The sequence below is a fragment of the Amphibalanus amphitrite genome, unplaced genomic scaffold (genome assembly GCF_019059575.1).
Source record: "Amphibalanus amphitrite isolate SeventyFive unplaced genomic scaffold, NRLGWU_Aamphi_draft 000886F_arrow, whole genome shotgun sequence".
NCBI classification, from domain to species: domain Eukaryota; kingdom Metazoa; phylum Arthropoda; class Thecostraca; order Balanomorpha; family Balanidae; genus Amphibalanus; species Amphibalanus amphitrite.
In genome coordinates, this window is record NW_024882380.1 from 183,001 (window position 1) to 254,321 (window position 71,321).

A 71,321-nucleotide genomic window follows, 5' to 3' on the forward strand; every position below is an offset into this window, starting at 1 on the left:
CACCTTCGCTTTACCTATTGTGTTCAGGCGGACATTGGTACCATAGGGTCGGAATCGCACTGTTGTCTCCTGTAGTCGAACTGTGGGGTTGAACTCTCGAAGTTTTTTCCACTCGCTCTGGACCAGTAGAGTTTTGGTGACCCCACTGTCAGCTAAAAAAGTAATCTGTTCGGAGACAGACTCTTTACGGGTACATGGTTTCACTTCTACTGTGGTAAGGGGGTCACAAGCTTCCTCTGAAGCTGCAACTGTGATTACACGTCCCACTGACTCGTTGCTGCTGTTTTCTTCCTCAGAATTATCATCGTCAACCTTCCGCAGCCTCTGCTGCGATATCTGTTTCGGCCACTTTTGTCTTTTTGTGCACACCTTGGCCCCTCTGAAATGGCCTGTCTCGCCACACGCAAAGCAATCTGCGTCTCTGCCAGGACATCTTCCAGGCTTGTGTCTTCCGAGAGGACATGTGAGACATTGAACTTGATGCTGTCCATTGGGCGCTTGTCCACTGGGCGGCCTGGATGATGCCTTTAACTTGCTGTTTTCTTTTCGCAGCCGCCGCAGTTCCTCACTGTCTTCGGTCCGGCTTCCGGAACTGATCACCTTCGAGTTTTTGGCCGCACTTTCAAGTGCGAGCCCAATCTGGATTGTCTCATCAAGATCACTGTCCACGGCGAGCAGCTTGCGTCTCAGTTGCTCGTTACTTGTCTGTAGCATTATAGCATCTCTGATAGCTTTGCTGCTTGTATATTCAGTAAAATCACATTTCATTCCCTGCTCCACCAGTTTGGCATGCCAAGTTATGAAGTCTTCGTTCCCTTGGTGAAAACCAGTGAAAAGCTTGTGCCTCAGTACCGCCTGGTTCATCTGACGTCGCAAACCAGACTTTATCTTCTCCGCCGCCTGATCAAAATCGTCCATCTCGGCGACTTTCCCAACATGCTCAAACAGCCAAAGCATGTCGACACTACCGATGGCCTCTAGCATGGCACGCCTTTCCATACCATCGGTAACTCTAGTGATAACAAACATGGCTTTCATTGACCTCAGATACAGCTCAAAATCCTGCAGGAGTCCCTCCGGGTCCGTCTTTCTTGCTCTAAAGGCGCCGGGACTACACACAGACGCCAAGGAATGCGCCATTTTAACGGATGTCTCTGGCCTCTACGTTAATGTGAAAAAAACGAACGTTAATTATCCTCGTCGCCAATGTAACAAGTCACATGTTTATTAAGGCCAGAGACACTGCTGTAGTTACAATTTCAAGGTCCAGCATCATCCCAAAACCCGCACGTTCCCAACTCGGTCACAGAGATTTTAAGTTGTCCTGACGATTCACGTGACGTCAGAGTATGTGTACTCCTATGCATAAATTTAAATGTGACTGCATCACTACAGCGCCCTTCAATGAAATGGTGCCACCCCCCCAACGCTCAAAGAGATAATTGCGCTCCTCACAGTGTCGGTGGTGTCCCTCAAAGTGGTTTAAGTGCCCTAAAAAAAAAATTGGTGGCGCGCCTCAAAATGATGCTGTCGTCCCTTAGCATATCTGCAGCGCCCCCAAAATGATAGTGCCTTCCCTTAACCGGTGCCGGGCTGAGGTTGTTTGAACCCCCCTCCCGACCCCTATAACTGGGCTACTTGGGCCACGTAGCGACACGCGGTAAGCGGCATTCGAAAGAGTGTCAAAAACTACTTGGGTTTGTTGGTTAACCGTACTTTGGTTAGGTCAAGTCAAATGTCAAATATCAGGTGACCAGAGGTCATCAAAGGTGAAATGTGGGTGAAATGTTGTCTGTTTAAACATTTATTGACAAACTGGCGCATAACTCGGGGAAGAATAGAACTACAGCACCGCGAAAAAGCGCATTCGATAGCTCTTCAACGTTCCTATAAAGTCCTCAGACTTGACCTAACATCAACGACTTAACCTCCAGAGCACAACTTGTTTAACCCGTGCCGGGCCGGGGAGAATTAAAGGGGACAGTGGACCCCCTCCGCCCCTCTACTGAGCTGTTTTAATGAAGAACCTTTTTACTGTAATGATTATTGACTCACGAAAGTTATGACATCGTTTTTTTTTTTCAGTACTGCTCCTCTCGTCGAGATGCGTTGAATGAACTATAATTTGACGTTCAAATGTCATTTGGGAAATTTGAGCTCAGGTCCAGATCATGGCCTGACTGGTAAAGGTCATGTTGCATATCAGTCGATTTGTATCGTCAAACTGAAATCATCTAAGGTGTTTTCATCGCTCAGGCATATCGCATGTCTCTATCAGAAGTTATTGAAAAAAAAATCCTGCTGGAGGCCTACCAATCCATGACCTGACATGACCTCAAGGACATAACGAGGGGTCGTGGGTGGCAATTTGCCGATTAAGTGTGTCATTTTTAATTGTTTTCTGATGTTTAAATTCGTTAACTTTGACATTTGTCTACTTATAAAAAGAGGCACATGTCCTGATTTTCTCCCATTTCCTTATACCTAATGGAAGGGTCGCAAAATTGTCCTTACTTTTGGTCAAAGACATCGCAATTTCGAGACTTACATTTTATGTATACCTACAGTTACACACTGTTTGTCTTATCAATAGCTGAAGTTATAAAGGGATCGTTCAGTCGGTGTATCTATGGTGAGCATTTGCCTGTTCCGTAGCTCAGTTGGTAAAGCACCGGACTCGACTCCCCGCATTGTCTCCGCTTGCGTTTTGTCCGCCGGCCGAGCCGGAGCGAAAGTTACCGAGTGAAGGTCATTCAAATTTCAAAAACTCAATGACAATGTCACTGGGGTCACGAAAATGTTTGAGTAGGTAGGTATAACATTCATTAACCTGGGGGGGGGAGGGATGAACGTATCTTTGCAATTCGCTGTTCATTACGCGAGTAACTAATAAATGAAAAAGGTATGAGTTCATCCTTACTCCACCCGCTCTCCCTCTCCATAAAAAAGATAGTTAATTGTGTTGCATTTTATTAAAGGTAGTGTGCCAGCTTTCCTGGACCGTATGGAGTTAATGGCCCAGATAAGGAGAACCGGATTTTTAGAACTTATCCATACCTTCAAAACTCATGGAAACGTCTTAAATTCTTCAAATTTTGAGTACCCCAGTGCGAAATTCGCCCCGACGGGTTGTCGGTCGTACCCCAACCACATTTCACACCACTATGAACAATAAATGCACACACTGAAACCGCTATTACCGATAGGCTCATCCAATCAAGTTTCGATAAACCCGTTCATCATCATCTCCTGCGGTTTCGAACACGCCTGTTAGGTGGTGCGGTAGACCGCGCCCAATGCCAGGGCCCCGGTAACGTGAGGTAGCCGAGTCGGGGCAGCGTGCGCTAACCCAAGCCGGAGCCGCGCGTCCTCCCGGTGTCATGTGATAGCCCGGGGCTGCCCGCGGGGATGCGGTAGACCGCGCCCAAAGCCGCGGCCCCGGCTTGGGTCAGCGCACGCTGCCCCGACTCGGCTACCTCACGTTACCGGGGCCCTGGCTTTGGGCGCGGTGGTGGTGCGTCGGGCCGCGCGCTCTGACTTCGGCCAAGAAAAATGCGTCAGCTGATCATTGTCATTTCTGCCACTTTCATGTGGTGAGATGGGGTCATAACTTTAGAGACGGCTGTTTCATATCAATTATTTTACATAAAATAATATTTCCAACCATAAATTAATGTTCGACAGCCAAATTAAAGAAACAATACCAATACAGGCTTACAGTTTAAATTCGACATTGTGTTGTCTGCGACTAGACAGCTGATAACTCATTCCCGTACGTCGTAACTCTATAATGACCTTTGCTTATTGTCACATGTGCGCCGCATTCGTGATTGTTGCCGACGCCTGTTTGCAGCTCAGCCCACTACAGTTGTTATACATATCGAAAAACCGATAAACTTTTAGGCGAAAAAAGCACTATTTTAGGCCCATTTTTGATTTTTTTGCGATATTAGGTAAAAACAGAAGCTTCTTATGCTAGGAAAAATAAAATGGGAAATCATTCAAAGGTGGCACACTACCTTTAATACCTATGCAGAAAAATAGAGGCGTCAAAGGATATGGCCGAATATCAGCGACCCTTGCTGTGTAAGCAATGGGGTATGACAAGGGGGGGGGGGGTAATGGCCCCGTCCAGCGCCCATTGAAAGTGGGCACCACTCGTGCGACCTGCCGACCACTGTTCTAGATAGAGCTATAAAACGCCGTGAATGTTTTAAGCTTGGCGATACGGATCGACTGGTATGCAACACGTTCTATTTCTGGTGAGGTCATGAACTTGACCTCAGGTAATTTTTTTTTGTAAAGTCAAATTATATTTCATTTATCGCATTATGATGACAGAAATACTATATCCCGGAAAAATAAACGTAATACCGCTGAGCTTAGGTTGAATCTGAAATCATTACTTAGAAAGAGTCATAAAAGAACCGTCGAACGTGTCTTTTTTTGTCATTAAATATCAGTAGGTATGCCGCCCCCTCAGATGCCAAGTGCCGCCCCTATAAGTGCAAAATGCCGCCCCTATTTGTGATTGCCGACCCAGTGAAAATCCCTTAAAATACGCCCTGGCTGGGGGTCCTGGATTTCCACGCCCTGCTGGGGGGGGGGTGTTTGACAACCCCCCCCCCTTGTAACTCGGCTCCTGGGCCACGTAGCGATACGCGGAAGGCGGCGTTCGAAAGAGCGTCAAAAATAATGACGAAATCACTTCAGTCAATTTTTTGGTCAGTTCAAAGGTCAGGTCACCAGAGGTCATTGAAGGCAAAATTTCGCCCATTTCCAGGTCGAATGTCGAAAATTTCCAAGAAGCCAACGCATAACTCGGGAACCAATAGAGCTACAGCGCCGCGGAAAAGCGCATTCGATAGCCCTATTAACGCCCTTTCTGAATAATTCTCTCAGATTTGACCTAACGTCAATGGTTTTGCCTGCAGGGGGTAAAAACTGCAAAAATAGCCGATTTTTTCGGAAATAGTTTTTCTGCAATAACTTTTGACCCAAGCCTTATACGAGCTTACTTTTACCGCCATCGTGTTCCTCTCGTCAAGACGCATCGAATGAACTATAACTTGACCTTGAAAGGTCAACTTGAAAATTTGACCTCAGGTCAAGGTCATGACCTGACCGGAAAGGGTCATGTTGCATATCAGTCGATCCGTATCGTCGAGCTGAACACATCTAAGGCGTTTTCATCGCTCTAGCATGCCTCTATCAAAAGTTATTTGCGAAAAACTGTTAGGATACCATTCGTGACCTAAGATGACCTCAGGGCATAAACAAGGGTCACGGACACCATTTTCACGTTCAATGTGTCTAAACAACTTGTAATTCGGTGTTTGGGAGTGTTTATAATGTCTTTCGTCCAAAAGAGGCGCATTTCAATTTTCTCCCATTGACTTATAATGGGGAGGTCGCAAAATTGACCTGACCTTAGGTCATCGATATCAAACTTCTGAGATAAACATTTTGTACATGCTATTGCTCTTAGCAATCGCTGAAAGTTTCAAAGCGATCGGTCACTCGGTGTAGCTATGGCAGACATTGAAACTTTTTATGAGGTGAGGTCACTTCAAGTGACCTGGTGACCTGACCTTGAATGTCCTTGGTCTGAAATTTTCACAACATGTGTAGAATTGATGTATGATAAGGTGTATCAAAAACGGCGGCGCTCCGCGCCGCCGTTTTTGAGATATTCGCGAAAAACCACAAGGGGGGTGTTCAAACACCCCCCCCCAGCAGGGCGCGGGTTAACCCTCGCCCGTATAGGGGGGGGGGGTCGAAAGGACCCCCCCATGGTTTTTCGCAAATAACTCGCGTAAAAAGCGGCCCATCGCGACGAAACTTTCAGTACCCTCGCGTTAATCAATTTTACACCTACCCTGAAAATTTCATGACCCTGACCCCAATGACCTTTGACCTGTGACCTACTTTTCGAGACCATGTTTGGCCGGAATCGCGATTCGGCGTTTGTCGGCTCGCATTAGCCGCGCGTTTGCAGTCTTTTCGTGGTTTCAAGCGTTCAAACATGTGATATAATGTTGCCCCCATGCATTAGGGTGGGTGTCAAGGTCACCTGAAGGTCAGGTCAGGTCATTGACCTTTGGTGACCTCGGTTCACTTTTTCGAGTTTTACATGTTTCTAGGCCAGTTTTTTTAGCTGAATTCGAATTTAGCAACCATATGAACATTTACGAAGTACCTAGTTTTGGTGCCTTCGTAACATGTTACGAAGCTGTCAGAGGCGGATGACACCTACTAGGAATACCCGGCAGGACCCCTACTGGTTGACCTGACCTGACCTGACCCGACCTGGACTAAATGCATGAAGACATCGTCTGTGATCAAAACTAACATGATATTCGTGATCAGCACCCCGAAAAAAACCCATAGCAGCCACACTTTACGACGTTCTAACAGGTCCCGATTTTCCGACTTTTGGGTCATTGACCTGACCTGCAAGGTCAACCAATGACCTAGGACCTTAAAATTAGGTATCATCGGCTTCTTCTCGTCACGGGCAACACGCTCATTTTTTTCGCGAAGCTCTAGCTCGATCAGGGGCGAAACGGCAAGGGGGGGGGTCCAACGGACCCCCCCCCCCCCTTATACGTTCGCGGCTGGAAAAACACCAATACGGGCGAGGGTTAATAACGCGGAAGGGGTTCACTCCGCTGAAAACGCAACATCCTAACAGTTTATGAAAGCCCATCATCTTCAGTTCCCACCTCTCGTCACTTCTTGTCGGCACCGTGCCAAATTTTCACGGGTCATGTGATACCAATGACAAGGTAAACTAGCTCCGGTATTTCCGTCACGTCAACCTCTCGTTTAGAAAATGAAAGCCATCGATCAGTCGATCTTCCGGTATCTGTCGATCTTCCGGTTGTCTGTCTGTCTGTATGTGTTTGTGTGTGTCTGTCTGTGTCTGTGTCTGTCTGTCTGTCTTTCTGTCTGTTGGTCTGTATGTCTGCTTATCTATTTATCTATCTATCTGTCCATTAGTGTGTCAGTCTGTCAAGCTGCCGTCTGTTTGTTTGTCTGTTTTTCGGCTTTTTTGTCGGCTGGTCCATTTATTTTATGTCAACTTGTCTGTCTGTCTGCTTGTCTGTATGTCTGTCTGTCTGTCTGTCTGTCTGTCTGCCTGTGTGTCTGTTTGCCTTTTGGTCTGATGATTTTTCACTCTGTTTGTTTGCCTGTTTGTCGATTTGTTTGTCGGCTGTTCCATCTATTTATAAGGAAGTTTTTTTCGGAATGTTTGTCTGTCTATTTACCATGCTTGTTTAGGTATCGGTCTGTCGACCGGTCTGTTGACTGGTTTGCCTCTTTGTCTGTCAGTTTGTCTGTCAGTTTGTCTGTCAGTTTGTCTGTCAGTCTGTTTATTTGTATGTATGTATATGTGTCTGTCTGACCGTTTGTCTGTCGGTCTGTTGGTTTATCTTATTGGTTTGCTTGCCAGTCGGTTTGTCTGGTTGTTGGTCCCTTGCTTTGTAAGCCAGTTTGTCTGTCAATTTGTATGTCTGTCTGTCTGCCTCTCCACAGCTCGCCGGTCGGGGTGACAGCTGTAACCCGGCTGCCAGCAGAGGCCGCTGCCGTCACCTGAAGGTGACCCTGCACAGCCCGGCGGGCCCGATACGGCCTGAACCCCTCCCTTTACCCCCCCCCCCTCCCCCACCGGCCACCGACGACCAGCGACTGTCCACCGCTGGGCCGGGCCGCCGCTGCCGGGACACCCTTTCGGCACGCTATTTCTGCACTGGCGGCGGTGAGATGCCGCTGCAGAGCGGCCGGCGGCGGCAGTGACCAACCCATCTGGGCTGGTAATTCTGCCACTGCACTGTTGGCGGTCCCCACAGCAGGGGACGGGGCTGAGGAATGGTGCGGTATATCTGTCAGGATTTTATTCCGCATCTGGATAACTACCATTTATGGATAAAAAATACAGGGTGTCCGGAAAAAGTTTACCCATGAAAACTTTAATAAAATCTGCAATTTTAAGAATATCTTTACAATTTTCACACAACATTATCACAAGACTATGAGAAGTGTATGCTATAGTTTTCAAGAAAAGAGGTTTATTATTGTGGCCGAAATTGCATTACGAAAAAAAACGTGAAAAACGCACACAATATTGTATCGATTTGCACGCGCATAGACAGTGCAAAGACAAACAACATTCAAGTTCATTGACAGAATCGCACGCCTAGCCACCTCAAACATGGAATCACTTCATCAGTGTTCTGGTGTATCTCGTTTAGTGGCTGAGTGTTCGAAGTGCTGGCCACGCCTATTCAGACAGACGCTAATGCGGTGTCGGAAGTGATCCACCGTGCGTCGGCACACGTCGGTTAGACCCCAACCAGTTGCACGATTGCACTCTTAAGCTCAGCGATTGAAATTGGACAAGGCTGTCCTGCTGGGATCATCAGAGAGTCTGCAGTTGAAGCGTTTGCTGAACCGAGTTTAGTCGTAGAGTAGGTAATATAGGTATTCAGTTGTTGGTTGAGTTCGTTTTCAAAATAAAAGTAGAACAACAGAGTGTTTGTCTAGCCGGCAATGATACAGCGCGGCGGTGTGTTAGCGCGGGCCGCCGCGCTACACATCGCAAAAATAGAATAACGCTGAACAAAGAAGTTAAGGCAACATTGTTTTCATATCGACAATACTTTTTTATAACAAGTCTACGATAAGTTGCATTAACCCGCGCCCCGTAGGGGGGGGGCCGAAACGGCCCCCCCCCCTGTCTTTTTCGGTCGATATCTCCTAAACGGCTGGAGATATCGCCACCAAACTTTCAGGACCCCTCCGGGCATCAATTTTACACATTGTGACCAAAATTTTTTCCAGAGGCTGTGATAGGTTGGCCACAAATGACGTCAGAGTGACGTCATGTTCTGTCATTTTCGACCGAAAAAAGACCTTCGCGAGAAGACCTGTCAGGCCTACAGCTTTGAGGATACAGAAAAATGATCAAGACATAAAAGGTGTAGAATTGACAGGGCTACAAAACTGCTATCTCGGATTTTTGAAATTTTTGAGTTTTGATCCCCAAAAATCAAAAAAGCATTTTTTTGGATATATTAGCCAAAAAATCCAAAAAGTTTTTAGAGTTTCGAAAAAAACCGGAATATATGTGACAGTAACTACCGTCTTCTATCTACATACTAAATTTCAGATCGATACCTCGTTTTTTGGCCAAGTTATAGCGAAAAAACTGTTCAAAAATGATGACGTCAAATTTTCAAACTCAATTTTTGGCAATTCTAGAACTCGTAGAGCAAAACAAAGACCACCATTAGACTCCCCGTGACGAGCTGCATCGAATGGATACCCATTTTATGCAAAAATATCAACTTTGAAATTTGACCTAATTTGACCTGACCTTGACCTGACCTTCACCAAACCGTGACCTAGGCTGGCCCCAAAGGCTGCCTAACCCACATAATCGCATTTGTCATGTAAAATGGACCATAAAACATGTATCACACGACACATTCATATTGTGACCCCCGGTGACCTGACCTCGTGTGACCTGACCTGGTATCAGTGACCTCAGATAGCAAAGTATGTGTTTGACGAACAATATACCATCGATGGTTTTCAATAAATTACCAATTTACTCAATTTTACAGCACATTTCTTGAATTGCCTGTGAACGGTGAAAATCTGACCTTTGATCTGACCTGTGACGTCATCGGTTTGACCTAGGTCAATGAAATTTGGTCACAAGGTAGTTCCCGGGTAGGGCTATCAAACGCCGTTTGAATTTTGAAAATCGGCCGGTAACTTTCCGAGATCTTAGGGGGGGCCGAAACGGCCCCCCCCCCCCCCCTACGGGTGGTAGGGTCCGCCGGTAGCCCTACGGGGCGCGGGTTAATCGGCCGTTTCATTTTGATATAGGGAGATAAAAAGAGCACTTTCTACCTACGTATTAAAACTCAGTGCCGTACGTTATCCCAAGTCGCAGTAGCCCGATCCCAATGACCCTGCTCTCTGCATTATTTTATGGCAATGCCCTCGTCGTTCCAGTCCACTGCAATACTGTGCCAGGGGCCCCGACGGCCGGGTCGCCGCCTCTGGGGACACCTGGCGAGGCGCCATGCTCCAGTTTTCTGCAGCTGGTATGCGAACGTGGTGCCATCTACATCTGCCCAACGACACTCGCTCATGCTCGCTGTCACCTGCGCTGGAGTGACGTCATCAAAATCAGAACGGCTGCCGCGCCGTTGGCTCGTCGCCAGTCGGGCCGTGATATGGAAATATACGGAGCCTCGGCGAGACGACATGGTTTCGTTTGGTCCTGCCAAGCTTTATTCAGAGGTAGCTTCATTCCATTCCACTAGTTGAAGGTAGACAACGCGCTTTCAAACGTCATTCCAACCGTCTCTTGGTATGAAAATGCCTCCAGACCAAAGAAGTCGCTAGCCGATAAGCCGGCATGGCCCTATTGCCAATCATCCAGCTCAGCTGATTATCCTGGCTTCGACGAATTGAAGTGCAGTGGAAAGCCAAGTAACAAGAGATACCGTAGCCCTAAAAATCCTAGTATTTGTAGGATCCTCCGTAAAATTGTGCTCGTCATTGAACACAGATATCTAACTCGGCAAAGTATGTTTTATTTGTATTCACTGATGACTGACAATATCAAAGCATGTACATTCTACAATAGGAGTAGATGTCATTTGCTAGTGCGGTACATACATAGAATGATTTTATTGACAATTTTCTATCGCAACAGATAACCTGATTACGGTAGCAATTAATGGGTTAGTTTATTCTACACATAATATATGTATCAGTGACGTACCCAAGGGGGGGGGGCACGGGGGCCATGGCCCCCTCCTGAACGCCGAAGGCGCTCAGGGGGCCCCTCAGGCCCCGGTATATTTTTTCAAAGACTGGATAAAACGTCTTTTACTAGGAAGAAAAATGATATCAAAGTTTCATTTATTGCCCCTGGTTACCCGAGGGGCCCCTGATGACCCGATGGGCCCCTGCAGTCATCCGAGGGCCCCCGGTTCCCTGAGCCCCTGGTCGCCTAGGGGGCCCTGGTAGCCGGGGCCTGGTCGCATGGGGGCCCCTGATTGCTTGGGGTCCCTAGTCGCCTAGGGGGCCCTGGTAGCCGGGGGGCCTGGTCGCATGGGGCCCCTGATCGCCTGGGGCCCCTGGTCGCCAAGGAGGCCCCTGGTAGCAGGGGCCTGGTCGCATGGGGGCCCCTGGTTACCTGGGACCCCTGAGGGCCCCTGGTTGCCTGGGGCCCCTGGTCGCCTGGGCGGCCTGGGGGCCCCCGGGTGACCTAACGGCCCCTTCGGAAGCAGGCGGTCCCCTCCTGGGCGAAATCCTGGGTACGTGCCTGATGCCATGCAAGACGTTTGCTCAATTGTTCAATAATCGTCACGCAATTTGCTTTGAACTAAAAAGCGAAGCGCTATGCTCTTAGCCTTTCATATGAGGTGTTTACCTAAAACACCTGAAACTTGTTCTTGGCACAAAAGCGTATCGCGAATGTCAGGCATTTCCTTCCTGTCGACCGTACGTCATCGCCAACAAAACAGGCCGAGATCCCAATTTGTTCCATATGAACAGAGCTCGCCGAACGCATGCCCGTTCTGAGTTTGGGGGGGGGAGTGACGGGGGCCTCCCCGGACATCCCCACACCGCCAGTAACGCGCTTGTGAGACCCTTTAGAGCCCGGTCTACTTGGCACTGCGCTTCACCGCCAAACGCGCCGACAATGCGCCGCATAAAACTGTCAGCCGACGCGTGCCGACGCGCCGCCGGTCACGTGACCGTCTCCTCGGGGCATCGCTCGCACCAGCCACCAGCCCGGCCGGCCGGCCGGTGAAGGCGATCTTCCAAACGGGCGACACACCGACGATCGCGCAGGGATGGTATGATACCAGTGACGTCGGTGGTCCGTATTTGGCCGCTGGATCGTCGCCGACGCGCCATTGGCGGCCCGTCGCGGCCGACGCGCCGGCGCGCGCGCCGGAGCCGAGCTGCTGGAGCGGCGCGCGACGACCGCCAGTGGGCCTGGCAGTGTCCGCCGATCCAGACCTTGCTGCCCGGCGCGCTCATTGCTGAACACCATGGTAAGTGCAGCGGTCGGCCGGCACGCCGGCTACGACCGGCCACGGCTGGTATGACACCGAGGCTCGGCTACGGCGGCCAGCCGCGCGCCTCCCGTGCCTTCCGTGCTTTCCGTGCCTCACAGGTCTTGGCCGAGGAAGATCAGCGATCGGGACTGCTGTCGAGTCGCCACCGGTGCCGGATTGGCTTTGTGGGCCTGGTGCAATGCGAAGAGGCGTCGAAGTTTTACATGGGTGGAAGTCGGAAGAGGAGGATGTACAGCCAGTATGGTAGAAGACTGTAACTAAATACGCGGATGTGGGGTCTGGAAAGTGACTCGTAGTCATGAGGAGTTCTGAAGTGAAAGATGATATAAAGCAATCGACAACCAAATCAAACCCTACATGACTTACGCTTAGCTGGTATGGCTTTGATACTGCATTGTATGAATATTGAATAAGCAGGGACTTATAAGACAATAAGTGTGACTTATTCCTATATGAAATTGATTCCCTGTTTCATTGACAGGTCAAACATCTGTCGATAGATGGACAATGGGGTGACCTTTGGTAGCAAAGTGGGCTGCGTCACTTGCAGACACTTGCACTTTTACACTGTCATCTTCCGGGTGTCACAAAAAAACTATGGCAGAGCTGGCATCACTTGATATCACTCAGTGCTCATGTTTTAGAGTTTCGATCAGAAAATTATATTATACTTATATTGTGGGCTGTGCAGTGTTCAGCACACTTATTTTTGGCTTTATTGTCGATTCTTACACAATTTTCTGGCCTTTGCAGTTTGCTACTCTTTGCTTTTCAGTCACTCTTCAGCCACCTTTTAACATGTTGCTTATACATTGTAGGCGCAAAAAATGTTCGCAGGCTGGAACAGAAGCACATCATTCACATGCCACCCATAGGCTAGGGAATAGGGTTAAAAATGTCACCGGTCGGTCGTATACATTGTCGAAGATAGCCACCAGCCAGCCGAGCCGGGCGAATGCGCCGGTTTGGTCTGGGTAGACTGTGCCGCAGTGGTCCCGTGCGCTGCGGCACAGCATGCAGCTGCTGTTCCAGGCGAGCAGCCGAGCATGAGGCGAATTTTCAGGCAGATGTGAGATGACGACTGCGAGTTATGACTTTGAGAACTGTTGCGATGCTCATAGCAGTATGATTCCACTTCTGATACCAAAAGTCAAAGAGATGTTACTAATCGCTTTCCTTCATGGCTCTCAAGTCGCACGGCGCTTGTATATTTGAATAGCAAAAGCCTTCAATGAACGTGATGATCGAGTTTAATGTTGTCAAAATTTTTATTCACTATTCATGCTGGTTGGAGGTTCAGATTCATTCATGGAAGGAGAAACAGCAGGTCTGGTCTCCACCTAAAACTCACGGTGACTATAAATACTTAAACTCAGCCTATGGTGTGAAGTGTTCAACAGTCATCAGCTGACTATTAAACGGTAAACAGTGTTTACTGAGCAAACAGCATTAAAAGCGTAGGTACTTCAGATATCAAACAGTTAAAAAAAACCTGTATTCTGTAATAGGATCCACAGATTACGCCGATGATTGATGATTGATGACGATACTTACGATACTTAATGTTTTAAGTTACAGGTGCTTGGTGACGCTGCCACGCACACATTAAACATTGAATTAGGCGAATTAGGTATAGCGTGTTTGCAGTGACAACATTCCAAATGCTGCAGCTGCAATTCCAATGCAAGACGTGTTAATCAAATCCAAGCTGCAACAAATGTTGAGCTATCCAGTATCCATGAAGTGTCATTTTGTTGAGACTTTGCGTTAGGATCCAGCGAAAGCTCCTCCCCGTCAGGCGTCGTCTCACCCCAATCTACGCTCGACCTCGTCAGGTGTCCTGGTGTCGTCCGTCGGTCCCTGGCTGATCGGTCGGTGCCAGCCGCCCGCCCTGGAACGGTGCCCCGCCACGCCCGGCTGGTGCCCCTGACCTGTCACCGACTCGTCATCCCTGGCGCCGCGGCTCCGTAAAATTAGACCTGTCCCACTGCCGGCCGGTCGGCTATATTTGAGCGCCAGACCAACTGGCAGAGCGCTGCTGACTGAGGCGAGAAAGGTTTAACGGAGTCTGGAACTATGACTGGGCTGGGGCATCGTAAAGTCCAATGGAGCACTTACAAATATGAAATTGTTTGCGCTGACGAAGTTTCTATAGGCATGATTGTTGATTTTTCTTTTTTGCTGGGCTATTTTTTGTTAAGTTTTGGAACAACCAAACTGATCGAAGCATGCCAAATGATTGCTAACGTATCGTTATTGTGAATTTCCGTATTTTTTCATGCGTTATGATAAAAAGCAATTTGTTCTGAAAAAAAAAAATTCAAGCGAATCTTCTGTTTGTCAAATATCGAGGAAAAACTAATAAAAAACATGAACCAATTTCTGTTTGCCTTGCGCTTTTATATGTAATTCGTTTTGCTGGGTGAGATAAGCACGATGGAATTCTGCAACATTCTTGAACTAATCGCTGGCTACCTCTTTCCTTCTTGCTGACAAATGGAATCCCGTAGCAATGGTCAACAGCTCGTCGTAAATCACCTGGCCGTGACGGCGCTAGGACTTGGTCCTTGCCATCCCCAGCCAAGAATCACAGTGCGATGACAGTGACGAACTTCAGCGATGTCGTCGCCCGCGGATTGCCAACGTCCGGGCCTCTCTGTTGACAGCGCTGCCAGGGCCGCCGGTCAAACTATTTCCGTACTGTCATTTGTCGCTGCCCGCCAAGACGGGTTCTTTGACATATCAAACAGTCACGGGATTGATCTGATTCGTGGATTTTGCCAACCTGGCTTTGAAATTTGGCACCGTTTAACGCATTTTTGTCTCTTTCACAGGCTGACGAGAAGGAGAAGAAGAAGAAGAAGAAGAAGAAGGAGACTGAGGAGGCTCCGGCCCCGGAGCCCGCTCCCGCACCGGCCCCCGAGCCGGCCAAGCCCGCCGCCAAGCCCGCTTCCAGCAAACGCAGCAGCGTAAGTCAGCGACAACTTTGATGGTTAACGTTATCATATTTAGAAGAAAAAATGTTTTGATGCTGAATTTTAAGTTACGTTTTAAGCTATGTTTCGTAACTCAGTTGCACGTATATTTGTTATTTAAATATTTATTGATTGTAACATATGCATTATGCAGTACGATAAGAATCCGTGGAAATTTGGTAAAAGAATGACGTCCGAAAATTGTACTATTATAATTAATTTATTTTCAAACTGGCTTATCTTATTTTAAATCCATACCGTTTTTAATCAATACTGCAGTCCGTCACAGTGATATTAGCCTATCATATAGCTTCAGATAAATTAAATGAAAAAATGTGTTCAAAGATTCCGTTGCACCAGTACGTAACTATTCGTATCCCCGTCGTTCTCTTGACAGTCGAAGCGGTCAAGCAAGAAGAAGGGCAGCAGCGTCTTCTCCTGCTTCTCCCAGCAGCAGGTCAATGAGTTCAAGGAGGGCTTCCAGCTGATGGACGCCGACAAGGACGGCATCCTCAGCCACTCGGACATCCGCAGCGCCTTCGACATCATCGGCCGCATCGCCTCCGAGAAGGAGATCGAGGAGATGCTGGCCGACGCGCCGGGCCCCATCAACTTCACCATGCTGCTCTCCATGTTCGCCAGCCGCCAGTCGGGAGAGGCCGACGACGACGACGTCATCGTCAAGGCCTTCCAGGCGTTCGACGAGGGCGACGGCACCATCAACAGCGACACGTTCCGCCACTCGCTGATGACCTGGGGCGAGAAGTTCACCGCCAAGGAGGTGGACGAGGCGTTCGAGCAGTTCGACATCGACGACGACGGCAAGATCGACCTGGCCGGCGCGCTGGAGCTGCTCGTCGGCGGCAAGAAGGAGGAGGAGGGCGAGGCGGCGGCCTAAGCACGACCTGGGTACGTGTTCCCACGGAGACAGGACGGAGAGGGGCGGGCTGGGCTCGCACGGCAGATACTAGTTAATATATGGGCTATAATTAAACGGGTTCTCCTTGCATAGACAACGCTATCGATAGGACGAGTCCGTCCGTGCTTCACTGCTTAGGCTGTCCACTGTCCAGGCTAAAAGAAAATGTATCGAATGGTCTGTTCTGGTGCAGGCTATCATTCTTTTCAACGGTTGTCAATATATAAAAGTTCACAAGAATTGGTTTATCACATATCCGTTTCTGTTCCAGGCGAGCTACATTTTTATTCGCCCGGTCGCCACCTGGGCCTCCTCATGCCTCACTCATCACAAAACCTGAACATCTTCACCCTCGGAACCACCGGTCGCCCGAGCCAATCAGCGACCAGTCTCTGCCGCGGGAGCCAATCAGCGGCGAGCAGCCCTTGCACGGCAGCTACATCGGAATGCTAGTGAACACCGCCTGTCTGGAACGTCGATTCACAGTGTATCTAAAGCTGTCCTACCGGATCGACAGGAATGGGCCCGGTTACACTCTCGGCGGGAACCTGTCTCGATGTTGATGATTGTCTGTATGAAATGTTGATGCCTTTGTTAATTTTTTGGACATTATGCTGTGGATCGGGCACAGAGCCTTGAATCGGTGCTCAAGACTCCGTGTCTTATTGAATGTGTAATACGGGCCTATTGTATAAATTCGAAAATACCGCCATGTGTTTGGTGAGCGAATTTGGCTAGGTGAGACGGATAAGGGTCAAATGCCGTCGATTCTTCCAACGCAACACTTGTTTGTCTGATGTCATACATCCAGGGTTGTGCTCGACTCAAAAAAAATTGCCGACTCGACTTATCATTCAACTTCAGAATACCCTGACTCAACTCTGACTCAAACAAGGATCTGATTTTTCCCTTGACTCGACTCATGACTCAAGCGGCTTAATGAAAATATGAGTTGACTCAAACTTGACTCAAATTTTTTGTTGAGTCAAATGTGTTGACTCAAAATTGACTCAGATAAAAAAAATTGTTGAGCGGGGGGGGGGGGTAAAAAAATATGGCAGCAGGGCCAGCTGCCTAAGTTGTTAAGCGGGGGGAGAATGAAAAACTTATACTATATATTGTTTCTAAAAAGTTGAGTCAGCTGACTCATGTTCCTAAATGTTCTTGACTCAACTCAATGTCAAAAGTTATTTTACTGACTCAACTCTGACTCAACTCAACACCTTAATATTTTGTCCGACTCAACTCTGACTCAACTCAACAGCTCAACATTTTATCCGACTCGACTCAAATCTGACTCATTTGAGTCAGAGTTGAGTCAAATTTCTGACTCGACTCATGAGTCAAGCACAACCCTGCATACATCAAAAACAAAAACGGGTAATCGTCGCCCTCACTTTCTCTCTCCCAGTAGCTAACAAATTACCATGAAGTGATGCAGATAGTTCTGGAAAAATCACGTCGATTTTAAGGTTTATTTGTGATCTGTCACAATGTTGTCACACGCTGCACACCGAATGCACAGGTCATGGAACTAGCAACAACCAACAGTGGCCTATATATACTTCATGGGAATACTTGACGGCGCGCACTCCGCCGCTCGGGGCGGAGGGCCGCCCAACATGCCAGCACTCCATTCACAAAGTATGGTAACAATAAATAGATATGATGGCGGTACGATGGAAAACGAGAGATTCGTTCGCTCTTCGGCGGCTAAAACCTTGAGCACGGTGCGCCACCCATGCGTCCAACACTCGATCTGCGTCACACATCCGTCTCAGGCGCGCCACATTCACACAATCGCAGGCAGCAGCGCGTCTCTAGAAATTTCGATGGCCTAAGACGGTTTGAACTCGATCGCGCGCAGCCCGAGTGACGGCGACTCATTAACAGTGACGTCACACGCTGCCGCGTGACGTCACCGTATCGGTGTGACGTCACCGTTCCACTCAGCCCGGGTTAGCTGCTCACACACTGCCCAGTCTGTTCGCCGGCACGCGCGCACGGTGTCCGCTGGCGCGTCACCCGCCCCGCCGTCTGAACGGTGGATGATGGTGGCGGGAGACAGCCGACCGTCTCCGGAGCCTCCCGCACGGACCAGCTTCAGATAAAATGAAGCCCGCCGGCTGGAGACTTAGTTGCAGTTCGGCGTCGGGCACTTGACTGGAAACGAGAAAAGGAGTCAGTTAGTTAATTGGCATGTTATTTGAGAGTGGGAGCTGATTTTTCCTCGGAGTTGTTATTGAAACGTTCGTATATCTCGAGACTGAGTCAAAGTCCACAGCAAACATATCAGCCTGCTGCATTTTATGTCTCTTGTTTTTTTCTTATGGGAGTTAGCCACTCTTTTGTTTGTTTGTTTGTTTTGTTGGGTTAGGCCCTTTCGGTCGACAAGACCATTGCAGAGCCGGAAGGATGATAGGGAATAAGGGGGAGACATTGGTCTGGGCAGGCATCCTAGTGAGTCGCCGGGGCTGAGCCCGTCCGAAGACAGGCCACCCAGCCCCAAGGCACTCACTGCACCCGGCTACGGGGTGCGCTCCCTCGGGAGCAGCGGTGCCGCTCCAAGGGAGCAGCCCGCATGAGATAAAGTTGCCTGTCCAGCCCGGAAGGGGGTGGCGGTGTGGAGGAGAAGGATTTCAGTATCCTGAGGATAGAAGCACGGATAGGTGAGCCACTCTTTATCTCACTATCGACCTCAAGCATCTCCCAGTGCCTCCTCCTGACCCTCTTCACCGGACCTGCATCGACCTCCCACCACACTAGCGCCACCTACACGGTCCCTCCCAGCCACCCTGGTAGCGCCATCTGCAAACTCACCGCAGTGTCCGAGCCTGTAGGCGTGTCCCTCGGGGCACTTGTGACAGCAGAGCGACGCCTGGGCCTTGTTGCGCTTGCCCTTGCGCTGCCTGATGGGCAGCACGAGCTCGATATTGTCGTAGTCGATGAGGGTCATGAAGGCGTTGTCCTCTGTGACGGTGCTGAGCGCCTCGCTGACGATGTCGATGAAGCCCTCCTGGTCAGTGATGTTGTAGACAGGTGTGTCGATGGTGAGCACAACGTCCATCAGCGGACGGCCGTCCTTGTCCAGCTGTAGGGGAGAGACGAGTAAAGTCAGAGAGATAGTATGGGATGGTGCCAGGACAGGTGGGGAGGACAAACAAACAGAATACGTTATCGTTTATTATCACTTGCTACGGAAACGGTGGTATTCTTATCGGCACTTAATTTGGCTCATGGATAAGGGCTTCATCTAGTTATTTTCGTCGTTTCTTGGCTCTCAAATAGCCGCTCTCTCAGAGCTTTTTCTGTAAAAAGTTCCTTTGTACTATTGGTTTCTAAAAAAAGACTAATAAATAAGTACCTATACACATTACACAGATGCAACAGAGGCCGGCCGTTGCCGTTCACTCACGGAGGCCTTGGTGGAGAGGTCGGAGACGCCACACTCCTCCGGGTACGGGCAGAAGATGTCGTTGTACTTGTAGACCAGTCCATCGAACTGGTGCTGCAGCGACTCGACCGACTCGCGCTGGTAGGTGATCTTGTACTGCAGGTTGGCAGAGTACACGGGCACAATCTCTGCCGAGATCAGAGACAGGGAAGGTCAGTCAGGTGGCACACACAATGGTGGATGGGCGAACAGCAGTGAATCAGCGTCGAACGATTGTTTTATCAGTCCCAGTGCTTATCTTAACGCAGCATCGGTACTGAAAAAGCACACAAAAGAAAATAAAATCTTAAAAGAAAGAACATTCCGAAAATGAACAAACATGAAACTGCAAAATGCATTAGATTAGGTAGCATGAAAAAGCCGTCTACGTAAGTCTCAAACAGTCGGTTCTAATCCCACGCCTGCCGAGTTTTTTTATTCTACTCACGGTAGCACTCTGGTGCGCTGCCCTCGGGGCTCCACTGTCCGCCGGCGCCGCAGTCGTACTTCTTGGCGGGCGGGTCGAAGAAGCCGTATCCCTCCTCGCACTGGGCCTGGCACATGGAGCCCTTGCTCCAGAGCACCTGGTTGTTGCAGTCGCCGTTGGCGTTCACCTCGGAGACACCGCGGCACAGCGTGGTCGTGTGCAGAGGCGCCACGAAGTTGGGGCACGTCTCCACGTCTGTTGATGGAGAGCGCGGAGAGGTTAGATGCAGGAAAATGACACATGGTTAGCCTGCCACTCTATTACTGACAAGAGTTGACTATGTGAAGACTTCAACATTCTAGAAATAGCTTCAACAAAATGTTTGTGCAAGAAATGCGTTATTGAACAACACCATGAAAGGTATTAGTCATTTCGCCATTTTCGTGTCCCACGCCTGCCGACTGTGTCTATTTCTTACCGACGGCCTGGTTGACGGTGGCGGCGGGTCCGAGCTGAGAGTCCTCCAGGACGGCGGCCACCGAGAAGGTGTAGTCCACGTTGGGCTTGATGCAGTAGTCGCACACGGCCGGGTTCATGTCGAACGTGCACTGCTGTTCGTCACACTGCGGGCGGAGCGGAGACCGGGGTCAGACACGCTGCGTCTCAGCTCGATGGGCATGGGAACGGTCCGGCCGGCCGACAGCCAACGGTGCGGCCTCAGAGTCGTTAGTTAATTGGAACGGCTTACAGGTGTTACCACACCGTGTGGTTTGTTTCTTCGTAACGTGACGACGAAAAATGAGCAGACTTGGAGAAAGGGCAGCTTGCAGTAAACAGCAATAAAAATCAGTGGCCGCGGCGAGATAAACAACCACGACAGCGGTATCAGGTGGGGCGGTCGAAAAACCGGTCGTCTGCAAACCGGGGGGCAGAGGGATTTAGCCGATCTGCCAGAACGATCAGAGAGAAACAGAGGGGAAGGGGGAGACGTCGAAGGTGACCGCTCGTCCCATTCTCTGCAAACCCTTCTTCGCTTTGTTTTACAAACTGCGGATCCGGGCACCCCACCACCAGGCCCACTATCTGGTTACCTTGATCTCGGTGTCGTAGCTGGTGGTGCCTCCCAGGATGACCATGATGTAGGAGCTGAGGTCGCCCTCGCAGGCCGGCCGGTCCCAGGTGATTCGGATCCAGGAGACCAGCTCAGAGACCCGCAGGTTGTTGGGCTTGCTGGCCTCCACATTGTCGGCTGTGGCGGGGACGGGAAGGTCAGAGAGGTCGGGTCACGGTCAGGGGCTTGGTGTCGGTGCATGCTCGGCACCAGGCACGGAGACCGGAGTCAGTGGCGTGGATCGTGACTCAGAGCTCGCCTTAGTAACGGACAAAACCTCGGCACAATGGGACCTCAGCCTGTGCGAGTCATGAACACTATGAGTTACATTAGCCACGGAGCAAAGCACAATGAAAGGGTCCGGTAAAAGGCAACGGAACAAGCACTAAAAAACGTCAACAGCATAAGTCCACTAGCAATGCAGTCAGCGAAAGTGCAGCAGCCTGCCTACCTACAATAAAGCTACCACACAGCATGTATTTCGTACAAGAAGTCACCGCGTTCGTCACGCGATGCAGGATGAGAAGCCACAAGAACGTCGCGCCTGGTAACCTACAAGTCATTCCACGAGTGAGCGTCTAACTTTCCCTGAAATCGGCTGCGGACCGATCACGGCGCTAGCGTTTCCGCCACTGTCGCTTGCATGCTTCCGGGGTCGGCAAGAATTGCCCCCGGCACGTGAGCTTCTCACGCCCTTCGGTCCAGCGAGAGCGAAAGAAGCTCGCATGTTACACAAGTGAGTGCGCGCACCGCTGCACCGGCGCCGCGCCGCTGCGTTCCCAAGGCGCTGGACTCATTAGGCTGCGGCCACCGCCAGTGAAAGTGCTGCTCGATCTGCCACGGACACCAGTAATGAGCGCCATGGGAGCCACAGACAGCCTCGGCAGCGGGTTACTCCGTTAGCCCGTCATCGCACCCACCCGCCCGTGCTTCGGGCAAAGCAAACGTAATGCGTCACAAGTGCGTCACAAGTGCGTCACGATGGCTCGGCGTGACGGCACCGTCACGTCATGTCACGTCTGAAAATCATCGGACGGCCTACCGCTCTTCTGGCAGATAAAGTACTGCAGCTTGTGGTTGCCGGGCAGCGCCTGGAGTTTGTACGGGAACTGCTCCTTTCCGTCGAGCAGCGCGCCCACCGAGGCGCCCGTCAGGCTCGGGATGCTGTTCCACTCGTTGTCCGTCTCCGGCACAGACCAATCACAGAACGAGTTGCTAATGCACCGGGTGCCGTCCGCGTACCTCCACCGGTTCGGCTCGACGCAGTCGGCGCTGAAAACAGAGACACGGACGGGGTCAGACGACAGTGACGTGAGCGGGTCAGAGACGTGACGTGGACATGACGTGAGAACACGGGTGGACGGGCCTGTCCGTCTAAAACCGGACGGTCGGCCGACGGGATGACGAGCCGGCCCGTCCGCCTTTCACCGGTTCGGTAAAAACAGGCGCGCCTCAAAGTGCTGACCTCCGATGTAATCTGTGACAACGTTAAATCTTTCGATCTTAAGTGGTCCAATCTTGGCCATCACATGAGCATAAGCGCACGCGATAGGCGATGAGTTTCACAAACTGCAGGTGTCCAAAAGCTTACGGTGACTATTTTGGGGTCATCATTGTTATCTCTCTTGGCTAAAAATCTCGATTTTAGTTGTGGGTGTTTTGTAATGGGATGAAACCTGCACATTTATGTTAACAAATGCTTAGTCGGCCTGATAAGGATCCCTTCGAAAGATTTAGTAAATTCAACCATGACTACTCGCTCTCTTATCAGTAAAATTCGACCCACCGGTACCCGTGCGGTCTACAGCGGAAGTCTAACTGTGGGATACTTCAGAAGACGGTTCTCTCCCGCCCAGGGTTCACCCCCGTGGAGTCATTCACGCGCGCCGATTTCACAAACCGGCCTCCCGCCGAAGCGAACCGCTAATCGCTCCGAAGGAGGCGCGGCCTCCCCGCGGCAGCGGAGGTCGACCATCGAGTTTTCCCTGCGCGCGATTCCGGTTGATCTATGGTGGCGGCGCGGCCCGGGGACGGACTTTCTCTCCGGATGTCGGCGGCGGGCGTGGTGCCGGCAGAGGACCCGTGCTGATCGGATCAGCGCTGAGCGGGCCCGGACCGGTGCGCAGAGAACACCTGCCCGTCAGCGGCGCCCCGGCGACATTCCGCCGACCCGCTCTGCGGCGACCAGATGTGACGGACAATGACAGCGAACGGTCCGTGCGCGCGGGGGCAAGAAAATAAGCCGATCCGGTCATCAGACTTTGTCCGACGAGTCCCAAGCTCTGCGTTTTAACTGGCTCGCACAATGCCGGCATACAATGCACGTGCTTTCTGCACAAAGCGGTTTAGGATCTAGTCTTGCGTATTGTGCAGCGTCCTGTTCTTGCATTAGCAACACAAATGGTGACGTTTGCAGCCACTGCAGTTCATCGACACTTTGGCGAAACAATCGCTGTATTTCAAGTCGCGGAATGTACTGATAGTCAAATCGCCGCCCTCGGGAGCGCGTGGCGTATGTCGGGCACGTGGCGAGTCGTGCTCTGACCCCTATGCGCGGCCACGTCTGAGTTCTAACACGGCTTCGTCTGGCTCCTAACACGGTCTATCGCCAGTTTCATCTGCGCCGGGCAGAGAGAAGCACCGCGCGTCCGGCACTGCTGGTGATCTCTGACACGACAAAACGCGGTCAGTGCCGCCGGCGACGACACCGGCCGCTTTCACTGGTGTCACTGTGATCGGGCGGTGTCTGACACGGTGACACGGCACCAGAACCGGTCTCAGGAGTCAGGGGCCGGGCATGCGCCATCGGAATGCTGCATCGCCTACTCACGCATGGGGTGAGCTTATGAAAGAGTTGGGATATTGGTCTCTAGGCCAATCAACTCCAAGATGTGTGAATATGAATAATTCCGATCCGACTTTTCGCACTTTCGACAAGTAATGTTGTTTAATTCAGCATGTAAATCTCGCTCTAAAATATGCAGACTGTAAGTGTAGACCATAACTTGGTGCCTCAGATGCCAAAAAAGAAGACTACATTTGAGGCCATATCTCCGCCCTATTTTTGGGCTGCGACCGTCTCGCACCCGGCTCAGTCCCCGCCCCCCCCCCCCCCCACAGTTCGGTGTCGAACACCGGCGTTAGCCCGAGGGCTGGTCGCCGCGGTCACAAACATGCCACGTCACTTTCGGTGAGCGGCGCGACATCGGTTGGGTAACGACTCTGGAGCTGTGGTCTGGCCCACTGAGCAACAATGAGCCATCGCTTGGTGATTTAGAGTGCCACTCAAAGGAAGCGGGCTGAAAGATGTCACCCTGTTTTACTCACCCACAAAACATGCCGATGAATGCCCGTCTTGTTGAGTCGTCGAGTGCCTCGACAATGCCCTCTCCCATCGTTCTCAGGTACCGATATTCCTCCAACGACTTCGGCGTAGCCAGCACGGCTTTTTCCTGTCAACGGATACACATCATAATTATTTTTTGAAGATGCCGATGAAAAGCGATTTTTCTAAACTATTTAATTACAATGCATATAGTTGATAATTGATATTGAGGACACAGACTTATGAACCTTATAGGTACATAGGCAAGGTTATTCATGACTTTTGACTTATGAAAGTTGCAACAGATTCTTTGACGCCGTATATTGCCCTTCCCTTCAAGTTCGCACTCGGTCGTTTGTTACTCACCCTCCGACAGCCGGATATGGCTTCGTTAAAGTCTATTGGAGACTTAACGTATGCTAATCTGTAGCACAGCTCTCCAAACTTTACATATCCGGGATCACATTGCCCTGGAAAGAACAAATTATTAGTTTTGCGCGCTGAATACTTGTTTTAACAAATAAATATGCTATGTAAATGCAACTTGTTGTAAAAATGACATGTTGATTTTCATCGCTGCAAGTTGCAACAGAGTGCAATATAAATTGCAACAATATTAGAAATGAGCATAAAACATGGTATTTCTCGAACTACTAAAAAAAAAATATGATAAATATATTGTTTCAGATAAGCGAAGCAACCAAGCACCGTCAGCAGCTTGTTGTCGATGTAAGGAAATGCGTAGCGTTCTGAAAACATGTATGGCATGTTTTACTTCAACGTCACCACAATGGCGGCAGAAAATAAAATCCAGTCTACGCACGTCCTTACTCAACGCGACCTTATTTGCAGCTCTGCAGACGGGCCGTTCAACTCTGAACGCCCGTCGGGCAGCTGAGGTCTGTGTTTTAGTAGGGCGGCGGGATGCGATAGAAATGGGCGGCGGTCGGCATTATAGGGCCATCACCACAGCAGCGGGCTGGTAAAGCGGCAGGGTATACAGCAATATTGCAGATGCAGCGAATATTCCAGCGGCACAGCTGAGCGGTCTGACTACACATGGGGTGGCACTATCCACCACCCGCGGCGGCCGCGCCTCTACGGGACAGAGCTGGAGAGAAGCGGTCAGAGGGGCGACAGAAGAGGAGGCAGTCCACCCGTCGGCCAGGCCAGCGCGGCCCGGCAGACGCGGCGTGTGTACAGAAGCTGGCGGCGGTTAGCGGCGCTGCGCCCACGGCTCCCGCACGGTCCTACACCTGACATGTGACCCGTCCCGCCCCGTGCCCGTGGCCACTTACGGGTCGTCCGTGAGTCGGTCGGCGGCCGGGGTCGCCTCGAGTCCGGTCTCGCGCTCACTCACACACTGTGTCGGCGTCTCTCTGTGAGTCGGGGCACGCACCAGGAGTGGCCATGCCGACACGAGGCGCGCTGAAAGGTGACGACGCGCGCGCGCAAACCGTTCGACGATGCGACGCGATCATGCCCGTTGCCTCAAACACAGGCCGGCCAGCACCGCGATCGGGCGCCCATGCTGGAACGCGTCCGAGAATACAACCACACTAGAACCGACACCCAAAGACGGTGGAGAGGAAGGAAATGGGAATGGTAAATGGTGTACGAGGACAGCGGAACGGAACTCAAATCAATTGATAACTTGAGTGAGGTGTAAGTAAGTGAAGGGGAAGGTCTATGGTGGCACATGGACAGAGTGTAGATTTTATGGACAGTGGACGATGAACAGTCTGAAAAGTGGGCGACCGATCAAGAATGGAAGTTGCATGCATCACCTCATGCATCACGAATCGGACAGCACAGTGCATCCAAAAGAAATCGACTCACTTGCTAGTTGCTACACATATATAAAAATGGTAAACTTGACTACAGACTACTGGCAAAACAGCTATCTCACAGCGGGTCAAATACGATCAAAGTTTAGTAAAAGAGTCCATTCTGAAAGAAGTTATATAGTGAATAGAAAACACCATAGTTAACACCTTCGCAAAAGTCGGTTTGAAAGAACAAGTAAAAGAGAGGAAAACAAATCAAAAAGTGTTAAAAGCCAAGTGTAATTAACTGTTCTATAATTCATGTGGAGCAACTGTGATATTTATTTCCAACAAAAATGTTCCGAGAAAGTAATTTTTTATCAATGAATTACATGTTTTAACATTAAAAGACTTTGAACATACGTTTTCAACAAATGAATAAGACCACTTCAATACAAGAGCGCCGTTTTGAGCAAAAAATACAGATAGCTCAGCACATACATAGATTGGCAGATACTACTCACAAGCCAATTAACATCTATAAAACCATCTAAGACGAAACGACAGCACACATATAGGTAGGTACCCCAATGCAGTGCAGTGCATAATGTACCGGTCAGTGTTGTGATTCAAAGTCCCCGCCACCGGTGAGTCCCGGAACAGTCCCGGGTCTCACCGTCAACAGACCTTGACCCAGCCGTCCGCCGTCACACGCGGTCCGGAGACCGAGAGCTGCGAGCGGCCGACGGCTGGGCCAGGTCACCAGATCACGAAACGAGAGCCGGGGAGAGCGCCAGCGACAGATAAAGAAAGAGGGGGCCGAGACGGGGTTCCTTCCAGGGCGAACTGACAGCCGTGATGGTTCGATTATGAGAACCGTTTGAGGCTCAGTTGGTCTGTCATCGCCACTGGAAGAAACCGAGTCTGCAAGAGACCCCAACCATCACCCGTAAGTGCTCCTTACGAAGCTTGCAAACCACGGCCCCCACACACAAGCATGCTCAGAAAGAAAGATGGGGAAGGAGCCGTTTTAGTGCTTAGTGTTTAGGCTGAGAGGACCATCTACTTAGAGACCGTTAGGAGGATGCATAGAATAGAGCAGATGCTGCGAGCCCTTATCCCTCGTGCACACTCCGCTGTGCGTCCTACAGTCAAAGTCCGAGAGGTCATAGTCATTCACAAGAAAACAATGTTGGCAAACAGGTCAAGTCATGTCGCTAAGGTTACAAACAAAATATGAATACAATTTTAAGCTAACGTCAAAATCGATTGCCAAATGCTATCAAACGCACTTTGTCGAAAATTTATTTTAATTCTCTACAAGGAAAGAGATGACAAATTTTTCCGTCAATAATCAGTCTTCTTTACGATGAAAATCCTGCCAGTTTCTCTGTCGTCCAAAAGAACATCGTTATGCGTCGCTGATGTGTCCATAACTCATTGTTTATTCAAGAGAACGTCTGACACGTTCAAACTCTCACTTCCGCCGTTCAAGCGGCTAGAAGGCGTCAGTCAAACTTGCCTCTTATACGCTTTCTAACGAATTTGGGGCTGTCGCTTGCGTAAGATGTCATGCTGTGGGCAGTTAATGTCTAATTGTCAGTCAGTTGGTTCCTAGACCGTCGCAGTCCGGTCTAACGGTCAGTTTTGTCACCAAAAAGAGTGGCACGCTTACATCCCAATTTACTAACATCTAGCACTTCTACACCCTTGACTAACAAAGCCCTAGAGTGCACGTTGTTTTTTAGCTCGCAAGTCAACATCTCTCCACCCACTGTATTGTCGCTAGGAGTGTTGTATGTATCATGGGAAAGTGTGTCTGCAGGTCGGTCTTTATTTATCCCGGCTCTGCAGCACGCTGCGGCGCTGTTCGAGCCCACAAGTCTGAAGAGCCCTCAAAACGTGTGAAGGCTGCAGGTGACTGCGGTCTTCAGGGGCCGCGAAAACATACAATCCCCCATCTGTCGGCATTTTTCAGCTTTCAGAGTGCGGCGGTAGCCGGGAGAGAGGGCCGGATCGTGCTGATTTCAAGGTGAACCAGGCAGCCGGGAACCATGAGCTGAAGATTTGCTCAGATCCTCTCTGCCCACGGATAACAACTGAGGAATTATAGGGCTTTCAACTCTGTATTTAAGAAAAAAAAAGAAAATGCATAGCTAGCCTAGAAATAAGTGCATGCTATTACAAACAGCAGCGACTCACTTGTCAATGAAAGAAGCTGAATTTGCTTATGGAAATTTTAAGTAAGCAAAAATGCATTTCAAAGTTTTCATTATAAGTCTTGATCATTTGTTTGTTCCCTGGCTCCCAAGAGTGGCGTTCTTCGCATCAATGAAGCCTTGATTAAAGCAATGCCTGCGGTGATATCTTCTTGTGTGCCGTCGCAGTTACCGTCCCTGATACGCTGCTATGCCAAGTTGCAGCTCCCACAGCAAGCTGCGGTGACTTTTGAAACGCATGTGTGCAGACATGGCCCCCTGCAGATACATGAGGAAAGCATTTAAGGTACCTATGCGTGTTTCCAATGAAGGCATATGCGGGTAATCTTTACAGGAAAAGGTCCAGCAGTTGTCAACTTTCCAGCATCCCGTCGTAATATCCTGAAAAGGAGCGATGCGCGCCCGTGCATCGCTATTTTATGGCAAAAAGACAGCTTGAACATCTCCGACCTTCTATTCACGACAGTATCATCGGACACTGGCACGCGGCTGCTGCACATGGCTGACTGCATTACCGTGAATCATTTCTGCTAGCTGGGGGGGGGGGCTGTGAGGGGGCGTGGCGGGGTCGTGAAGACCTCCGGGTACTCACGGGAGCCGCAGGGAGGTCCGCCGACGCCCAGCTGGTTGGCAGAGCTCGATCCCACCTTCCGGCCCTGAAACGGTGCAGACCAACAGTACACGGATGGAGACTCGGGTCGGCGAGCTGCACTGCGCCACACATGCTCAGGGGGTAGAGAGGCTCTCCGGGGCCGGGACAGGCAGGTCCCAGCCCCGGGCGCCAGACGGGCTCAGCAGGTTGCCGGGGTGCGTGCTGCGTGCGTGTTATCTGATTAGCCAGCCGCCGCGCCGGTTAGAGTTACAACGTTTCGTCAGTTCGCGGAGAAACGAGTTGTTTTGGTCATGTAACACAGAGTCTTTGACATGTTTACTGTCATGAGGTTATGAGGATCGGGATGATACGGATCTTATCGGCTTTGATGCAATATGCCTCGGTAACATGTCACTCTGAATTGTTTCGTGACTGAGGGTCACGATGAAAGTATGCATACAGATTTTCTTCGGCAATATTTTAGCTTCCCTGTTGGTAAGAATTCGGTATTTGGGTAATTCATTGCAATTTTCCCCCCCGATTTCTCGGCTCAAAATGCTGAATGAATGGCAAAATGCAGCGATATTCTTGCTGATAAAAGTTGTATATTTCTTCAACTGAATCGCTGTCTTTTCTCGACTCATCGCACGGCTCCTTCTGGGGCGCTGATAGAGCCTGACCTACAGGTATCTCTTTCTCCTCGGCCGGCCGAGAGCGGCCCCGAGACCGGCCGATCGAGCGAACCCGACTGACCGAGCGGGACCCGAGGCGCGACCGGCAGAGCGCCGGAGAAAAAGAGCGCCGGACAACGGCCGTGCATACCGGATGAGCGTTAAAGTGGGCCGCGGCGGCCGTCTCTGGGACAGGTTCCGTCAGTGACCGGCCGGCCGGGTCAGCGCGCCGCTGCCGGGGCGGTCCGGTAGCCTACATACCGGCGACCGGCTGGGCCAGATTCGGGCCCGCCTGTCTGACCGCCGCAGCCGCTATCACCTCCGAGCTGCGGGGTGTCGCACGGTGCCCGGTCGCGGAAATGAGCTTTAGATTCGCATTATCTATAAACTACCTACTGAAGTTGAACGAAAAGACACGGGTCGTGAACATGTGAGGAAAGATACCTATTCGTTTACCAGTAGCCATAAATCTAACAGCAAAAATACCAGGAACATGGGTCTTTTGAAAAAGAGAGGTTACTTCATTCCAGTTGATACATTTGTGCTACAGCGAGAATTTTCCCGAACTAAAAACATCAAAATTGTTTCACGACACACAGGTGCAGTGAGCACAGATCGTGGGAGGGAACTCCAAGGGCTTGTAGGTCTATTTGAACAAGAAGCAACAGCACATTTCGAGGAATTAAAAATGTTCCAGCTGCAGCTGAAACGTTGCATAGCGGTGAAGGGGGGAATTTCTCTGTCGGCGAGTGCATGCGCGACATGCAGTCAAAATTCCCAGGCTGGGTTAAGCTATGCGGTATACTGTAAACTTTGATTAATTGCAATAGGACTTGGAACGTGCTATTCACACGGCTATACATACGAGTAGTCGTGATGGTTACATAAGAAGTCGCTTTCGTGACGGCCAAAGCAATTGGCGATAAAAATAATGCTTTAAGCGTGCATTTGTAAAACCATTATAGGTAAGTTGACGATTGGCGATCATCATGCATGACACGTTAAACAGACAAAAGAAACTACTGTATATGCTAATGCATAGTCTATCCGTAGTAAGTAACATTTCGCTGATAACCGAATGAATTTTGCAGGCATGTTGCAACTAGAAAAGTGTTTCTTAGCATCAACTAAAGGTTTTTTGAGAAAAAAAAGAACAACAATTCGTCATTTGAATAAGGAACGGTGGCAGGTATGCGTCTACGGGAAATTAGGGAAATGAAGACTTCCAGTTAACGGTAAACGTTATAAGTCGTACGAGGGTAATTTGTCAGTGCTCACGATGCTAGCTCGTAACTACAAATGTGCATGCGATTGGTTAGCGTTATGGCAATTTACGAACAGTTACGTCCAGAAAACAGGAATAAAGTTACAAATACCTATGATCAACAGTGAAAGGTTTCATTTCCTTTTTAGTATAAACGATTTTCATCAAAGCAATTTCATAGCTAATGTTTGAAGAACTTATCTTATTTTGAATAAATATGACAAAAGAACAAAAGCTAAAACACAATAAATAGCATGCCAAAGTAGCAAAACTTTTTCTTGTTGAAAAAATTCATCACCTACATTTTTCTTTTCACTTTCGACCAGCGGTTTGCCATGCTGGGTGATTTAATAAATGATGGTTGAATGGATAAATATAATAGATTTAACCAAAATAAAGCAATTACCTCTTGGGCCTCATATGAGACCCTTAGGTACACAATTTACCTAAAGTAAAGCGGCAATCAGTTAGCTCGGTGGAGTGTCAATATAGCAGCGCACGCAGTCACGCACCCCGGCCCCGTCCCGTGAGCTCGCGAGGCGCCGAGCCGGCGCGACGGCTCGCTGTCTTACCAGGATTCCCTGCTGGGGGCTGGCGGCGGCCAGCGCCAGGCAAGCGGAGAGGAGCGTCACCAGCCTCATGTTTCTGGCAGCACGTCGTGAGCGCGACTGGCTGGCGAGCGCCGGCGCCGGTGACCATCTGGCCGAGCGCGGCGACCTAGAACGGCGCGGCGCACCGCCGCCGGCGCTGGCTGCGCCCGCCCCCGGTCCGACGGGCTTCCCCCGCCGGGCAGAGCTGGGCCGAGAGCAGCGGCGGAGGTGGCGGAGGCGGCGGAGCTGGATCGCTAAGAGGGCACGGACAGTGCGGAGATATAGCTTGCAGCGACTCAGAGAGCACGAATCAGTACAGAACGATAAGATTGACGGAAAGATGCATGGCGTAATAAAACACTTCGCAGCGTATGTAACAGTTACTACAAATACACTTTTTCCATCACTTCCCAATTAAAATTGCGTTGATGAGCCCGCCATACCTCAACAGAAAGAAAAAAATTACCTTTGTTAGAAATACGCCATTTGCCTGGTTTGTGCAGCTTTGTGCTTTCTTCACGTGTCATTTCAGAATTAGGCATGTTATTCCTAAGCAAAACAAGTGCACCAAAATGCCTATCATTTTGAGAGAATCCTGCTCAATGCCAGTGCACACCACGAACAGTACGAGACCCTTTGCCAACAGATAAGCATGCCGAGAAATTACTCATATGATGGCACATATTTAGGCACAAAGTAATGTTAATTTGTGGCCAAAAACATGCAAACGCAAAGACCACTATATACCTATGGACCTATGGCAAACGATTATTGTAAGATTGCAAAATTAAATATAAAAGGACCCTTAATGACTATGGTTTATGACTTACTTTGCTCGTAAGAGCAATGGTGGAGCAATACAGTTTCAAGTGTTCATGCACCTAGTTTTTTTACATTTATGCATGCATATTCATTTACACAATTGTCATACCAGTATAACGCCTTTTGGGGCGACTAACGGAGCGAGCGAGAGGGTGAGCCTTGCACGTGCGAAATTTCGAAGGGGTACCTCCAACTGACTTGTGCACGGCACCCTACTAACCGGTCTCTAGCGATGTGCCAAATTTGAGCACAATCGGCCCAGCCGTTCTCGAGATCTGGAAGCGGCACCCTGCACGTGCGCACGTGCAAAATGGGTCCCAACTGACTTGTGCACGGCACCCTACTAAACGGTCCCTAACTGTGTACCAAATTTGAGCGCAATCGGTCGAGCCGTTCTCGAGATCTGGAAACGACCCCTGCACGTGCGCACGTGCAGCAGCACCCCAACTCTGGCACATGGATATGTAGTGCCTAGTGGGTGCCTACCTACATGCCAACTTTCAGCGCAATCGGCCAAGTAGTTACCGAGATATTGCAACAATTACAAAAGTGACACCTCTTCGTTTTGCACGTGGCACGTGCATAAGGGGTCACCCACATGCATCGGGAATAGTCCAATACTTGGTAGAAGGGATGAAGCTACCCTACAAAAATTACCGCGTGTAAATCGGTCAAGTGGTTGCTGAGATATAAGCCTCGCAAAAGCGTCCGCACGGCCGGCCGGCCGGCCGGCCGGCCGGCCGCTCATACTCAGAAATTTCCGTTATTCTACGTAAGACTCCGCTCGCTTCGCTCGCTCCGTAATAAACTCCAATTTATACTAGTTACACCAAAACATTTATACACATTTCATAAAGCACTGCGACGCAATACGCTATCAACCACAAATAACGCATCTGCCAAGTCATTCTATAGGCTGGCAAGTATCGAGCATATCGTAATGAGGTATATTACTTCAGCATTACGTTGTGTTTTCTGTGGCAGTGATGCAAGTATTATTCAAAGCTGCATCTGATTGTCAGGTAGGCCGTGGACGTCATTAATTACAGCACAAATGCAAACTCATCGCCATTCAAAGGAGCCGCCTTATGCTCAGCCAATAGAGACCATGGGTTTCTTCAGCTAACGAACACAATAAACGATGCATCTCGGTGTTGGTCCGTTCGCTGGAGTGTCCAATGCAACTTCCCGTTACACTCCAGTGCGTAAATAGGTTACGGGGAAGTTAGCACTGCTCACAACTATGACGTCCGGTCATGCTCGTCAGAGTACCGCTCCGTAAAAGCATGGCTGCAGTTTCCATGCCGGATCTGCACCCGGTTGGCTCTGAGACCGGGGGAAACCTTGGCCGTGACGGGGGCATCACGAGTTGGAGCGAGGGTCGTCCTGCCGGTGGCCGTGATTTATTCACACAGGTCCGGACCGACTGGGGGGCGGAGACGGGTTTTTACTGGCCCACCGACCGTGAACCTGCTGCCCAGACCGACTTCCTGATCTCATCTTTGTGTGTCGCATTGCCATGAGGGTTCGGTGGTGAAACTAAACTGATTTTAAATAGACCTGGCATGAAAAGTGCTTAGAGAAATGCATGCAATGAAGTATGACGAATGGTAAAAAGTTGGGTGAGAAGCGACAGTGGGGTGGCTGCATTCCATATCACCTAGCACAGCGCTGCAGTGGATAATTCTCACGGTGGTCACGAAACACTGTGGATGACACCAAAGCCGAACGAAAGGAGCCTCGGCTAGTGTCCTTGAAGATGAGTGTCCCTAAATTCGTAATAACCGCAATGAAGTCCTTCGGTTCCCAGACTAATTGGCGAGTATTGCGTGCCGAGTCAACGCTACCCATTTGCTTACGCAACATCGTTCATTGAAGTCCTTTAATCATATTATGAGATATAATGTAACGTGAGCTCACACTGCATCCAAAAATATTTGATTCATTAGTAGCTCACTTTTTGAATGATCTGTGTTAGAACTGTTTTTAGTATGTGTTTGCCTGTCGAATTAGCTGTAATAACAATCAATGGATCTGATAATCAACGGTGGCTGGTCAGTGGGTCTGGGAATCGGTCAACCTCGACAGAGTTTTTCTGGCACTCGAAGAAGAGTAATCGCGGGAAGGTTTAACCAGGCATTCCTCAAAAGATTAGCGGGACCTTGAGACGGCGCAAATGCCTTTTTTTGTAAGCTGTCTGTATTGGTGAACCGGTGATGAAGATGAATGTGTCTTTAACCCGCGCGGGGCTGGGGGGTAAATTTTACCCCCCCTCGCGAATTTTTGCAATATATCAAAAACGGCGGCGCACAGCGCCGCCAAACTTTCAGTACCTTTTCTTACATCGATTTGACACATTCCCTGAAAATTTGAGCGAAATCCGTCGGAAAATTTTTGAGAAATTGACTTTTAAGTGACGTCATGTTCGCCATTTTCGCCTAAAAAACGGCAAAATTTCAAACGCCGCTAACATCTTCATTTTTAAAGGAATCAAGACGTAACAAGAAAGGATATACGTAATTCTACTTTGTCTATCAAATAGCTATCTCGGTTTTTTGAAAATTTTGGATTTTGGCCCATTTTTTCAAAAAACTGACTTTTATGGGAAAATAATTATAAAATCCAAAATGTTGAGTGTATCGAAAAAAACAGGAATATACGTCAGAGAAGTGGTCTATGTGCACCTACATACCAATTTTTAGAAGAATTGGTTCAAAAATGTAGGAGTTATTCAAAATTTTATGACGTCACGACACAAAAAAAAATGAAAAATGATTTTTTTGGAAGTTCTAGACCTCGTACGGAAACCAAAATAGCACCATTCGATTCGTCGTGAAAAACTGCATCAGATAGACACCTTTTTAGGCCTTAACAGCCAACTTCAAAATTTGACCTCACTTGACCTGACCTTGACCTGACCTCGACCTGAAATTCATCCAGAGATGGTCCATATTACTTATTGAGTGTGCCTATTGAATTCTATGAGTAAAATGACCCATAAAACATGTGTCGCACATGCCCTTTTCTATATTTTGTTTTGGTGACCTGACCTGACCTGACCTGACCTTGACCTTCACCTCTGAATGATATAGCATGCAACGAATATTGTCTTGGTAGCCTAAAAACACGTTTTGGGCAATCAGTCTCAGTCCACGACTCCATTCTTCGGCAACTACGGTGCAAGGCCGATACTGTAGAGACTTGCAATTTGTACCCTTGACCTGACCTTGACCTTGACCTCAAACTTTAAATTATGTACATGTTTTTAGTTGTTCGTGATGAGATCTTTCGATTGGCGTTTGAATTTTCCAAATCGCACCATTAGTTCGGGAGATAACAGGGGGGGGAGTAAAATTTACCCCCCCCCCCGCCCCGCGCGTTCGGCTGGAGACCCCAGCCCCGCGCGGGTTAATTCTGCTCAGTAATCGTCAAAATGCTGTTTTCTTTCACAGGGACCAGTAGCTGATGCCTGTGAAGTTACTAAATATTTACAACTTTTCTTCTGAATCGCCCATCAAAATAATACACTTCTTGGCCTTTGACTATGGCAGCCAGTTAACATGGCAGACCACAATGTTCTGAAGACATTGCAGCAATATTATCGCACCATACACCAGCCCAGTAACAGTATTGCTCTTAATCTACATAGATCGCGCCGTCTCCCACACTATCGAGTCATTTCCTGTCGGTAATGGTGACGGGATGGTCCGAGTGAGAGCCCGTGAATCGGGAACCATGTGAGCCCTGCACGCCGCTGCGGTGGGGCGGGTCATAGGTCACGGTCACGACGCGCTCCTCTCCTCCCCGCCCCTCCCCGTCCCGGTCCGCTACAAAGCATGGGAGGAGCTGGGGTCTACGGTGACCCATTCACAGCCCGTTACTTAGGGAGTCGAGAGAAGACAGCCACCGCCACGACAGTCATCAGCGACCCCGGTCGAGCGGACCGCTTGGGTCGAAAATTTACCGGACGGGGAAGCTGATGGGCAAAGATAAACGTAATCTCGTCAGGCCCTGTAAAATAGTTTCGGAAACTACAACTTGACGTCGCATGGTGGCACAATGCGGTTGATACCTTGGTGGACTAGGGTTCACTTTTTATGGTACTAAGAACCTCCTCATTGGATAAATGAATTATATATTACGTATTGATGCACAGCATCAAACATGAGTGTTTCATTCAGCTCATTGTTGGTGTAATAATACCAGGCGCTAATGTTTCTCCCTTTCATGTAAAAAACTCATGCAATTGATATTGGAGTTTTCAGCGGATGTCCTATCCGATAGAAGGGAAACATCGCTAAAGCATGACGTCTGCTTGTCCTCGTGCCCTGTTTTGTTCTTACTAGTTACGGTCATTGGTCATGGACCATGCCAAAAGTCTTAAGGAAGAGTAAGGGGCACAAAATGGAAGGGACGACATTCCGTTAGGGATTAACGGATGGAACGAACGGGTACCAAAGGACACTACTTATCAGTTATCACCGACTCGCTACTGGAGGGCGCCAAAGAACAATTTTCTACGTTGCCGGCCTTGTCTGGTATTTCTTCAAGCGCTCGGTAAAAACGTGATGGATTGGCATTTGATGAATCAATTAGTGGCCGAGAGTTGGCGTCAGCTGAGGTTTCGCCTTGACCGTGACACCCGGCGTCTCGGTCACACCACCTGGCCGTACGCACGTGCTCTCCACCTCCCCTCCCCCCCCTTCCTATCGCCCACCTGTCTGCTCTCTCTCTCTCTCTCTCTCTCTCTCTCTCTCTCTCTCTCTCTCTCTCTCTCTCTCTCTCTCTCTCTCTCTCTCTCTCTCTCTCTCTCTCTCTCTCTCTCGCTCTCTCTCTCTCTCCTCTCTCTCTCCTCTCTCTCTCTCTCTCTCTCTCTCTCTCTCTCTCTCTCTCTCTCTCTCTCTCTCTCTCTCTCTCTCTCTCTCGGACCGGGTGCCACGCTCCGCCGGTCTGTCGGTTACCCCACGGCGCCTCCGGCTCTCTGAGGACCGTTGGAACCTCAGCCGCTCCGGGCAGAGGTCCGCAGGTCACGTCAAGGCCGGTGCCCCCGACCGCAACACGCTGACCCGATGACAGCGGCTGACGGGTCGCTAATGGACCACAACAGCCACCGCTGGCGGATCTAATCGAGCCCGCCCATAGGCCGCTACAGCAGAGTAGCTGCGACCATCACCCACGCACGCAGGCGCTAATTTCTCTGACAGGGACGGGAGGGGGAGGGGTGCGGGTGTCTGACGACAGGCCCCACTGGGTGGCCGTCTGTCCGGAGAGGAGCGACCGAGTCTGTCCGCGGTCTCCAGACAGGAGCGGCCAGGTCTGTACTCCGGCAGCCGGCGCCGCGCCGCGGACGTCGCTAAGCGTGTCACGGATGGTCGACGGCCGGTGTGTGTTTCTGGGTGTGTCCGCCCACGATGCGCGCTTCGCAGTCGGCGGCCGTTGAGAAAGCGGGCCAAACGTCTGAGCCGAATGGTGAATATGCCGGGAACGCTGGAAAAGCTGCGGTCGCCGGCTGACCGCCGTTCGCAGCGCGGCCGTCGCTCGAACAATCGCCGCGAGCACGTCTGGTCAGCGCACTGGACCAGTTCCTCCGGCCGGGGAGGACCGCGGCAGACCGCGCCCGGTCGGCCGCACAGCTCTGCAGTGACACGGTTTACCGCGCCCGCGTACTGCCGAGGTCACTCCACTTCGTGCCTCACATTAATCAGCATCATTTTGCGCGTTTATTACACAATACACAACCCAAAGTTTCCGTTGCCCCAGCTAACTGCAGTGGGCTGTGATAGGTCAGTCGCGGTTGACAGTCATGTCAGCACCCACGCTGCGCCCCACAGAAGCCATGGGTGACGCAATGGGACGCACCGTCCATCATGTCAGCAAGCTGGAGCCGCCGTCAACCAGAACCAAGCGAGCTGGTCAATTTCATGGTTGGACCCTCTGCGTGGTAGAGCAGAGGTCAGCTAATTGCAGCCCCGGGGTCGGTTGACTTGTCCCGTCCCGACCACTGTGCTGCGCTAACCTGCTGGACTGAGCTGAGTTAGACCAGCCTATGGGTGCAGAACTTTCTCGCCATAACTGCTGTTCATGGAATGCAGGCATGGCTAAGGTATGCCGAGTTGGTTGTGTCGAGCGAGACTTGTGAGGAGGTAACGGCTGCGTTGGGCCAAGTTGGCCGGTTCCATGTAGTATACCTTCTGATCCACTCACGTCATGCGCTGCGTGGGCATACTCCATCGGCCATTGACGCCCTCCACCCCGCAGATCAGATAGTTCACCTTCACGCGTCAAGTGTCTGACGCAGCATCTGGTCTGATATTTCCCGACATCCGGCCACTGAGGGGCTCACCGACGGCCTTCAGAGAGAGGCACGACGCCGTCCGGTGACGGCCGGGTGACTCAGGACTGCGGGGGTGACTGGACGCCCTCCGACCAACAAATGGCCTCTCTCGGCCGACCTCTCTCAGACCAGCCCATAGTCGGTGGTCACGACTGAGAAGCGCGTGCCGTAAGGCACCACAAACGACCACCCACGGGGATACGAATGTATATCCTTGTGGGTAGAGGTGGCGCTATGCTTTAGTGGCTTTATTTGGAGCCCACTGTGACACATAAGATATCACTTCCGCTTGAGACGCGCCCTCCCATATCCCAGCGCCCACTGCCCATCCCATGGAGTGCATCATCCCCTCCCTCTTCCCCTTTGGGAAGTGGCAATGTGCCTCCCCCCCCCATGACGTGGTGGGCGGCCCCGCCCCCTGTCCCCCGTACCAGTCGGTCCCGACCAGCAGCCCTGCCTCTGGGGAGGAGGGGAGGGGAGTCGATCAGGGCCGGCACGCCTGCTGGGGCGCCGGAGATGTCTCGCCGGCCGGGCCACTGCGCCTTGCACGGCGTGGCTCGACTGTGGCTCTGGTCGTGTTGCAGCGTGAGCGGACTAAAGCCAGAGTCCCTGGGACGGTATAGAAGACCCGGCATCACTCGCTTTTAATCGGCCACCCTCCCTGACGTTAGTCTGGCTACACCGTTACTGGGAAGATAGGGCAACTAAATCCCTCTGATGACCCGAGAAGCTTGAGCCCATTCCTGTCCCAACACGACCTTCAGGGGCATACCTACATAGGTATGTATTTTGCATACCTGTGAGTAAGCCGTTAAGTGTATTGGTGAATAATTCGTCGTGTTATACAGATACAGAGATCTTTGTCGAGATAGCGCACCGTTTACGAAACAAAGACATCAGAGTAATGCCCCCAATGCCATTCGCCAATGTCTTTGCAAGTTGACATGGTACCTACCTATATTGCGCGAGATGACGTGAAAAGTGTGTAACCGCCTAAGTAGGTATGCCTTGAAAGTTTTGAGCATTTGGTTTATCCGTAAATAAAAGTAACTCCTTCAAAAACGTTCGAAAGCTAACACGGCCAAAACTGCCGCTTTCGACACTAAGTTCTAAATTTACAATTTTACATGACATTTTAAATGGCAAAGTACCTACCTAAGAGAGAGCATGTTTTTTTTGCACTTGCCCTGGTAGATGTTATCTTCAACTGAGTGAAAAACTAACCACACATACAGCGCCGCAAAAAATTAAACATTGCGCTATCCCAAGTAGAATAAACGTCCAGCAACACGGAAAACGTCAGTGCTCTACATCGGCTGTTGGCAGCCGGTTCGCTAATACGTGTTAATTTCGCAACAACTATTCGGCACAATAAGTTCGACTGTTGCGGCCGGTAAGGCTGTTATCTCAGACATTGCCGTCCCATTTCCACGTGCGGGATCAGGCTGGTGGTGACGGGAGCCGCCGGGCCGGTCGGGCCGGTCGCCGCTCGGTTCCGGCCGGCCCGTGACCGGTCAGTCGCAGGCGCGTGGCCGTGCCGCACCGCGCTCGGCCGGTCTGTCGGCGCAAAAACGCCGACGACGACCCGGTTCGACCGCGTGCCGGCCGGACCGAGCTGGCCGAGCCGAGGGCTGCCTGATGCCTCCCGTGGTGCGGTGCGCGGAACGAGGCCATCCAACGCCGCTGCTCAGACGGGCCGACGGCAGACAGAATGTGCGGACCGGGCCGGACCGGACCGACGGACCGACGGACCGGACTGGCGGACCGGCTCGCTGGGAGCGGCCGTCGGGAAGAGCCGCTCTCCGAACTACTGACCCAGAGTGTCGTGAAACAGCAGAGTTCATCAGTCTTCGAGTGGATTGGTGTTTGCTCGGAGTAAACGGGCGATTTCTATTCCCGAGCCGTGCCCATTCGACTCGCGTCTTTTTCTCGCTGTCGGGTAGCATCTCTGAGAGGCTGAATTGTGGACCGTGACTCGATCCGTTCCGCGTTTCACCGCCTTCACACGGCCTCTTGAGGCGGGTCATGTTCGTCCTCCCTCACTCGGTCAGAGACCCGTCAGAGCCCTGCCCAGCGGCAAACGCAGCGCTTTCGTCCCAGACCATATTCGGCGGTAGCTGTCGAATGCGTTCGTCTTCGACGACTCGAGAGCTCGTATCAGTTAAAGCGCATTAGCATTTTTACCTTTAGAAGAGATATCACTGCAGCCAGCGCGGTATAGTGATTAGAAATAAAGTTACAAAATCACGTTCTCACGGTATACCGTAGGTATATACAAGACACCGGCGAATTCCACTATATCTGCCTACACACTAATGACGATGCTGTTCGCTGAATGCTCCTTAGATGCATGGGTCAACCACGGCATATCATCGCATTTAGCAGCACAGCAGAGCGTTTGATTGCATGCACTGATTGTGCCTTTTCACGCTAGTTTTGTCTGCACTGCAGCAATGGCCGCCTCTGGACATCATTAGACGGCATGGCGAAACTCGGCTGGTCGTTGACCAAATTGGGGTTAAAAGGTGTGTTACTCTAACAGCGCAGAGGACAGCTCATGAGGGCGACCTTCAGCCGGCGGAAATGCACTGACCCTGCGCTCAACCATCGGCGAATTAAGGTCACTGCCGGGGGGCCGGTCTCGTTTGGCTAACGAGAGACGTCAATCACGAGAATTACGTAGCAGTGCAACCGATCCCCGGTAAATCAAGCTCATTATGCCTACTAACGTGTCCAATATGACGCATTGGCCTGAAGACTGGAGAGTGTAGTTTGCTGGAGAAAACATAGTTCCCGTGGACGGCAAATTAGAAAATGCTGCCCGGTAAGACATAAATAGCTGCAGTAGCGGACATGCTGAATGGAGTGTCGTGTTTGGTGTCAACAGGTCAGGGACGACGATTTACGCCAAGACGGAGATGAAAGTGGCCGAGCAAAAACCCGTAAATCAAGGAAACGAGAAGTGAAAGATACAGGTACAGGACAAACGAGAGAGAAATTGATGAGTTGAGATAAAACGGAAGGAAGGACAGCGTCGTTTCAACTGCAGGGCCGTCAGCTTTGGTTTCTTTAGTCATGACTATTCTATGTTTCTGCGGTAAGTGTGATTCTATTCTATTTCTGTGGTGATTCTAAATTTCTTCTCCGAGCATGACGGTGCCATGGTTGAGCTTCTGCAGCTCTCGGCTCCGCTCGTAACGAGGTCAGGCTTGTTTGGCTGTCCAATGGAGCAGTGCGCGGTGACCAATTTGGGCGGTCAGACTCCGTGACCTGGCGCCGCCTTGCGTCACCTACCGGCCCCCCGACCACCGCTCTGGTCACTGCACGCATCGGTACGGCCCGACCAAAACATCCAGCCGCGGTAATTAGCCTGCAATGGCGCTGCTCCAGAGCCTGCCCTAGCCACCGAGATTCCGCGGCTTTTGAGCCGTGCACGGAGGGATGCCCAGATGCCGGAGAGGGGGACGGGGGCCACCCCGGAGCCACCGGCGCGCACCCCGGGGCGGAGCTCCGGCGCCAGCCGAGGGTAGCGCATCTCGGTGGCACGACCGCCCGCAGAACTGGTTCTGACCGCGCCGCCGTGACCTTGGCGGCAGGCGGTACCATCCGCGTCTGCGCGCAGCCCCAGATGACCCGCGGCTGGGGACGGGTCACTGCGGCATCCGGCGGACCTTGGGGACGCCGCCGACGGGCCAGGACGCGACGGCGCCAAGGCCGCCGGCAAGGGGTCGACGCCAGGACGACTTTCTCCGGCGGCCGGCCGGTGGTGAGTAATACGCCGTCGTCCGTCTCCGTCTCCGAACTGAGCCATCAATAGCTGACCGAACTGAGCTCCCAATAGCTGGGGAGACAACAGACCGATCACAGCCGACGCCAGTCGCCTCAGAGCAGCCCAAAGCCCGCCTGGAGCACTCCAGCCTTGGGTAATTGTGCTCCAGAGTCGTGATCTCAGATCAAGGCGGCGGCTACTCGGCCGATGTGTCGTGCCTTCTACAACACAATGGTGCAAAAGGAGTTGTCAGCGACCGCTCCCGTGCGTTCCCATTAGCGGCTACTGAGTGACGGTTCTAGTGCGACTGCCATCAGTCCCGTGGGCGCCGAGAGTAGCTCGTGACTGGGCCTCTGCATTGCCAGAGCGAGCCTAAGCATGCCGAATCATGGCTGCTGGCGTAGATAAGACCACACAGGTTCACGACGGCTAAACGGGTCGCTTATCAAAGAGAGCAACTAGGGCGTCGACTAAATGAAACATCAGGTTGAGTTTTATAATCAATGCGTTTTGAAGATACGTATACCTTTTTTGAGACTGTCAAGTTTTACACAAGCCTATGGTGTAATGCTAGGCCTACTGTCTAGGACTTACCAGACACTCTGGACTGAACTTATGCCGCTCTGAAATTTGTGTGCTGACATGCTGAAGAATCCGTAACTTTTATCCGTCTTGTGGGCATTTCTGCGGCTGCGATGTGATTCTTACCCGGAATATTGTCACCCGTGCATTTAAAATTATGGACGGGAATTCACCTATGATAGGATATTCCATTGCATTGTCTTAATCTTTACTAGGTATACACGATAACGGTCGCTCTCTTTCATATTCACTACAGTTAACATTGCCTTGGCGGCACTTAGATACTAACCAAAAGTGCAACAAATGCATAAAGTTGCATCAAGAAAAGGCCTAAGAGCTTAGATTTACAATATAATTATGTCACGCCTGAGAAGTAACACAAACCAACTGTAGGGCATCCAGGCGTAATTTCGTACCCCGTCTCTCAGTCTGAAGCCAACACCAGCCACTTGTGTGCCCGCTCATGCGCTGCAGCCTTTCGGATCGGGCAGCGGGACCGCACCTGCCCCGTTTCTCCGTTCCGTTCCTTCCTGTCCGATTTGGCGGCCTCCCGGTGCCATTGGGCGCTGATCCGTGACTGAGAGACTAGGGACTGTCCACCTGGCGAACTGCAGCCATGTGTGAGCGGTGGATTTCGGCCCTGTCACGGCCCCGAATCACGAGTCATGGGACGATGCCGGAGACAATAGGTGATCAGGTGATCGGGTGAACGGGGAACAAGTGGGCGGCTAAGCAGGTGAGCAGGTGAGCGGTGAGTAGGTGAGAAGGCTCGCCGACCCAGCCTGGCTAGCGGTCTGATTACACCTGCGGGTATCAAATACAACGTAAGGCTGTGGCGAGCTGAGGAGGGATGGATTGAAAAGTGGCCCATACATTTTTCCATGCCGTTCACCTAAAACAAATCAATGTCTTCAATCGTCGATAAATGTCGTCGAATTAGCACATGCAATAAAATAAATCGGTGCTATGCGAGACAGACCTGTAGGTATAATGGCAAGCCCAATGCCTATGATTTCCACTCTTGCAATGCTAAGGGTGGAAATTCCAGTCGGTAAATTTTAGTTCCCTTCTTCACGATCAACATACAGATTCAATATTTTATTTACATCAGCACGCCTACCAGACCTTGAACAGACCACGCTGGCTGCCGTCCCTAGACCTCAACACTTCGTCCCCGCCTTCAGGCAAGAATCGTCGGAGCTCCCCAGCCGGCGGCGCCACCAAAAGTGACCGCCCCGCCCGTCCGGCCGGCCGGGTTGAAGGACGCACGGGGGCTTTGTCGGAGCCGGAGACGCTTTGTCGGCGGGCATCCAGTGCAGATGCGGCTGGACTGGGCGGGGCCGCCACCGACCGGGAGCGATCACCCGTGACGGGCAGCCGGCAAGGTCAGCTCGGCCTGCATACACCCGGCTACACAGAGACCGCGGGGTGTGCTCCCGGGGGGCTGTCTAGGATGTGAGAGATGCTGCTCCAACAGAGTTCTGGATTGGCGCTGGTCTGACAGGCTGCACTCCAAGTGACTTCTCGTCTGCAGGACAGTCGTCTGCCCACTTACAGGCGTTGTATTGGCGAGGTGCCTATTCTACCAACTGAATCCGACGTGACTTCTCACTAACTGCCGTCCATTAGATACACCGTGACACTATCGTGACCCCGCACTGTGAGAACTATTATAGGAATGCTGGCAAAACGATGTGAAAAAGTGAACATTGGCTCAGCAGCGATGAACAAGCATTGGTCCTGTGCGCACCAATTCCTGCTAGTGAATGAACATTGAACATGCTGCAGCTGCAATGTTGCGGTTCCCCTGGCGTACCGTCTTGTGCAGGATCCATGTGAACTGGCGGATGGCGCTCCTGTTACCTATAGCGAAAAAAGTTGACAGCTACAGACTACAGTGTGCTTCTGCAAGCTGGCACTGAGATATATCACGGATTATTTGCATTATGCTGTTCGAGCGCGTTCTGACTGCAGATAACGTGAGAGGTGGATTAAAAAGGAAAACTAGAAATGCATGCGATTAAATTGACTCAACACTCTACCTACAGGCTACATGGGCATTGGGCAGTATTATCATTAAAGATAGCTTACATCCTTTCAGCTGTAAGGGGATAGAAGCGTTGAAAGCTGATTTTGATGATGATATTGGAGAAGTTTGGCGACTCATGGAACCTCAAAACAATCCATGACCATCCAGCATCAAAGATTCTCTCCGTAGCAGCATCGACAAAATCTGAGCGTCAAAGCTCTGGATAAAATTGATGAGAGGGATTAGTTCATGGGGTTGGTCAGACAGAGAGAGAAGCTGGAGTCATCCTCAAGGGCGGGAACCCGATGGCGAGGCCAATAGCCTTCTCTTCTTTCGTTCCTAGCCCTTCTCGTCGCCCCTCAGCAACACCCGCGGAGCCATGGCTGACCAAATTCGACCGAAGTGGTCGGCATAATTGAGCGGGCTTGAGATGACCGTAATTTTAAAATCATACAATCGTATGATAAATGCATTAACCCTATTATCAATCACATCCATTAGCAGATATCTGCTTGCCTTTTGGTGTTTGAATAAGAGTACCCATTCAATCGATCGTCAATTGTTCAAACTAAATTCCCAGAAGACAAGGAAAAGCCTCCGTAAAGGACCACCAGTTCCTGAATGGCGCGCTGTCGGGGTCACTTTCCGGGTATTTCGGAGGCCGGGCGGAGCGATCTCGCCGTCACCATGACCGCGGCGGCGGCGGCGGACGGTCGCCAGGTCAGCGGGCGGCGGCGGCGCGCGGCGGAGGTGATCTATAGATGCCGCCGCCGGCCGTCCGAGAGAGAGTGGACGCGCCCGGATCGCCGCCGAACGCCGCGGGACACGGCAGAGTTCAGAGTCCTGCGCGCGCCGAGCGTTTTCTCCGCCGCCGCCGGCAGACCGCCGCCCACTGACCCGTATTTTCCCTTTTGACAAGGCGCAGCGTCTCCGGCCGGCCGGTCGGACTCGGAGCTGGACACGTCTGATGACGGAGCGGCTGGGCGACCGGGGCAGACACAGGTGTTCCTCACAGCCGAGGTGGTGACCGCGGCTCCAGCTGCCGCGTCAAAAGAACTGGTAACCGATGGAAGCGAGCATCGATCATGACTCCATTCGTGTGTGGATGTAAGAAGTCAACGTCTTGAGCAGCAGTGAGGAATGGTTCTCAAGAAAGAAGTGGTGTGACAAGGGTGAACAGGTGTTGGTGTTACTGTAAAGTAAAGGATCATTGGTGATTTGATTATTATCAAATGGTATCACCACTGAAAATCATAAACAATTACAACAAACTACTTCCATCACATGCCGACCGATGCCAACGTGTGTGGTCGGTAGTCATCGATGAACCCATCAGCATCGATACAGATAGGCCTGCGATGGAGTGGAGATAACGCGAGCCCTCTGCCGCTGCGAGGATCGCCCGGCGGCAGCCGAGACGCGTAATTCTTTTTTCCACCCAAAGGAAGGCGCTATACGGAGAATATCCCATTGCGTCATTGAAAATTGACTTACACCTCTCACCGGCCAGCTGGCTGCGTGGTGTAGTGGTGAGCACACTCGCCTCGTGATCTAATAACTAAGGTACGATCCCCGCCGCCGGCTGAACTTTTTGGCGCGTTGTAGGTTAGGTTGTAGGTTTGTAGGTTGTAGGTTTGTAGGTTGTAGGTCTGTAGGTTAGGTTGTAGGTTGTAGGTTTGTAGGTTGTAGGTTAGGTCAGGTGAGGTTAGGTTATGTTTGTTTTTGTTTGGTTTGTTCAGCTGCCGGACATTGGTCACGTGACCACATTTTCCGTTTGACCATGGATAACTAACATGGATTGGCAACTCCGGCCGTTTCCCATTGTTCCCCGCGACCACGCAGAAACAGCGCCATCTATGATCAGATTTATCGACAGGGAGGAGACCGGGGCGCTGCCGCACGGCTAACGGTGCGTGAACGGTGACCATAAGACTTTGTGAGTGAAATAAGAAGCGTTATACACATAGTATCATACTAAATAAATGGCCTATTGCGAAACAAGGCAACATCAAGGGTCTCCAGAGCTGTGGGAATCGGTTGCAACCTCCACATCGGGAGCAGGGCTGCGGTCGGGTGTGGTCGGATCCTTATCTATTGTTGAGGTATCTCTCCAATCCATGCGTTAGCGGGAATGGGTGGCCTTTCCACGTAATAGCCTCATCTCTGTCGGAGCCCATACTTGTGCCCATACAGACCAACGTCTACCCTTAATTCCTATCATCCTTGCGGCATGAAATGGTATCGTTAGACCGAAAGTCGAAAGAGCAAGCCAACAAACTAAACAGACAATCGCTTGCACATTTCCTAATCAATCAACGCAACCATTTGTGTTCCATCCTCGCTGCTTTTTCCGTTAACTCTCTTGATATACGTAAGATTGGTTATAAACTTAACCCTCGCTCGTATTGGTGTTTTGCCAGCCGCGAACGTATGGGGGAGGGGGGGGGGGGAGAATCCGTTGGACCCACCGTGCCGTTCGGCCCCTAATGAAGCTAGAGCTTCGCGTAAAGGCGAGCATGTCGCCTGTGATAAGGGGAAGCTAATGACACCCAGGTTTAACCCTCGCCGGCACAGGGGGGGGGGGGGGGGTGATGCAACCTCCGCCTAAGGTTTTTTCGCGAATAACACGCATAAAAAGCGGCCGATCGCGACAAAACTTTCAGTACCCTCGCATTGATCAATTTTACACCTTCCCTGAAAATTTCATGACCCTGACCCAAATGACCTTTGACCTGTGACCTACTTTCCGAGACCATGTTTGGCCGGAATCGCGATTCGACGTATGCCGGCTCACAGTAGCAGTGGCGGCGGAAGCGGGGGGGGGGGGGCAGCGGGGGCACGGCGCCCCCCCCCCCATCTTCCAGGGTGGGGGTGCAAACATATCTTTTTGCCCCCCCCCCCCCAAATTGTTATCGACGAAGTTCCACAATACTTCCATACTACGTCATGAACATATGCCAGTTTGGCTGAGTACCTTTTTAAGTTAATAGAGCGAGTAATTTGGAATGGATTGATATTGTTGTCAATGTCGTCGTACATATTTTGATCACATTGGCTAGCATTTTGCAGTGCGAGTGTTACCAACCAAAAAGGTTTGCAATAGCCAATAATTGGCTAACTTTAATGACGTCATTGGTTTAAAGGAAGCAAGTTGTTCAACGCGAACAACAGTCACGGTGACAGCCACAGCGTGCTACACGTATTTGAACTGGACTTGCCGCAGTGGCGCGGGAACCAGAGGGGCGGTTCCCGGGAACCGGCTGGAGGGGCTAGCGGGGGCTGAGCCCCTCCAACTTTTCGGCGGGGGGAGGGCTCGTAATGTAGGTATTTGAGACCCTCCAACCGGAGGAATCGAAATCGGAAATCTACCAACATAATTTCATAGATTTATTACCTTTTCGAAATGTTAACCAGAAACAACCTTCATTATGGAGCGTTCTAACGCAGAAGACTGTGACAACATGTAAGCACATATTCATTCTCTAAATATCATACATTTCCACCAAACGCCCTCCACACATAATGCTCAGAAATCAAGCAGCTATCTACGAGCTACCGAGTACCGGTAACCGGAAGAGTAGGACGGAACGCGAGTGGCCCGGCATGCGGACGTCACAGAAGCGCGTCTGAGCTAGCGTGCCACAGGCCTTTCCCCGCGACTCTGCCAGACGCCAGCCGGCATAGACTCGTGAGCCGGGGGGCAGCATGGGGGTAGCCTGCCCCCACAACTCTGGGGCCGTGGGGGGCGCAGGCGCTGCCCCCACAAAGTTTCATAGGGCCAGGAACCGTCGGGGCAGCTTGTCCTCCCTATATTAGCGGCCGTGGGCCTCAAAGAAAAGCTGAATGGAATCCCCCTCTATACCTGATTTGACAGCTCATGTGTGAAAGCTTTAAACGTTGTTACCAAAAAGGTAGTTCCTTGACTCAGATGAGACGGGATATCTCACTTTTTGCAAATGTTTTCGTTTCGATTTTTCGTTGTAAAGGCCAAGGGGTGAAAAATAAGTGGCCTAAAACCGGTGAGAAAACTAGATTTGGGGGTACCCTAGGTTCCGGGAAGGATCAGGTGTGCCCCCCCCCCCCATCCCAAAATACCTTCCGCCGCCTCTGCGCAGTAGCCGCGCGTTTTCAAGCTTTCCGTGGTTTCAAACGTTCAAACATATGATCTGATGCTGCTCCCATGCATTGGGGTGGATGTCAAGGTCACCTGAAGGTCAGGTCAGGTCATTGACCTTTGGTGAGTTCGGTTCACTTTTCGAGTTTTACATGTTTCTAGGCTAGTTTTTGGAGCTGATTTCGAATTTAACAAGCATTTGAACATTTACGAAGTAGTTTTGGTGCCTTCGTAACATGTTACGAAGCTGTCAGAGGCGGTTGACACGTATTACCTACGAATACCCGTCACGACCCCTACCGGTTGACCTGACCTGACCCAACCTGGTCTAAATGCTGAACGACATCATCTCTGATCAAAAATAACACGATATTCGTGATCAGCACCCCGGAAAACCCCATAGCATCCACACTTTACGACTTTCTAACAGGTCCCGATTTTCCCGATTTTCGGGTCTTTGACCTGACCTGGAAGGTCATCCGATGACCTAGGACCTTAAGATTGGATATCATCGGCTTCCTCTCGTGACGGGCAACACGCTGGTTTTTTTCCGCGAAGCTCTAGCTCGATCAGGGGCCAAACACGAGGGAGGGTCGTACCAACCCCCCTTGTGCCGTCGAAGGACGCAAAATGGCCTGTGCCGGCGAGGGCTAAGGGTAAGACGTTGGTCTGTATGGGCTCCGACAGAGATGAGGCTATTACGTGGAAAGGCCACCCATTCCCGCTAACGCATGGATTGGAGAGATACCTCAACAATAGATAAGGATCCGACCACACCCGACCGCAGCCCTGCTCCCGATGTGGAGGTTGCAACCGATTCCCACAGCTCTGGAGACCCTTGATGTTGCCTTGTTTCGCAATAGGCCATTTATTTAGTATGATACTATGTGTATAACGCTTCTTATTTCACTCACAAAGTCTTATGGTCACCGTTCACGCACCGTTAGCCGTGCGGCAGCGCCCCGGTCTCCTCCCTGTCGATATTCCCGCCGCTAGATGGCAGGGAACGCAGTGGTCGCCGAAATGCGGCGAGTTGCCAATCCAGTATAGTAATCCATGGTTTGACCTTGAGTTGGCACCAGATTCTGTCGACAATTGTGGCGCAGCTTATTTTACTGCATTATTTTAGATACTAAATATTTAAACGTGCGGTGGTAAATTGTTCCGTGCAAATAATATTGAATCATCGGTGACATAGCTACCATTAAAACTTGAATAGCATTAATTACAATTAAACTATTATTACGATTTCATTGATTTTATTGTGTTTGCAGGCATAGGTAGAAACTGAAGAGCTGAGCCTGCAGCTTACAGTTGTTTTAACTTCTATAACTCTTAATGCATATATCAAGGCTACTGAGGGCTGCAAATTTCTTTCACTTATCTTTAATAACTGATACCTTACCTTCATCAACCATTATCTGTAAGAATCTTGCATCAATCATCACCAGACTTATTAGTTTTTTACATACCTACGCCCCGGCCGCGAGAGTGGGCGGGTACGACTCTCTCGCCCTAATTGAGCTAGCCTCGCGGGAAAAACAAGCATGTGTGCCGTTACGGGACCGGGGACGCAGCGATTGATGCACGGTTAAAAAGTCTCAGGTCAACTGGTGGCCTCTGAGGGTCAGGTCAAGTGCCCCGAGGGCCAAAATACGATTTCGGGTTTTGAGAAATAACTTTGCCAAAAAACGGCGCAGAGTCGCGGTTTTAGTACCATCATGTTTGTTATGCTCCGGTGCGTCAAATGGTACATACACTTTTGTTTGGGTGGGGTCAACATAAGGTGTTCACATCGGGTCAAAGTCAGGTCAGAGGCGTAAGCTCAGGTCACGAAGTTGGTCGGAGGAGATTATATCGTATATCATTCGATTCGGTAGGTCTTCCCGAGTCCATTGGCGACTATTCCGACTTGCCAGTTCAATTTCATCAGGAGTTATTGATGAAAAAACTTGACCTTTGTGACGTCATAAATGACGTCTCGCTAGGTTAAAGATGCAAAAGTGAAGCATTGGACATTGCAAGAAGTGCATGAAATTGCGATTACATGTGCTTTAGCTAGGTTTAGATCATTCTCGGCTTCAAAATGACAGTTTCCATATTTTCCCCATTGACTTGTAATGGTGACGTCACGCGATCGGCCTGACCTCATGTGACCTCTAGGGGAAATCCGAGATATACAAGTTTTGAGACTTCTAGAGGATACTAGGTCCTGTAAGTATCATCTCGCTGTGACAGCTCCTCTGGCACCGAGGGCATTGCAAAGTTTCGGTATTTTGGGACTATTGCAGAGGTTCACGTGTGACGTCATAAGTCAGTGATCTGACCTGAGACGGAAATGCAATTGGTTTCCAAAGATGCGTATGGAAGCAAAGATAAGGTGTGCCAAATAGCAGCCCTCTAGCTGTAAGTTGTTTTGAGCTATCGCCAAAAGTCGTGAGTGGAGCGCTACTGACTCCTCCGGTCGGCCGCCGGAGGTTAGGAGGCGTGCAGGGTATCGGAAAACCACCTGGTACTTAGCGAATTTTGCCGATAAAAATACGTTTCTTATGCCGACTTATAGCCAAAAGACGACTGAATCTCAAACCAGTCGTATCCTTGCACTAAATGGCTTGGTTTAGACACGATAGGTCTGAAAAGAAAAGGTCCCATGTATTCTCTATGGGCACCGCGAGGCCGTTGGCACCAGAGTTTCGGGAAGTGCCCTCGCCACAACCGCACGTGCAGATTTGGTCACGTGACCAAGCGCATTTGCCGCCACTGTATTTATATACACTGTGGGTTTGTTTACCAAGAAGCATCTTCGGGTATAGCGCCTTCCTTTGGTTGGAAAAAAGAAACACGCAGCCGAGACACCCATGTGCGCGTGCCGCTCCGATGAGCCACAACCGCCGCCTCGCCGTCTCCACGGCCGGTGACGAAACGTCGATACTCGTCGGCGGAGCGGCGGCAGCTGCCGCACTCGGACGCTTGTGTAACCGGCTGATTTAGTGTGGACCCAGCTGTGTCGTATGCCACACAGAAGCGCCAAGGCTGTGTTTTGACGGCGGAGCGGGGCCGAGCGGGCAGGCAGGGAGGCGGACGGGTGGTTGTGTATGCGAGTGTGTATTTACTGTCTGCCGCCAGCGGGTCTGCCTGCCGCCCCGGTACCCGCAGCTGTCTGATGTCATGGGAATGTGAAATTCAGCCGGACCAGGTAAACTGATGAATGGCTTGTGTATACCAACAAGCACGGCCAACAATACAGGCTTTGATAGACGTTGTAATATTCAAATTGAGATGAAGCATCTTATCAGTATGCATTACCATGTAGTTGATTGAGGTCTGTATTTACAGAGCAGAGGTATCAATATCTTCATCCTGTATGATGAAACTATTAAACGATTTGCCATATCAGTACCTTAATTACGTTTGGAGTTGATAACCATTCCCTAATCGGCTATAGGCTGTATCACTTTCTAGCAGTTTTAGTCCTCAATTACGGCGTATTCAGCCTGGTGCGCTAAGTCGGTCGGTCGATGTTCTCCAGACGCGCCAGGTCATTGTCCTACATCGGGCGCAGGACTGACCCAGTCGAGGAGCAGCTTGACCCGGCGCTGCGCCTCGGATGACCTGGTGGCGCTTCAACACCATTCACAGCACTCTGGCCCCGTGGGACGATTCTCGCAGCCGCTGCGCCGAGAAGAGCGCGATCCGAGACACCCGCAGAGGGGCCGGCGCGACCCTCCTCGGCCCTTCCGTTCATCGTATTCACTACCGCGTGCAGGCGGCAGACGGCAGACATCTGCAGGCGCGCACCCCAGACGAATACCGTTACTGCATTTGCACGTGATTGGACGACCAACCGTTGGGCGCACCGCCCGATTGTGGGTCAGTGTGTACCGGCACCTTTGCTAGGAGGGAAGACGGCTCAACACCAACACCGGCTGTGGGACTATCAAAGTTAGAAGAGCACGGACACTTTCATCTGTATGATACAGGACCGTCTTCAAAGATGGAGTTTATGCTCATGGCTAGGAGAACGCACGACAGGTATCCCGGGCGATTTTCCGGACTCAAGCATATACGAGTACCAGCTCGTGCGACCAGAGCCAAGCCAAGGAGTCCGTGAAACATTAAGCCGCTTTAGTCTTCATGGTGGATATCCATGTATGCTCTTAGCGCTAGAATACCTGTTGGAGGACTGGGGTAGCCCAGACGGCCAGACGTGTGCGCTTTTTATTGCTCTAACCGGTCAAATGCCGTTCATCTTGCCGTTGGACACGTTGCTGGAATCGTCTGAACTTAATGATGGAGCATCTGGGGGGACGGAAATAGACCACAATGACTTCAATATAGTCGAGGATTCCTTTCCTTGAAAGCTGTTGAGCCACATTCCATGCATCCATTTGCATAAGCATAAACGGTCATATATGACGATATTAACTGGTTTACGATTGAACTTATATCATTCGCAAGGAGGATTTATAGAGCCCACACATAAAATTGACACAGATATTCAACATGGATGTTGTGAAGAGCAAAACAAAGCGGTTTCCTCTCGACATATGGTTTGTGTAATGGTCAAGAGTTTGTCAGGTTTAGATCAGTCAGAGTCTAGGGAGTTTTTGTAGAGTCTGATCGAATAGGCACCCAGGAATGCTTCCACCTTTCGATTTATCACATAGGTATGCTGGCTGTTGCTTTGTCGTTCTGCAGCGAAACTCCTCCGGACAACGAGCGGAGGAAGTACGCAGCTTCAAAACGTTTTCACTTTATCTTGCACTATTCAGCTGGTCACAGCTCATTCGAGCAGTGAAGCATAATCACCGGCAGCCGCTGATCTCCGGCTATCGCACCGTTTGGATTTCCCAACGCCGCTGAGTCAGGGGTGATTAGCAGATAGAGAGACGGATGCTGGCTGTCACAGGTATCTGAAAGGATTTTTGTCTTACAATCACCCAGAAGGATCTGGATCGTTTTGTCATACCTGCGTCGTAACTGAGCAATCACTGCCTACCTTGTTCATTTTTACGTGGAATTTTTGAAGTCTTGACCGTGCCTATCGATGGACAAATTTGGCATCGGCGTTAGGGCGAGCTTACCGCCGGATATATCTCCGTCATCATTGGTGGCTGCTGCATCATCGGCGGTGTAACGGCACATCTGGGGACTGGCACCCGGTGCGGGTGGTGCCAGGCGGTGCGAGGCACACGGTGCGGTCGGCTGCCACCTCCCGCAGACTTCATCCCCTACCAGGAACCGGCCCCAAAGATGGAAAAAACACCGGCATTTTACCGACGGCACAGGTCCTGAGAACCTTGAGCAGTCTGCGCCGCTCTCCTGTCGTACACCTGTTCATGGGTAGTCGCAAAACTGCGCTACACAGCTGAAAATCCGCAGGGTTCACATGCTTCTCTGGTCAAAATATCTAGATTATCGCACCACACACAGTGGGATTTCTTCTAGTTCTGCAATATTTTCAATGTCAGTTTTTGTAGGTCGTGCCACGTATTGGAGGTCATCGTTCCGTAAGGTCATCCCTTACGCAATTACTCCTTCAAAACCATCTCATCCTAGGTCCCAGCTCGGCTCTTCCTCGGGTCATCCCGGGTCACTCTGGGTCAGCGGTGACCCCGCGCGGTCCTCGCCGAGGTCACGCGGACTGCGGAGGACCGGCCGGCGGCGCGCCGTCCCGCTGACATACATTCGGAAGTGGCGGCAGCACGGATCTCTCCCGGGAAGGCGCGGGCCGGGTCAGCGGGCCACCGGCCATTCAGGGAGGCGCGGCTACAATCGGCTCCAGGCGCGCCGGCTCCGAGTCGTTACTGTCGTAACCGCGCTATAGTCGACGTTACTGCGACTACTTCACCGGCTCCATGTCACTAACGCCGTCTCCGCGCCATTAGGTATTGTCGTCCCAGCGTCACTATTGCCGTATCCGCGTAAGTATAGTCGCATTCGTGCCACGACCACCGTCTTTGCGCCACTGCCTTAGCCGCGGCAGTTGTCACAACGACGTTACGACAGGGAGATACCTAACGCTAGGAATATTAATATTTGAGAATAATATCGGTAAGGCATAAATCAACGACAGGAAGTGATTTTCCTAGTGATTGGAAATGATCGATAAGTAAGAGCAGCGGTGGGTCGAGAAGGAATCGCTGGATAAGATAAAAGTGCTGAGACGCTAAGGCGCAAGGGAATATCCGAAGGAATGACGTCATGCACCCCTAGTCACGTTCGTGACGTCAGTTGACATGCTGCACATTTTCCCAAAACTTCTGGGTCTGACCGCATCTGACCGCTCGTGACAGCTTGACATTTTAATGCTCCTTGGCTTTTTATTATCTTCAGAGTCCACAACGTGTGGCTTTTGATTTTATCTTAGAATACCAATCTGAGATGATGGATAAGCGGTTACCCTGCTGAGCCTGCAGACAGATGATGCATCGAAATGGGTCAGCAGCAACACCAAATACCTAAACATCAGATACCACTGTATCTGAGACTCGGCGCTGGTGTGGTATCTGCAGAGCTGCTGTTGGTATTACATAACATCTGGAATCCCCAGCCTGTTCAATGCCGATGAAGATGTGCATCGCTGGCGAGTGGGAGGGCACCATAGAACACATCACTAGTGATTTAGGTGACCGTATGATCGAAAAATCGTGACTGATTTAGATGGCGACTGATCTAGGCGTGACTGAGGCTGACAGCATATGGTCGGCCGGTCTTGTCTATCTGTGACCGGTGTCTGTACGAACCATGGTCTATGGACGCCACCTAACCTGTCCCGACCGCATGTCTTCATTGGTGATTGGCTTGTAACGTCCAGCATAGAAGCGAGTCACGACCCTTCTGCCGGGTTTAATGATCGGCACTCGAAGCGACGCATACCTAACGGGCAGCTGTGGGGTGGGCGACCGTCGGATTGACCCCGTGACCCAAGGGTGGCTGTCAGTCGGGCCCCGCGGCGACCCCGCTGCAGGAGCTCTCTCGTATAGCGGCGCCGCACCTCCCCTCGCACTGCAGAGGCGTCAGAGTCCACCCGGCGGCCACCGTCAGAACGGACAGGTGCCAACGCACACAGCAGACGCAGACAATCCGAACGGGCCGAAAAACAGGCCGAGACAAAACTGCAGCCTCGTAAAAACGGCACATCGCTCATGAGAGATAGTTTTTGTGCCGTTTTCACAGCTTCGGTGGACAGTGAGGAATAATACAACAGCCGGCCTGTTGTCCGAATGACGGGGGATTATCTCTAGGTTTGTAATTCCAGTAGCTATTCGCCCCTGACCTGGCCTGAAGGTTGACCCCACACACCGACATTTCCACCAGATTGCAATGAAGGAGAGAAATGAAAGGAAGGGAATGTAAGAAGAGAGAGAGGGAGAGAGAGAGAGAGAGAGAGAGAGAGAGAGGGAGAGAAAGGGAGAGAGGAAGAGAGAGAGAGAGAGAGAGAGAGAGAGAGAGAGAGAGAGAGAGAGAGAGAGAGAGAGAGAGAGAGGGAGAAAGAAGGGCTGAAGAGAGACGGCGAGAGCACCCCTGTGATAGGAATGCAGGCAGAGTATCAGAAAAGCGCTGACGGTGTCGGAGAGAGTATGGGAGACGGTTTCGGGGAGAGAGTCGGAGGGCGGCGTCCATTGCTATTCACCTCCACGGCCCGGCTCCGTTGCAGACGGGGTGGGGTGTGCGATTTTACCGCCCGGCCGACCAACGGACCGGGCTGCGGCGGCGGCACGGGTCACCGGCTGCCCGGTCCGTCTAGCTACATAGCTGCAGAAGGTGGTAGGGTGCAGGGATACGTTCGTGGAGTTGGTCATAGACTCTGAAAGCAGAAGATTAGTGGCCACGTGCGGTAGCGGTAGAATATTGAGATGGAAGTACGCAGAGAATACATCTGCGACATGACGCTAGCACCGAAGGCACTCCTCTACAGAGACTGCAACGCAGACGTGTAACTAACCCACTTGGAGACTGCACTATTACAGAAAGGCGAGTAGCACCAGTCAGAAACGCAAGTGAAATGTACTGCTGACAGCTGACACAAATCTATCCGGCACAAAACGAGCAGATTTGTAGCACATGAGGTCGCAGAAATGAGGGCACTGGACATTTGAATATCGGCTGGACAAATGTGTTTGAAAGCGTTAGCGATTCCCGAGAAATTTAAGTACGCCCACCGCGACTATGGAGACTGCAATGCGTGCGTGTAGATAACATGAGCAGATGGAGACTGCATCGATAGTTGGTGCATAGCACCAATTCACAGACCGATGCTGCTGGCCTTCTTTCACGTATTTTCACGTAACTCGGTTGGGTCCTGAAAGCATACCAGTCAGAAAGAACCCACAATCTGTGTGTTCTTTCTCACCTGTGTGTTCTTTCTTTCTCAATACAAGCCTGTGTGAATCCGAATCCGTAACATACAAGCAGATTAGCGTGGCCGCCTCTCCACGACATTGGTCCACTCTCCGAACGGCCTTGCCGGCCCGTCGAAACCGCCGCGGGCCCTCGAGGGCAGCCACCCATCCAGACACATATAATTGAATGAAATGAGCCGGCTGTGCGCCGATGACGCGACACGCGGCGGCGCCGGCGCTGTTCCGGCTGGATGACGCCGCCGCTACCACCGCCGCTCAGTGACGACCCCAAGGCTGCCGCAGCGCCCTTCTCCGCGCTTCCGAGCGCTGCGCGCGCGCGCAGTTGCGTCAGACACCAATTGGGTCAGTTTGGCGTGCCACTGTGCCACGATCGAGCCCCCGGGCGATGTGATGAGACCCTCTCCCCTCCCCACTGTCGCCGATATGGGCCGTGCATCCCCAGCCGCAGGCGAATGGAGGGGAGGGGGCTGAGACAGGTTACAGGAATGTCGGAAATGTGGAAACTGGAACATTCATGCAGTCCAAATGGCGCCAAAGTTCTAACAAAGAACACGAACAAAGGTGAACACAACAAGGCCAAATAGTCCGGCTACCCTTCCGTGAAGGAAAAAAAACACTCTCAGGATTCATACTGACATAATCCTATTTCTATCGACTCGCGAACTTCAGTAGGGTTCGATCTTTGACAGATGAGTCAAACCGCAGGAAAAAAAGATTGAATTAACGGCAGTCAGTGCTGGGTCGTGAGTCGTGACTCAGCGGCGTGCTTCCCATGTTAGCAGCGTCCTTAAAATTTAAAAACGTGGCTCAACGGTCCACCTGACGTTCCGACGATGAAAAACGGTGACAGAGGCGCCGTCCACCAAAGTATGTTGTAAATGAACCGAACAGTCGGTGTACCGCATAGCTCAGAGCCGCAAGATCAGGTCAGTCACCAGATAAGATCCATCACCTGAGCGTGGGCCTGCCTAACAAAGCTACAGCAAGCAGCTCAGCTTGAAACCACTGGGCTATCATACGAAACGAGATATTTCTGAGGCACACGCTACACACACGCTGACAACCTTTCCGCATTTATTCATGGATAGATACTCGTACATGGCACGATTGCAAATTGCAAATTGCCAGAGGATAGTAGTAGTTAGTTCGGGAGCACGAGATGCTATTTTGTGGCTTCAAGCCGGCCCCGTTTACTTTATCGGCCCTAACCGACTGTATCGGCCCTAACCGATTAAAGTCTGAAATCGTGACGGGCGATGTCATGAGTAGCAACGTATCCAGTCTCCACTGCGTTGCAGTCCCACTGATTATTGTAGCCTTAACAAATTCTGGGTGATAATTGTAATGTTTCGTACCAGTTACCACTGCTCGTTAGCAAGGTCTTGTTATTCGAAAATGTTAATTGAAGCATTTTATAGATTTGATCCATTTTCCGATCGTCGGTCACATTCATGAGCACACGGTCACCGGTCAAATGTCATCAGCTCTCCATCTGGTAACTGTTCAACGTCAGAGATGACTGAGATTGGTCAGTGGTCACGATGTATGGTCAGTGACCAGCGTCCTCTGGCGATCCATGACTGGTCACTAATCAAAGAGTGATCAACGATCTAAACGCGAGTGATCACAGGTCAATGGCAAGCAGATATTGGTCAGCAATCAGTACACCGGCCAGTAGTCAGTACTCAGTAGCCAGCTGTCAGCAGTCATAGCAGTCAGCAATCAGCAGTCACCAGCTGGAGCATTCAGAACCCAACAGTTAGCTGTCAGCAGTCATAGCAGTCAGCAATCAGCAGTCACCAGCTGGAGCATTCAGAACCCAACAGTCAGCTGTCAGCAGTCATAGCAGTCAGCAATCAGCAGGTACCAGATGGAGCATTCAGCAACCAGCAGTCAGTGTCGCCAGCCAGAGCAGTCACAGGCGAGTGGTCACACTCTGACAGACTCCCGCTGCTAGCTGACTCGATCCTACGCCTGACCCGTTCAGCGGAGTGTAACGCATGGACCGGTTCGTTCGGTGCAGGTCAGTGTAGTCAGGTCCGCTCAGCACAGGTCAGGGCGGGACCAGTCCGTTCGGAAACGGTCACACATTGATATTCATGACCGTGGTCAACAAAGCATGGAGTCAGTCCACTCAGTATGCAGTTGGGAGGCGAGAACCGCTTCACTAGCGGACGACCGCGCGGCAGGCGGACAGACAGACAGACGGAGAAGCGAAAGAGGAAGAGATTTGCTAAGACGGTCCGAATATAGCTACCGACGCGGACTTACCCTAGCGAGTCAGGATATCATCCCTTTGTTCACCTTCACTCTGATTATATGATCCAGCCGGTAGAGACCCTGTTATCTAGGCATCACGCTAGTGTGTGATGAGTAGACGAAAGCCCGCTTTGTTGTGACGTAGACCGGGGCGGGGAGGACGCCATATCAACCGCCGCTCAGTCTGTTGTCACACGGCAGTCGTGTTTGTCGCCGCGTATTGACCGAGTCCGTCTCAGCACGCACGTCACACACATGGATGGACAAACAGAAAGTGAGACAGACATAATGATAGACAAACACAGGTATACAGGTATAAATACATTAGACAAGCACAGACACATAGACACAAACAAAGAGCCACTGGCATATATGGCACGCAGACAAACCACGCATGCACACATGCACACACGCCCATGCTCAATCACTCAACACACACTCACATGCCGTCGCTTGCCCTACGGGGGACCAGGCGGGAAAGTCACGCCCGGCCAATTCCGGAAGGGCGAGTGAGAGGTTCCGCCCCTGTCAAAGTTCACGGCCACTGCGGTAGCAGTCCACCTCACCTTTGTCCATGCTCCGTTAGCATTTTTCCGGTGACCAGCGCATTTAAACACACGCCGAAAACACTCCGCGGCTCGCGGGCCCGCCTGTTTTCCTCTCTGGGACGGCTGGGAAATTTCCAGGATTATGCTCGCACCATGACGGAGGGTCTGACCATTCGACAGTGTTTTCTCAGGAAGTGCAGCGGCTCGGCCGTTCCCGCGTTCGATTTCTCGAGTTGGCGTGTCGTTCCGCGCGCCGTGGCGATGGACGTGGTCTGTCAGCCCTCCTTTCCTCAGCCGCGGCGCGCCGGTGGGCGTGGGCCGTGCAGCGCCGGACGCGTCCGAGCGGCAAACATCGCTGCCGTCACCGCGGCGAAACCGGCGCCCTGAGACCGAGCGATGATCGGCACCGACAGGTACAGTCGGGTGTGAAGCTAACCAGCAGACACTCATCAAAGCTGATTGGGTTTTTGTTTGTTCTCGGGGCAGCAGTGGTCGCAGCTTGGACACTGGGAGACGCATTGTCCTGCGGCAAAGCTACCGTGAAGGTCGGCCACATCAATGTTAGGTCCGTCAGGAGTGACACAAAGCTGAATGAATTACCCGCGTTTCGAACAAAATGCCACCCCGCCGGCCGCCACCCAACACGAGACAACAATAGCTCAGTCTCGCGTCACCCAACCTTGATCTCATTAGCTGCATGGGTGACCTGTGCCCTCCTGACGAGTCGTGGACCAGGACAGAACGACCACGAGTGTGTATGTACGACCCCCACCACTCAACCGAGACCGGCCGTGCTACATCGCATCACCAGCCATCTGAAGCCGGCTATTATCGACCCCCCATCAAGAGACGATGTGCCGACGGACGAGTGCCCATTGTTTGAGATTCACCGCACCCACCCAGGTTGCCCAATATCGTTCACGGTTAGTGGCATCACGACAATGGCGACCTCACGACAACGATCAGTGCCAGTGAACGATTACCATTAACTCGGAGGGATCGATATGAGTCGAAGTGAGGTGGTTTATTATCATACACTTATCGATGACATCACACAACAGCTCGTACCAACATCCACCGCTGGCGGATAGGGAACCAGACACGCACAAAACGCGAGTCGCTTACTTGTACATTAAGATTCACAATGCACAATGTTTTGCTCATTTGTCAGTCACAGACCGCTCCGTAGTACACATCCGGATGCTGGGCGAGGCACCTCCTCTCCTCGGCACGCGAGCGGCCTGTCGTGCGGCCGAGGCCGACCCCGCCCGTCTGAGCCGCGGAGCGAGAGGATCTGACCGCGTGTCACTGCGGATTACAGTCCGCAGCTCGGTCCGCATCTGCCACTCACTCTCCGCGGCAAGCCTCCGCCGCGTCCCTGGTCGTCACGCGCGGCCGAGCGGGCCCCTCAGAGTCCCTACCGGAGCTGCGCTGATCGCCGCGCAGCGCCCGCCGTGCCGGGGCGTGCCGTCCCCGTCAGTCACTCTCCGACCCACCAGTCGCCGAGACGATACTCCAGCGTGGGAGAGAAGTCGGGTGGAGTCGGCCGGCGGCACACGTCCGAGCTTTCTCCGCGCGGAGACTGTTTGCCGGCCGGTCAGCCCGCGACGGGAGCCGCCGGAGAGCGGGCTGAATGGTCAACAGCGGCGCGGTCACCTCCCGTCTCACACCCACACAGCATAGACACTCTGGTACGGTACCACTGACCAACAAAGACCATCCGTCTGTCGGAGTTGTCAGCCACGCCCCGAGTCGGTGGGGTCGGAGAGAATGACACACACACACCGGCTCACCCACCGGACAAGGGGTCAGCGTCTCGGACTGACCTCACAGAGGGGTCACGGACTGACCTCACAGGTCACCGTTTGGTTGAGAAGGCTGCCAGGGGATCGTCACTGCGCAGCTGTCTCATCCTCCAGGCCTCCATCTCCTCGGCTGTCGGCTCTCGGACGTCTCCGAACGAGTTGTACGGTCGGCGCCGCTCGTCCATGGCCAACAGCCGGTCGGCAGCGGCGTCCGCCAACTCCTGCCTCATCAGCGCCTGGAAACACGCACACATGTCACAGTCAGAGGTCAGCAGAGGTCAAAGGAGGTCAGTAGGGGTCACCAGAGGTCGGACCCGGCGGCGACGCTGTCGGCAGGGGGCACACGGAACGGCGGATGGTTCAAACGGAGCGTTAGGGTTTTTAACGAGTCCACAGGTCAACAAGAGCAATTAGAGATCGGGAGGAAAATACGTTGAGAGGTGGTAAAAAGACAATTGAGATATAGCACGGTTAATTGAGATCAAGAGGGTATTTGTAACGGACGTGAACTCTGGACAAGCGTACGAAGCGTGTAAGATCTGTGAAAACCAATCAACAACAAGCGAAAATAAACAAAGCGGAGGAATGCAGGGAAAGCTTAGGCCGTAGTTATATGAGCGGTGAATTCTGCATTGTTTGAAATGACGAGCTTACGCATGGTCAGTTTGCATTACCGTGTTCAAATTACGTATGTGTTTCTAACCAATCATCTGTTTTCATCTAGTGTTCCTGTAATTTCCCGATAAAATAAGCTTCCCACCCAAACAAAAATACCATGTGGCGCATTGCCAGATCCAAGCCAACAGAACACAAGCAAACAGGGACCACAGTAAGTGAATAAATTCCACCCACGACCGTCACGACCGCCCTCCGTGGCCATCTCTGCGGTCCGCGGCGCCCCGCGGGTACCGCACATTCAATTACGGCCCTGCGGAATGTCACGACGCCTGTTGTCCGTCCGGCTAATGAGTCCCGCACCGAGTGTGCTGCAGTCGAGTGTGCTGCTGCCTGCCGAGGACATGCTGTTGTGGCCAGCATGGATATTGTCAACGCTGATGTAAGAGGGACTGTGCAAAAGAGCTGTTTGCAAGCTAGCCACATGGAGTAGCGATTGGCGAAATGGGTGGTGCCGGCAGTGGGTGGGTCACTGAAAAGGCTTAGTTTGGACCAGCTTCCGCCTATAAACTCCCGCAGTAGATAAGTGTGACATTTCAGGCTTGACGCAGTCACGAATAGACTCCTGAGCGTCGAATGATGTAAACGAAGTCGCAAGGCTACAAAGCTTAACTTTGTAAAAAAAAAAAAAAACTGAGGTATCACGGAGAAACACAACCGAACAGCGACCAGTCACAAAGCCGTATTGACATCTTGCAATATCCACGTCATCCAGTATCATCCGTCTGAATCCAGTGCCTCTCCTCTGAGTAATGTTGCTCACCCTGACCCTGGCCGCCGTGACACGTCACGTCATTGTTGGTCACGTATCCGTCACGCCACACGTCACCCGTCATATGACGGCCCGTGAAACTCGGTCGGCGCTGACAGCCGTCACGGCCGTATTAGGGTGATTCGGATCACGACATAACCATGAGACCAACCATCGGGCAATCATCCACCGAGCCAGACAAACAGGGATTTACTGTCATTAGCGCGGCCCTGTCCCACGGACATTTGTGTATCGCAATCGATTACCGGACGATGGGAAATGTAACACGAAGAAGCGTCGCTCTCGCAACCCTCAAGTGAGTAGACACCGATAGCGGCGGCGACGAAATACCAAAGGTGGACAGACCGGTCCGGCCTTGAGCAGCTTGTTTGTTTGTGAGAACGGGTATTCGCGCTCAGCAACCGAAAACAAGAATCCTCGATTGATAACACGATAACTTACGCTACCGACGCAAGGTTAGCTCATCTCATCAAGTAAACACGTTTGGTCGGGTGGCATTCCGTCACAATCAGCACCACTGTCATCCCCGGTCACTTCAGGTCACCCAGGCCACCGCGGTCACCGCGGGCGGCCAAAGGTCACCAAAGGTCAGCGAGGTCGGCGACCAGGCGACAGAGGAGCTCCACACCCGTCTCTGGCGGCCAGTTCGGAGTGAAAAGCCGTATTCCCGGACACATTCCTAGCGTGAAAGCGAAACGCGCGGACGGCGTGTCGGCCGGACGGTCACCGAGAAGGCTGAGACGCCCTCGGGGGCGTCCCGGGGCGTCTGACGGGGCGTCCGGGGGCGCAGGCCGAGCTGGATGATACCCGGGGGCGGGTGGACAATTACAGACCGGCCAGATGACAGCCCGTTGTCCGTGTGTCGGTGCGGGACGGCGGGGATTGGGAACGGCTCCCAGCGATACGTTTATGGCCCCCGGGGATTGGTGAGGTCAGGGGATGGGTGAAGTGGGTTGGGAAAGGGATATCCTGGTTGTATTTGTGACCAATAAAGGTGTCAATCACGGCGCATCAACACGATACGATGAAAGCGAGCTGCTCTCCTCAACTGATCGGCTCAGGCGCATATTTTGAAGAAATTCGTTCTGAAGACATCCCAGTTTCCTTAGTTTTCTCCGTCGAGACATTCAAGTCCTCCAGCGGGCAGTGTTTGCAAGTTTTCGCAGAATGATAAAATGTCAACCAGTATATCTCCTTTGGAAACCGTCCACTGACACGCCTTTTCGGATAAGACGGACATTTTCAGCTATAAGATCGCACAGCGCTGACGGCCGAAATTTTCATGGCCATTTGCTGTTCTGATATCAAACATATTGAAAGCACACAAACATCGTCCATAGTCATAATAATCATCCGCAAACGAGAAAACCTGAAAGCAATCTTCTGTCGAATAAGTGGGTACCTAAAAACAACGTACTCGTTAATATTACCATTAACACTACCACAACAGGTTATTACAAGAATGATCGAATATCAACCAGGATGGTTTCTTTTGGAAACCGTTCACTAACACGTTTTTCGGATAAGACTGACATTTTCAGCTTCAAGATCGAATGGCGTTGACGGCAGAAAACTTCAGCGGCAGGGAGAGTCACATTTATAAGCGAAGGGAAGGATAAAAATATCTTTTCTTAGATGAGCTTGCCCGCATAAGCTGTCAGAACATAAAGCGAAACATAACACTAAACTACGAGAAGAATACACAAATATCGGTTCAAGGTTTTTACAAGGCCAGAGAGCGGACCATCCTGTGGTCAGAGCTCTCCAACGGGTCACCATAAAAAGAGAGGTCGGTCAGCCAGGGTCAGGATGGGACACTTCAGCGAACAATTCATTTAACCCCACTTAGCACGAAGTCCCCACAGCTCATATAACTATTCTATTTTCTTTTCTATTATAACGGTACGTTCCTAAGATGACAACATCTTAGTGCGATAGATCGAAGAAGCCAGAAGGCCATGGCTACCGACCATAACAACTGTAACTGAGTAAAATAAGCATTTCAAACCGTCCTTAACCATGTTACGGCTAGGTCGAGACTACGACAGAAATTCGTTACCGGTGGAGAGTTATCTCCCTCTTCTGTAAATATTTGCGCTTTTAAACCCAGTCATGACCCAACGATAAGCGTAACTGGTGGAACGAGTGATTACGAGTATGAGTCGTGAGGGACATGCCCAGGTGCTTACCGTGGGGCAGTTTTTGACGGAAAGGAAAGCTTGCGGGGACTTCCCTAAGCCTAAAAGGCTTGGAAATATCCATGGCTGGCACTTAATAAGTCCGCTAGACCGATGGAAATAGTCGAGAAGAGGCCTACAGGCAAAGAACCGACAGACTACCGCCGGGTTAGTCCAAACGGCGGCAGTGGGGCCCCTCATCAATGCACCGGATCATTGCACGAGCTCGTTGCAGAGGCTCGTTGCAGGTCAGTCCGGTCTCCGACAGGTGCGGAGCGGGCCCCTGACCACCTCTGGGGCCCGGTAGTCTCGCGGCGGGTCAGCCGCGTCGGTACCAGTCACCGCCCGGCACAGTCGTGACTCGTGACAGCCCGGCGGCCACGGCCGGGTTCGAGCCGATCCAAGGACGACTGCAGCGCTGCAGAGTCGCGCCGGGGACCGGAGGGGTCCTCCGCGCCTCCCTCGGGCCGGCACCTGACCGCAGACCCGCGTCACCGCTACACAGGGCCACCCGGTCCGGAGTGTCCTCTGTACCGCCTTTTTCGCGTGGGTGAGACGTCACAACATGACCATGCTGCGAGCTCGGCTTCAGACCAGTTTGCCGCCACGGATTTGGCGCTCCGATGCATTGAACCATGATGACTTCGGATTATAGCGGAACGACGTCCGTCATGTCTTTATCCTCGCAGCTAGCCTCAAAATCACAGAAAATCATGGCAGACCGTCTAGTCTAGACCTATCCTATCAACGCCCATGCAAACATCGCAGGAACGTGCCAACGCTTCATAATGCGCTAGTCCAAAGTGAACTACGCGAAATGGCTTAACTGTTAAGGGGCCAGGGATCGGTGAAAGTTATCTAACCTTGCCACTTGGATGACTGGAAAAGGATGAGGCGAGACGACGGCTTAGGTGTCAGTGATGACAACTCACGAGGTGTGATTCCGATGAAAGCTCCTAGAGAAACCACCTTGTCATGTCTAGTATCTTATTTTCACTTCTCCAGACTAGAGACAAGAAAGTAAACAACACAAGACGGAAATCAAGAAACGGATCAATATTCTGTAGAAAAGAGCCCAGCGGCAGATAAAGATGAAGGAGACTGAAGAGTCTTGAAGTAGTTCTGAAATCATTATTTACCGAGCCTAAAAAAGTGCGAAAGCCCTGGATCCTGAAGCCTTCATAATACGAGCGGAATGCAGCTCGCATCAACAAACCCGTCCTAATCCGATTAACTAGCACACACATAATGGTGTGGCATCCCATTAAAGTTCGCCGCTTTGCAGCGTAAGGTCACCCCACCAATCCCTGGACGGACCACCAAAGGTAACCGGCGCCTCTCAGTAGGGGGTCCGGGTCCGGGCGGCGGGGTGTGGTCCGGCACAGTCTGGACAACCGGCAGCCCCGCCCGCCGCAGCAGCACTGCTGTGTGCACTCCTCTCCCCTTGGCCTCTGCACGTCGCGGCCACACCCCGTCTGCAGTGTATTGGTGGATGGGGAAGGGAAGGGGGAGGCACGGATACCATGCACCGGTAGACACCGGTCGTGCACCTCCACCAACCCTCTCCTCCCCTCGACTGGGTTTGCCTACAAGATCTGCAAGACTGGCTGTGAGTGAGCATCGGAGCCGTGTGCCAGACAGGTGGTGCTGGTGCATTTTATCCCAGCGCTCTGATCACTCAGTCATGCAGACAGCAGCGGCGCAGCCCGGCACAGGGTCGACACAAGCCGTGTGTGAACATACCGAGAGGTAACGTCATCCCAGGTATGTACGACCACGTTCACACAGGGGACTTAAACACAACGCCGACACAGCGCAGCGTCGCAGACGGTGCCGAACTATGTACTGTCGCAGATCGCCAGATTGGGAAATACGACGACATGAGATGGGAGCCACAGATGCGTGTGCAGCCTGATGTTTGGGATTAGAGAGAGGCGGAGAGTAGAACGACACGAAGGGACGAATGCGGGCGAAATGAATATCCTGGTAATACCACAGAACACTCACGCTAAGGCAAAACATGGTTCATTTCGTGACACGAAGACCAGGCTTGAGTGGAGCAATTGTGTTCGACATAGTTTAGCGGCAAAAATGCATCAAGATTATGTAATTTCATACAAACTATTCATAGAATCACGACACTGAAGATAAGATAGTTCATAGTGCAAGGTTCTAGAAGCTCCAACCACGCTTCCCTAAATCCGGCAAGAGTAAAAAGCAAAGGGTCCTAATGCATCTGGTAAGACCAAGTATAACGCCTTACCGCAGCAGAGCACTGAGATCATTGACGGGTTGCCGGCAGCCCGTAGTTGCTAAAGTGGCCGGACTTACCAGCCGGGCAGATACACTCAGAAATGTGCGTCACCGCCGACATAATAGGCTGTATGTAGCGCTAACGGGACCCTCCTACCCGGACACACGCCAGCAGCTGCTAAGCTGGCTCAGGAATCGCGCACTCGCCTCCGGACCGAGAACGGCGCTCGTATGAGGAGTGCCAGCGTACGTACGCCTGTGTTTACATCGTGAGCGTGGACGAGAGAGACACGACTGCAATCGGCGGACAAACACGACATGTTGTCAGCGCAGGGATGGCCGTGAGTTCGACGGACGGTCCCACGGAGGAGCGGGGTAATCTCCGACACACAGATCCGTACGCGGCGCCGAGTGGGCCGGGGCTGGTACAGAAGTTACCAAAAAATGCCCGGGACTGGGTCCAAGGACGATGGACGATACAAACAGCACATGAGATGACGGCACGGCTGCTCAGCCCAACAACGGAGAGTCGTGGATGGCGCTCGAAATATATCGGCAGATGACAGAAAAATGTGGTTTTCCCAGGCAAGGTAATTGGTTTGGGAGCCACGACTCAATACTGGAGGAAGATAAGGCAGACGTGATTGTTAGTTTAATTGTTTACATTCCTGATGTGCTGTATATGTATACGTAAATGTGCACGGTCTTGAGCATGCGCATGTGTCTCTGGCAGGGATGCGGAGCCGTGGAAATTTCAGACGGCTCCGGCTCCGGCTCCGGCTCCGGAGAAAAAAATCGGCTCCGGCTCCGGCTCCGGCTCCGGGTGAAATGTCATGGCGGCTCCGGCTCCGGCTCCGGCTCCGAGTAAAATGATCCGGCTCCGGCGGCTCCGGCTCCGGCTTCTACTCAGTACAGTATATCTAAAAAGTATGTCCCCTGGTTTGGCTCTCCCACAGGAGGCGAATCGGTAACTTGGCTGAATCCCAATTGCGGCATCCGGCCGCCAGGGTCGCTGCCGCGCGAGCGGCCTTGACCGCTCGCATGTCATTGGCAGTTCGGTCCCTCCCCATCTATACCGAGGTGGGGAGGGGAGAAGAGGGGAAGAGAGGGAAGGGAGCGGCTTTCGCTCGGCACTTGGCGATACCTGGCTGACCCCGCGCTCCCTCCTGCCCTCAGGCGAAGACCGACTTCCTGGCCTGTAGCGGCCCAGCGGAAAACCGAGCTCGCGGGGCGCGACTCCATTGGCCCAATCTTATAAATGGAATGCTGTCGTATTCACGGCATTAGATAATATTAATAGTGATACCAGCAGTGGATGTGGTAAAATACAGTCCAAAATAAACGAAAGCACACGATTCGTGCATAATGCGCCCTCCCATTCAAATAAGCCCGCCCACTTCGATAGATGGTGTAGTTTCTTAGGGCGTAAAAGATGCAAAACACTGCCGATTTTTTTTTAAGCTCGGCCACTGGGACCGACAATATACAATTGACTGAAATGCATGAAAACCATTTTGCATTTAGGTAATAGCCGTTTTCTGCACCCAAACTTTAGCCAGTGACACCCTGTCCATTCTAAAGCGTTTATAAGATTGGTCCCAGCACCCGATTTTATATGAGTAAGTCGTGTAGCCAGGAGCCTGCCACTAATAGGGTTAAAAAGCATCTTATTTCTAACGAATTTATTAGTATGGCCACTTTTACAGGACGTCTATAGAGCTTTGACTTTCACATTTCTTCCTCGTTCAGGAGAAACGTTTTAACCCTCACCGGACCTTCAGGTTTTCTGAATACCGAGGGGACGTTGGGGGTTGGAAGTGAGGAAACAACCCCCTTCGCCGATTCGCCCCTAATTGAGCTAGAGCCTCACGAAAGAAACGATCGTGTGCGTCGTTACGAAATGCAGCGATTGGTCTCCGATTTAAAGGGACCCTCCCACCTTAACATTAGATTTGAGTTGAGATAGCCAAAATGGGGTCCCTAGCTCACAATTACCGGTTTCGGCACTCACAACATCGAGAAATGCCTTAAATCGGAAATATTGAATTTCAAAATTGCAGCATTTTGATTCAGAGGGGCTAATGCTTAGGAATACCCCTCTGAGTGTGTGACGTCAGCGCAAATATCTAACGATTTTTAAATGTTTGACTAAAACGTTTTGTAGCACGCGGTGGTATATGCTACTTGCGCGCAACATCTGCCGCAAACGCCGCACTTCTAAAATAAAGTCGCTAGAAACAGCGGAGATCCCAAAAAAAGTAAACAAAAGTAAAAGTCTAATATCTTGAAAACCGGTGAATATTTTTCGGTGAAATTTGGTAGATGTTCGTTTTCGCTCTTTCTGAACCGAGCGACATCACTTTCATGCCAATTCATAAACTTTTTTGAAGGTGGGAGGGTCCCTTTAAGGACCAGGGTCAGCCGATGACTTCGGAGGTCAGGTCAAGTGGCCCAAGGCACAGGTTCGGTTTTTGGTAAATAACTTCGCTAAAAATGATCGCAGATCCGCGATTTTAGCAGCATCGTGTTTGTCTAGCTCAGGCGTGTCGAATGGTATGCTTTTTCTTCGGGTGAGATCAACTTAACCCTCGCCCGTATAAAGGGAAGGGGGTCGAACGGATCCCCTCCCTCGGTTTTTCGCGAATAACTCGCGTAAAAAGCGGCCGATCGCGGCGAAACTTTCAGTACCCTCGCGTTAATCAATTTTACACCCACCCTGAAATTGTCATGACCCTGACCTTAATGACCTTTGACCTGCGACCTACTTTTCGAGACCATGTTTGGCCGGAATCGCGATTCGGCGTATGTCGGCTCGCATTAGCGGCGCGTTTGCAGTCTTTTCGTGGTTTTAAGCGTTCAAACATGGGATATGATCTTGCTTCCATGCATTAGGGTGGGTGTCAAGGTCACCGGAAAGTCAGGTCAGGTCATTGATATATGAACATTTACGAAGTAGTTTTGGTGCCCTCGTAACATGTTGCGAAGCTGTCAGAGGCGGTTGCCACCTACTACGAATACCCTTACTGGTTGACCTGACCTGACCTGACCCGACCTGGCCTAAATGCATGAAGACATCATCTGTGATCAAAACTAACATGATATTCGTGATCAGCACCCCGAAAACCCCATAGCAGCCACGCTTTACGACTTTCTAACAAGTCCCCATTTCCCCGACTTTTGGGTCATTGACCTGACCTGGAAAGTCAACCGATGACCTAGGACCTTAAAATTGGGTATCATCGACTTCCTCTCGTCACGGCCAACACGCTCGTTTTTCCGCGAAGCTCTAGCTCGATCAGGGGCGAAACGGCAAGGGGGGGGGGTCCAACGGACCCTTATACGTTTGAGGCTGGAAAAAACACCAATACGGGCGAGAGTTAGGTGTTAACCTCGGGTCAAGGTCAGGTCACA

General features: G+C 51.4%; 3 protein-coding genes across 7 annotated transcripts in view; 1 reads left to right on the forward strand and 2 right to left on the reverse strand.

The window, feature by feature from the left end:
• Window positions 1–11,832: 11,832 nt before the first annotated feature.
• LOC122367659 (myosin regulatory light chain 2-like) lies at window positions 11,833–16,715 on the forward strand. Its single transcript, XM_043340973.1, has 4 exons — window positions 11,833–12,089; window positions 14,948–15,082; window positions 15,486–15,997; window positions 16,279–16,715. Exons 1-3 carry the CDS (start codon window positions 12,087–12,089, stop codon window positions 15,984–15,986), a joined length of 639 nt encoding a protein of 212 aa, XP_043196908.1. The 5' UTR covers window positions 11,833–12,086; the 3' UTR covers window positions 15,987–15,997; window positions 16,279–16,715.
• Window positions 16,716–17,468: 753 nt separating this feature from the next.
• On the reverse strand, window positions 17,469–33,980 carry LOC122367657. 4 transcript variants are annotated; one of them, XM_043340969.1, is made up of 11 exons: window positions 31,388–31,543; window positions 28,881–28,944; window positions 24,670–24,773; window positions 24,306–24,430; window positions 22,021–22,250; window positions 20,959–21,116; window positions 20,346–20,490; window positions 19,889–20,122; window positions 19,423–19,589; window positions 18,828–19,098; window positions 17,469–18,170 (listed from the first exon to the last, which is right to left on the reverse strand). In XM_043340969.1, exons 1-11 carry the CDS (start codon window positions 31,454–31,456, stop codon window positions 18,142–18,144), a joined length of 1,596 nt encoding a protein of 531 aa, XP_043196904.1. In that variant the 5' UTR covers window positions 31,457–31,543; the 3' UTR covers window positions 17,469–18,141. The 4 variants fall into 4 exon arrangements, with proteins under 4 accessions (XP_043196904.1, XP_043196905.1, XP_043196906.1 ...); XM_043340970.1 differs by having other exon boundaries at window positions 28,881–28,935; window positions 31,388–31,517; XM_043340971.1 differs by lacking the exons at window positions 22,021–22,250; window positions 24,306–24,430; window positions 24,670–24,773 and having other exon boundaries at window positions 31,388–33,980.
• Window positions 33,981–61,237: 27,257 nt separating this feature from the next.
• Window positions 61,238–71,321, reverse strand: part of LOC122367660 (pre-mRNA-splicing factor SLU7-like) — a 38,505-nt gene continuing 28,421 nt past the window's right edge. For both annotated transcript variants that reach the window (XM_043340974.1, XM_043340975.1), the window contains one exon: window positions 61,238–62,269. In XM_043340974.1, the coding sequence (XP_043196909.1) occupies window positions 62,087–62,269 (183 nt within the window). In that variant the 3' untranslated portion in view covers window positions 61,238–62,086. The remainder of the gene's footprint in view (window positions 62,270–71,321) is intronic.

Bases quoted from the DNA above. Each gene is read 5' to 3' on its own strand.
- LOC122367659 (XM_043340973.1), top strand. The intron at 15,083-15,485 runs GTAAGTCAGCGA...TTCTCTTGACAG, and splicing joins CTTCCAGCAAACGCAGCAGC to TCGAAGCGGTCAAGCAAGAA.
- LOC122367657 (XM_043340969.1), bottom strand. From the start codon at position 31,456: ATGAGGCTGGTGACGCTCCTCTCCGCTTGCCTGGCGCTGGCCGCCGCC. The intron at 22,251-24,305 runs GTGAGTAAAACA...CTCTGTTTTCAG, and splicing joins TTCATCGGCATGTTTTGTGG to CGCCGACTGCGTCGAGCCGA. The intron at 20,491-20,958 runs GTAACCAGATAG...CTCCGCCCGCAG, and splicing joins GCTACGACACCGAGATCAAG to TGTGACGAACAGCAGTGCAC.